Genomic DNA, 67137 nt, shown 5'->3' with positions numbered 1-67137 from the left:
TAGGAACTGAAACCCAGGGAATCTGCCTCTGGGTCAGCGTGGTTGCCCACGGCGCCCACTGAAACAGCCGAGGGGGGATAACCCGGCGCCCTGGAGGCAGTGCTCCATGTTTCCGGGCTGCTGGCGGTGCTGAGAGCACAGGTTGAGGGGTGTGGGAGTCATTTAATGTTTCCCGGGACTCAGCGCTGTGCCACGACCCATGGCTTCTCGAAACCTGGCAAGGGCCCCAAATTCTGAGACCTGACCACTGAGCTCTGCCACCTCCCTTGTCCCCTTGCTTCTTGCTCTCCAGGCACCTTTCTCTTTCTGGAATTTGCCAAGCCCATTTCTGCCTCAGGGCCTTTGCACCTGCTGATCTGTCTGGAGCTCTTGTCCCTCAAACCCTCACAGGGCTGGCTGATTTTGCTCAGGACTCAGAGCAGGTGTGACCTCCCCTGAGAGCCCCTTTCTTACCACTGATCTAACAGGCTCCTTAATTTCGGGTTCTCCTTAACCCATTACTCTTGTCCATCCCTTTCATCGCCCTTGTGATGAACTCTAATTATCCTCTCAGTTGGTGAGTTGGTTTGTTCACCTGGGCATTGTGTGTCCCCCTCATGAGAACGGAAGCTCTATGAGGCAGGAGCCTGATAGCCTGGTTCGTTCCTGTATTCCTAGAACCTAGAACGTTCTAGACACAGAGGGGCTTAATAAACACTTATTGAGTGAACATGGCGGCAGGATGTGATAATGGCTGGAGGAGTCGTGATCCCGCCCATCAGGATGCTTGCAGGACACAGGAACCACCGACCATGCATCCGTGGCAAAGCTGGAGGCAGCCTAGGATGGTGGTTGAAAACGGCCTCTGGTGCTGAACCGCCAGGGTTACACTGTGCGGCTGGTACCCACTGGCCGTGTGGCCACATTAGCTCTGCTGTGCCTCAGTTTCCTCATCAGCAAGTGGGAGATTCATAATAATAATAATACTGACCTCCTGGGATTGCCGTGAGGTTGAAATGAGCTAATACATGTTGGGGTAAGAAGGTGCCTGGCACACAGAGCTCTATAAATATTTGTCACACAAATCAAATATAATCAAGCAGAAACCTGTAGCTTTAGAAATCCAGGAAAATGAGAACGCTCGTGTTGGGGTGGGCCCTGCTTCTCAGAGGCGGCTGACGTGGATCCAGGGAGATGGGGAGGCTGAGGGGACGCTTGCCTTTGCTCTGGTCCCTCTTTTCTATGTAGCTGTTTATTCAAGAAATATTTTTTAAGCATAGGCAAAAAACAATCTCTCCCACTCTTTGTCTCCAACCGCAAAGTATTCTAGGAATTCACTGTATTTAATGGGATTTTTTTGGAGAACATTCATATCATTTGGATTTGACATGCACCGTGATGCTCTAAAAACCCCATAGTCTCTTTGCTTCTAGCCGTGGTCTTGCCTGTCCTGGTCGGGGTACCAGCTCTGGGTTGGAGCACAGCTGCTCTAGGATGATGCTACTTGGGAGAAATGCAAATTCCTCACTCTCTCCCTTCAATTAAATTCAAACAACATGCACTGAGCCTGACTTAGTGCAAGGCCTCGCGCAGGGTGTAGAGAGGGTAGTGAAGATGACGTTCCTGACGTCAGCATCCCAAGCCTGCAGTGCGGCATGCAGGGAACAAAGGAGGAACCGAACAGGGCAGAGAGAGGAGCGGATAGACACACAGCCCAGCATGGACTTCATGCCCCAGAGTAAGATGGGCTCACCGGTCCCACATGGAGGTGGCTCTGAGGGAGATGGGAAGCTAATGATAGCAATGACACGGGAAACGAAACAAGAGGCTTATTGTTGTATTAGAGGAGGGCAAACTCTGGGGAAGGGCCCTGTGCATCTTCAAGGCGGGGGGGTAAGGGAAAGAAGCCTCCCTCAGCTCTGAAGAGAACATCAAAGCAGCCCCGTGGATGGAAGGGAAACAACCGCGGTGACATCATGCGTGGAGCCGTTGGGCCCCCAACGCAGAACTCCAGGGCTGACTCACGAACTCTCACCCAGTCCCAACGCACGGCCTCGGGACACAGGGGCAAATAATAACAGTTAAAACACACAGAAGAGAAGAACCACGACAGCACCTGTCGAAATCAATAAAATGCCAGTTTCTAAAGATGGCACTTGCAGGGGTTCTGGAGGGCCCACAGCAAGGAACCCCACAAGGAAGAGCCTTTGTGAATGGGAGCAGTCTCCCACTTCCCGTGGCTGGAGGGCTTGACCTCGGAGATCCTCCAGCTCAAGTTCCTCACTACACAGAAGGTAAACTGAGGCCCGGAGAGCTGACAGTGGCCTCATAAAATTAGTAGTAGGATAACGATCTGAGTTTCAGCCTTCTGTTCTTCACTCCCTCAACACTCTTTCTTTGAGTCCCAGGGTCAGTGGCTGGAATGCCCCACCTCACGTCACGGGTGTGCCCAGATCCCACCCCGTTAGCAGGCCGATGGAAGAGACCCGCCGCCAGTGGCATAGGTGCCTCTAAATCTTCTCACACTCACGACGTCTTCCATGCCTGACTGCCTCTCAGCACAGGGATTTAATCGGCACCTGCAGTGGGACGTTTCTAAGTGGAATGGCCTCTGTGCCCCCAGGTCCTCCCCTGCCGCCTGGCTGTGGGCAGAACTCTCCGAACATCGCCTCACAATCCACTTTCTCTTCCTGAGATGCATCCTTGGAGGGCAAGGAGGCCTCTCCCGGCCCAGACTAAATGGCAAATAGAACAGATTCTCCTTTAATCCATTTAGGACTTCATTCAATTCTGCAATACATAAAATTTTCTTTCCATCCAAATGAGATCACTTGGGTTAAATGTTAGGAAACCTGAGTAGGTTGTGTGGGGTTAGGTTTACATGGGGTTTCCATCAGTTCCCAGCTCTTGGTCTGAAATTTGGGCACAGAGTTCTGGAAACTCTGACTTTTCAAGAAGTTCCTTGGCATTAATATCTCTGACTAAAATGGAAAGTGGGAGATGCCTCAAGTCTTAATTGCATTTGGCGCTGTGATTGGTGAGTCTTACGAAGCAGCAACAGTGAAGAACAACGATACTTGGGGTTGCAGAAATGTATGCGTGAGGTGGTCATGGAAATCTACCCTCTGGGATGGCTGATTTCTACTCAGTACTGGTCTTCATCTGAATGTGCTAACTTTGCCGTGGCTCCCAGACCAGACTACAGGTGTTCTTTCCGTGGCCGCACGGCCTGTGATCTTCCGGTTCTTCCGTTCCCCGAGGAGTGCCTACTGTGTGCATGTGACGGGTCGAGGGTGCCTCTGTGCAGGCGATCTCACAACACGGGCAAGCAGACATCTCCTTTCAGAGCCGAGAGAGTGGTGACCGTGGAAAACAAGGACAGCCCTGGCAAATTCCGCCTGAACGAGGGGCTCTCCCAAACTTTCCAAATGAAGGGGGCGCAGCTGGAGAGCTTGTTCCGCAGCAGAGCTGGCATAGTGAACTGTCCTTTGTTGGAAGCGTTTTCCGGTGGGCACGATGCACTTGATCCTCACAACAACCCCAAGGCAGATCCCCAGGATTAACCCCACTCCTCCGATTTCCCTTTGAAACACTCTAACTGGCCCCTGGTCATGGACAAGTGGTGAGGAAAGGACAAGGACGCAGGTCAATATAGGTTACAGAGCGAAGAGAATATTTGTGGCTAGTGCTGGAAGGAAGTCACCACCAGCTGAAAAAAATCAGCTAAGCGGCTTTGGCTATCAGGCTGGCTGGTAGACCGGATGCTGCAGATCAACTTGAGGGGCGGTAACGTCAAGTTAGGAGATTCATGGGTTTGATTCTGTTCAAGTTCAAGGAGACAACCCCTGTTGGGTTAATCAGTCACTGAAAAGAGTTGATTGGTGAGAAAAAATATCTCATGGTACATTTACCCAAATGTTTTAACTATTAAAATGGTGCATGATAATTATATATAAAAAAAGAAATTTACAAGGAGAAAACTTCTTCATTTGTTCTACAAGTATTTTCTAAGTATCTGCTGTGTGCCAGACATGCCTGAGGGGTGTGGTCTGTAGCCGTGAACAAAACAGACAACAGCTGTCCTGGAGGAGCTTACAGTCCGACGACGGAGACGAAAGGTAACAGTAATAATTTAGTAAAGTCTACAGCCCGTATGTTAGAAGAGGATAAGCCTATCGAACACAGGACAGGAAAGGGCAGAAAGGGAGGTGGGGCGGGGAGGGGCAGAGTCCTCATCTGAAAGAATGATGGGGACAGGCCTCTTTGCAAAGGTGACAACTGCGCAGAGATTTAAAGGAGTGAGGGAGTGAGCCTTTGGGACATTGATGGGTAGGACATTGCAGGCAGAGGGGACGTCCAGGGCAGAAGTCCCCAGTGCCCAGACGACAGTGGGTAAGGGAGAGAGTGGCAATGATGAGATTAGAAAGGTGATGGGGACCAGGCCGGGAGTGAAATGGATTTTGATCAGGGAGATGAGGTGAGAGGCTCACACAGTAATCCAGGTGAGAGAAGATGGTGGTTGGACCAGGCTGGCAGCAGGAGGGATGGTGAGAAATGCTGGGATTCTGTAATTTCTCTTGAAATTACAGCCAGCATGATTCCTGATAGACCAGCTGTGGGATGTATAAGAAAAAGAAGAGTCGAAAGATGACTCCAAGTCTTTTGGCTTTAGTAACTGGAAGAATGGGCTGGCCGTCAACTGTGATGGGGCGACCACAGTCGGGGAGATGTTTGAGGGGCACGTGGGTAGCTCAGGTTTGGACGTGGGAGGTTGGAGACATTCAAATGCAGATGTGGAGTAGGCAGCTGGATATGTGGATCTGGGGTTCAGGAGTGAGGCTGGGCGGGGTTGTTGGTCACAATATTGAAACTTTTTATCTAATAGCAACACCTGTCTCTCCATTTATTGAAAATTTCTCTTACATGCTTGCCTCAATTTTTATAGCATACACAGAACAACCTGCTTATAAAGAACACACCACACCGTGAGTATGTGTGCACGTGGGCACAGAGAGCCACATACTCTGGGCCTAAGTCTGAAGTGTTTATTGGTATATTTTCCTCCAAACGTCCTTCTTTTTTACCATTTCTCCCGTCTTGCTCCCGCCAAGTCTCTGACTATCCAAAGGAGCCATTAGGCATTTGCTGTGTGTAGATTTTTGCCTAAGGTCATCTCTGCTTCTGGGAAATGTAAACAGGAGACACTATTTAAAGTTTGGTATCCAGGCCATTTTTAAAAGTTTTGATTCTGAGTAGCCAAAAAAATAATAAATGTCCACAACATTTAAGAAAGGGATTGGAAGAGGGTGAAAGTTGATCAACCTCTTTTCCAACACTAGTCAATGCCCCTAAAGCGGGTTTCCCTTCTTGTGTCAACGTTGATGTGGCTGTTTTGACGTAGGCGTCTTGACCCAGGATGTTTCGGTGCCCACTGAAGCAAACAGAAAAGGATCCAGCGATCACACTTCCACTTCCGTGCATTTATCCCGCAGATGCACTTGCGCAGATGCGTGATGAATTCTGCGCCAGCTTATTCATTGCAGCACCATCTGTAATAATAACAGGCTGGAAGCAACGCCAACGCTCATCAGCAGAGGGCCGGTGAATCACAGCACAGCCATACAACAGATACCACGCAACTATAAAAAAGAGTGTGCCGAACAGTGTATACAGTACGCTACATTTTGCTTAAAAACGTGGTGGTGGGTGATAATATATAGACTAAGCAAGTCTAGGAATTCACAAGAAGATGATGATAGTGGTTACCTGGATGGTAGAAAACAGGTGGAGAGAATACAGGGGTGGTGAGACTTTCCACTATAGACTTTTTAATTAAAAAAAAATTTAAACCGTAAGAATGCATTGCCTAAGTTTTTTTTAAAAAAATGCCCGCCCATGTCATACATACCACAGATATCTTCCCCTCCTCTCAGACCCCCTACCTCCTGCCCAGCTCGACTCCAGCCTGAATAGCTTCTCTGAGCCTTGAGTGATTGTGGAGGGAAACCTGTTTGCCTACCGTCTTGGTGATTCGAAACGTGATGCGGTTGTGAAGAATATCTAGTTCAAAGTGCCAACTTTTTCTCCCACCAGTTCAACAGAGATGTGAAAAATGAAACTAACTTGCTCCCCAGATTAAGAAAGCTCTCAGAGTTTGGTACAGCCTTTCATCCATTCATGCTCATTCACTCAACCAACCAGCAGACATTTACTCAGACCCGTCCTGTGCTGGCCTCTTCGCTGGATTTGGACAGATTGTGCCGGTCATGAGTGAGGAGGACTGATGGTGGTGTCCCCAGCTTGGGGCTGGGCGTCGGCTGGGAGGATGCTGCAGGCCAGAGTCTGGACCGGGAGCAGAAAGAGGGGGACAGGAATGACATGCTCTCTGGATGCCCCCGCTCCCCCTGAGGCAGGGAGGACTGTCTGTCTTGCCACCACTGTGAGGCTCGGAGAGGAACAGTTCTTCAGTTCACGTGACCTTGCGGGAACCCTGTTCTCTGTTGTCTGAAATGGACTTCACCTTCAAAGACATCAGAAGCAGAGAAAGAACCCCACCCAGGCAGGATAGCAGCAGCGGCTTCTGTTTTTCAGAGGACGTAATGCTGACTGCCAGTTCTCATTGCCTAGTGACTTTCTGGCTCCATTTATTTTGTTGTGTTGTACGCTTTCAGCTCTGAGGTACGTTAAGGCAATAAACTGAAAAGGCCCCACTTTGCTGTTCACTAGTTTGAACCGATAACTCCCAGAGCTGGGGGATGGAGGAGCTGCCCAGGACACAGGCAGGATCTTTGTTTTCTGTTTTTTATTGGCAGGTCTTCTCAGGGATCCTACAGCTGCAAAAAGAGTCTTGGAAATTTCAGAAGTAAAACAATGAAGTAATTCCAGCCTCTTGGGTCTTTTGTTACACCAGAGAGACTTTTCTCTGCGATCGAGGAAGTTGTCTCATGCACAGGAAAATTTGATCTCAGCTTATTCTAATTTTGGTACATTACTGTCTCAGAGCTGAGGCCTGAGTTCCTACCATTAGTAAAATCACTCTTTGGGGGTGATTCTGACCCCAATTAAAATATATTTGGGGGTACCACCTGGCCTGTTGTTCATTACTGACATCTGGTCAAGACTTGGCTTCCTGGAACCAGCCGAGTGGTACAGGAGAGGACAGTACAGAAGCGGGTGAGACGCAGAGCGTGCACGCTGACGAAGACAGGAAGCCATAGTCGGAGCCCAGGCTGCAGGTTAGGTGGGAGGCTGAATGGGGTGGGCAAGGATTCTGAACCATGGGGTGAGGGGCGAGCACTGAGTTGGGAGAGGAACAGAGTGTGCATAGAACAGAAAAAGGTGAGAGGGAGGGTGGTGGGAGAGGACCCAAGGCAAATCTCACTTATTTCCCAATCTTGTTGGGGACTGACCCTGCTCAGTATTTGGCGTAGGAGAGTCTGCATCACAAGCTTCATACACGCTTTCACGTTGCTTCCTCTATTGCAAATTCCTCATCGAGATCTCCTACAGAGACTTGTTTCCTTGGCTGACTTGTATTGTCATCGGAGATCTTTGGATATTGAAGTAATTGGAAACTGCAAGTAAGAACACACTTAATATTCTTGAGGCACAGTGCAATCTTAGCGATGCTCCCTTATTGGAGAAGTCACGTGGGTCATCCTGTCACATCTCGGTGCTGCTCAGCTGCTCTGTGACTAAGGATTTTGGCTGTAGTTATCGCTGAAGAGCTCAAAACTTAGCAATTAATTTCTGTGACTCGATATTGCAGTGTTATTCCATGTGTGTAAACACCATGTGTTCCTGTTTGCAGAAGGAGTGATCTTTCCCTTTAACAAAGGGCTCGCTCATGACAGCCAGGACAAAGCGCAAGGTGTCGTTTGAGAACGGCGACCTTGGCTTTTATCTTGAAATTGTCATTTTCACTTTTACATCAAGGTTAGAACACGGTGACAACTTTTGATTTGTATCACAAGAACATTTAAACATGTATTTCTGCTGTGCAAAATTGTATGCTACAGAGACAGCAAGTCCACCCATCCGTGCCTCCACCCATCCGTGTAGCAGACGCTCACTGAGCCACTTGCCTCTGGTGCTGGGCATTTGGGATGTAGTGATGGGTGAGCACAGACCAGTCCCAGCCCCTCAAAAAGCTTACGGTCAGTGGGGGAGACAGACGCCAGTCAAATAAACACAGAAATACCATTGTTTCAAATTATGGTAAGTGCTATGAAAAATAGGCACGCAGTTGCATGAAAGCATTTAATCAGGAAAGAGATGTTTCATCTGAGAAGTGAAGAATGAATAGGAGTTAACCAGGCGAAAGGGCTGGGGGAGGAGTGGGGGAGGGAGGGTGCAAAGAACATTCCAGACGTAAAGGAATTTGGAAACTGAAAGACCAGTGCTTGCAGAGAGCAAGTCTTCATGTGTGACTTTGCCTGTGCTGTTGAACTGGGTTGTGTTTTACATTTTTTATTTGAAAAATGAAGGTTCTGATGCTGGCTCCCTATCATGGTAAATAGCAACCGTCCCATAATTAATGAAAAATCGAGCAGCCCTTTGGAGTCCTAAAATGAAAGATGCTGTAATGGCATAAACTCTGCCAAAAGCTACAGCCAAGGGGGAAAAAAAGCAATAACTTGGCTGTCTCCTCCACTTGAGGCATGCAAGCAGATAATGAGAGTCCTCTAATTATCGTTTGCTCTGTGATGAAATCGGAGTTGAAGTTTTCTGCAAATCAGAACTCGATTCCTCTAGGGAGGAACTGTGAGCCTCTTTGCTGGTCCCCTGCGGCTGGACGGGATGAGTTGGCAGGCCCAGGCTGGGGAGTCCGCTGTATTCCAGCATACGGGCAAAGAGTTTGCTCTTTAAAAGGTAGTGGTTCAGGAAACCAAAACAGTTCACTCCCATTACCTTGTTTACAAAGAATCGGCTTTCTTTTTAGGCTGAGGTTTATCTGAATAGACGTTTCTGATCACTTGCATGCTGTATACTGGGCTAAACTGATTTTGCCAGGAATCCACTTGGAAGGCAGGTGAGTGGCGGGCCCGTGAGAATCCAGGAGGAGACTCTGGGCTCCCCTCCTGTGAACTGCAGATTGTCACCCCCAGCTCGGGGCCTGCTCGATTTGGGGCCAGGTGAGCAAGTAGTGAAAATGAGCCCCAGCGCAAATGCTCATTTTGGTGTAGAAACAGGTCTGCATTTCACCAAGAAGGAGCTTCTAGAGCAGAAAAGAGGCTGAACTCGTTGGCAGAGCCCAGCCTTCTGCTGTGATGGGGCCAGCAGGGCCCCCAGGAGGCGGAGGGTGGTGTCAGTCCCCTCCTGCCCCTGCCAAGGAGTGCTCAGGCCGTGCAGCAGCTCCCTTGGTGCCCATCTGGACTGTGCTCCCTCCTGAAAGGCAGCTCTGCACGGCCTTCCCTGCCCTCTGGGGTCACTGCCATCCCTGCCTTTAGATGGCCCTCCCTCACTCCAAACTGACCGTTCATTGTCTGGACCCCATTTGCCTGTGGCCAGAACCCCGGCCTTAAAGGCATGTTCAGACCCCACACATTCTTTTCCCCTCTCTCAGCTCCCCTCCATTCCTGCCCAGGTGGACCTACCGCATCCCCTGGGGTAGCACCCGGCCATCTCCCACTTTTTTCCGTTGGGCCTTCATCCCGCTGGGTGAGCCCCGCCTGCTGCGCTTGTCCATGCTGCTGGTTGGGTCGGGTCACTCTCTCTGTCCCCCAGCACTTAGATTCCTGGAGGAAGGATCAGGAAGAAGGAAGCCCACTTCAGCCTCCAGCTAAGAGGTGTTCTCTATCCAGCGAGGACCAACGTTTGTGCCGGGGTATCACAGCTTGCCCAGCCATGGATAATGGGGCACTCCGTTTTTATCTGTCTAGTGGTGTTTGTGTTGGTGGTTCATCTGGCAGGCCCCCGGAGGGAGGAGGTGAGTGGTGGCCTGAGTTCCAGCTCTGTAACCGCACAGTTAGGAACGGTTCCACTGAAAACACAATTTGGGGTCTGATAATCAGGAATGCTGCTTTCCATCTGGTGGTTCTCACGCTCTGGCAACTGTGGCAGAGGAGAGGCTACGTGTTCAAGTCCATTCCCATGTGTCTCCTTCCGGGCACACGGGAAATTACAGTTCAAACTCCCTTAAGTTTGGGGGGGCTCGTGCCTCGTCTGTGACGTGCTGCCGCCTGGCTGAGGCCGTGAACGACTCCTCGATGATGCTCTGGCTTCTCCTCCTCTGCTACAGGGACGACAGGGGCCCCATGCCCCCAGAGGATGCGGCTACAAGATAGTGGGGCTCTGTCAGCCCAGAACCCCAAGTCTTGCTGGTCCCCCCTGACCCTGGGTTTTCAGGGGCTAAATGGAGGATAGTAAATCCTCTACTGCTAGGCTTTGCTTTAAAGCAAAAGGAGAAGAAAAGAGAATATGTTTGTTTCAGACACATCTGCTTAATTCTGTGTAGATGGTCGAATTTTCTTAACTCGGACTCGACGTGACAAATGCCTGAAGCTCTTCTGTCAGAGGGTTTAGCATCTGTGGAGTCATGGGTAATCTCATCAAAGACATTTTAATGATTGAAACAATGCATTGAGCCAGGTAATAGCTAGAAATCCTGCCCGCCTGCTTTCCTCACTAGTGTAGAAAGAGCCCCGTCGCTCCTGAACAATAACCTGTTCTCCAGCTAGTCCACCCCCTGTCGTCGCACGGGAAGCTTGGGGAGGGTTTATAACCACAGAAAATGGAAAGAGAAGGCTTCCATAATTTTCTCAGCTTAGGGCGGCCGCATCCAAACACCACAGGCTGGGGGCTTCAACACCAGACATTTGTTTTCTCCCAGTTCTGGGGGCTGCGAGTCCAAGATCAAGGTGCTGTCGGGGTCGGCGTCTGGTGAGGCCTCTCCTCCTGGCTGTAGATGGCTGCCTTCTCTGTGTCCTCACGCGGCTTTGCCTCTGTGCACGTGCGGAGAGAGATCCTAGTGTCTCTTCCTCCTACAACGACATCTGCCCTATCGGATGAAGGCTCCACCCCATGACCTTGTTTATCCTTGATAACCTCCTTATTGGCCCAATCTCCAGACATAGTCACCTTGGGGTGAGGGCTCCAACATATGCCTTTTGGGAGGATGCCACTCAGTCCATAACAGAACTATTTGCGTAACCAATCTTCAGTAATTAGGTTGTCTTCTGCCACTTCCGTGGATTTAGAAGCAGTGCATGATGTGGGGACACTGAGGAGGACAAGAGGAATGGCAGTGGCTGGGAACAACCCGCACTCATTAGGGGTGTGGGCCTCCCCTGTATCAGGGAGGTGTCCCCTCTGAAAAGGTCTTCCGGGATTGCCCACATGCTCCCCAAGTATGGAGGGAGATGACAGCCCCCTCCCACCATCTGTTGCCCACGCTGTAGTCAGGTGAAATCTAAAATGCAGATGTAAGAAGTTTACTCCCCAGCCTGAAACCCTTCCATGACTTCCCACTGCCCTCAGGATAAAACACAAAGTCTTCAATATAGCTTGCCCACCATGAGGTCTTCCACACCCAGCATAATGCAAGACACATAGCACATGCCCACAAATGCTCACTGAGCAAATAAATGATGGAACCAGCACCAGCCTCCAGTATGGGGCTTCCCCTGCTAGCTCTGAGATTAGCAGGCAGCTTGACAACATTGGGCAGAGGCCCTGAACCCCAAGTGGTCTGAGCCTGGGCTCATAGCTAGTCAACTGACAATCTGCAAGTAGATAGTCTGATAGAAGCCTGGAGTCTGGCTCCATTCAGAAATGTATAGATAGGTGGGGTCCATTCATTGCAAGAGGCTGGCAAGCCATGGCCGATGGGTCTCATTGCAGATCAGATTTACAAGGGCGACTAGGGAACTTAACACCTATGCATACTGAGCCCTTCTCTGCCCATGAGATATAACTAACCCAGGCACCACCACTCACCTGGTTAAAATACCCACTTGTAAGCACAATTCAAAGGACATAACCTCTAAGATGATGGCAGATGTCACCGTGGTACCGCCTGCGACTTTCTCCTTCAGATTTATTTCTGAAAAATAGCATTAAAAATGTTATGGGCTTAAGATTAAAAGAAAAACCTGAGAGCTTCTTGCCCGAAATACCATCTTTGAGATTTACATTGGGAGACAAAGCTTCTCTCTTTTAAAGACATTTGTAGGATCTGCTTTGTCCCAGCTACTTAAATCCCTTTGGATGGCTCTTCTCATGTAGGAGTGGAGCTGAGGTGAGGATTAAGTCTGATTTGGCACTGATGGAAATGACATCCTGTGGAAATCCTGTGCATAAGGGAGGAGAAAATGTCCCTCCGTGGGATGCTGGAGGCTGGCAGCCATCCCTAATGTTGCGTGTAACCCTGGCCATCAAGCTCATCCTGCCTCCTCTCGGTTTGACTGAAAGGTTGTCATGAGGCTCCTTCTCAAGACGTTGACAGTACTGCTTCTATTCTCCTGCTCACATCCGGGCGTGTGCCCCTGCTCCTTCCGGTGCCTCCTTCCTCTCAGGTAGCTGATCCCAGGCCGTGGGCATGTGGTTTTCTCTTCCGGTCCCATCCCCTTGGCCACCTTGGGCTCTGTCTGCTACTCAGCTGTGCTGCCCAAGGGTGCTCTTCCCTCTTGTTTCTGTTACTTTCACTATTTACTTTTGTTTCTGTAAATTCTCAAACTTCCTTTTCACGGGTTACTCCTCAGCCCTTTGCAGATGCCTCTCTCGCTTATTCAGAACTGAAGGAGATGCTCACAGCAGCGTTGGCCCCATCTTGGAGGAACAGGGAGAAGGGCGTCCAGGCCACAGGAGGGAAGATCCATGAGGCCCAGCCGGCAGTAGCAGACCCAGGCGTGGGACACAGGGGCAGGCTCATTCCAACCATTTACTTGTTTTTTCTCCCTCAAATCACTCTGAAGTTTGCAATTTTGGTACAACTCCCGTCTCCTATGAGTTCTCCACTTCTAAAGCTATGTGAGATCCGGGGCCCGTGTGTAAGTCCAATCAGCTGGTGGAACCTGACGCTCTCGGCTTAGACTTCTGATGTGCGTGTTCATTCCAGATATGGAATAATTGTTCCTGCCCCTCCTTCTTTTTCCCAACCTGATCCATTCTTTTCCCAAGTCAAGCTCGGGTGTAACTCCCGCCTCCCCCATGACGTCATCTGCAGGCACTGTAACCTGCATGGATCTCTTTCTTCTTAAGGTCAGCGACTGATCTAGAATTTCATTATTCTTTTCTGTTTTCTTGGGGATGACGTAATCTCTCCTATTTCCTTGAGGACAGGGACCATGTCTTCCTCTACTTTGGACTTTTCTGTAATAAATAGAACAGATCTAGGCAATTAGGTATTCAGTGAATACAGTCATCCCCCAGCTTCGGCGGGGGGTTGGTTCCAGGACCCCTCCCCCCATAAGAAATCTGCTGACGCTCAAGCCTTTTAGCTGGCAGACCCTCAGCGGATGTCTGCTGGTTCTGCATCCGCGGATTCAATCAACCGCGGATTGTAAACATAGTACCCCGTCTGGTGGCTGAACCTATGGACACAGAACCGCAGATAGGGAGGGCCGACTGCAAGTTTGCACTCTTTGTCCTGGCAGTTGAAATATAAAAGGGCTAGTTGAAAAATGTGATAAAAGCTCCAGCAGCTGCAGGGTTTATGAGCCGGATTGATCTGTCTGATCCTGACGTCTCAGACGCTTCATTTGCATGTCTGTTCCCCATTGGAGAAGACATTAAATCATGGTGATTGTTTCGACCTGTGTTCATTGGAGCTTTAAAAAGCAGAATTCAGGATGAACTTGGTCCATATTTCGTTAACACACAGATTCTCAGGTCCCATCCCAGACCATCTGAGGCTTGAGATGACCTCTCCAGGCAATCTTAATGTGGTTAGAGTTAAACAAACACTGTTCTGTGGGATTTTCCTTGCTGAATAAAACGATATGATTATGACCTGATTTCAAAGCATCTTCCCAGACAATCTTAAACGGAGGACTCAGGAAGATTAGGTATCTAGGTCACCCAGATGTTTTATTCTGAAATGTGTAATGCATCTCATTGCTAGCCCCGGCTCATTTATCTGGTCCCATGACTCTTCAGCTCCTAGCACCTTTTGGGCGTATCACACTGAGTAAGTGTTCGAATCTTTAAACCAACATCATCATCCGCAGAGTAGGTGTGCAGAGTCGCACGGGACGGCTTCGGAAGTGCTCAAGTGCGATTTTAGTCTGGCTGAGAAGCTTCTTGGATTTTCCAAGGTACTTTCCATTTGATTTTTCCTCTCTCTCAGATCGAAAGATCACCAAGACCTGCCTTTTTCTGCAGCTGTTGGACAGAGCTGATTAGGGTTGGCGTGGGTCTGTAGCTTATTAGCCCCCTTGGGTTTAATAGCTGCAAAGGTCTGGGCAGACCAGCGACCGTCACAGGGTCAGAGTGTGAATGGCAGCTGGTCAAGAAAGATAAATATGACAAGATGGGGAACAAAGCAGGGTTATTATTACAAGAAGTGTCACCCAGATAATAATGGAACTTAACCAATGAAAAATCACTTCAATCATGACCTAGCCCAAAAGGAAAATAACCCTTACACTTCCAGAATTTATTGCAGCACTGTGATTGTTTAGCCATTAAAATGTCACTTGCAGAATGAAATAGTTGGGGATGCTGACTTCAAAATGAAATAGTTTTTCAATTCTTCTCAAAATATTTCTAGCATTATTGGAAGACCAGTTTAGGTCTCTGGAGAAACAATTATGACTTAGGGCCCTTTTGAAATGCAGACCCACCTCTCTTTCCCAATTTTTTCTCTCTCTCTCCGTCTCGCTCTCTCCCAAGCTCATGAATAATTTTCTTCGGAATCATTTGAGGAACCATGCTAATGGGCACTTGAATTTCCAGCTCTGCACCCAATGCCGCTCACTACTGCTGACAGTACATCTCTGCTGTGGCTCCATGTGGAAAGACGCCCTTACTCCAGAAAGACGACCTCCGTGAGCTTTTGGAGTTGCTTCTTCCATTTTATGGCCCTCCTGCTTCTTGAGATAGAATACTGCAGATGTTCAAAACAAAATGTCACATGGCCCGCAGCCTCCACTGTGCAGTCTCATTCAACTTTCATTAAAATGCCATGACAGTGCAGAAAATGTGGAAATTTACAATGATGACCACAAAGAACACTGATGGAACAAACGCCAGGATCCTGGAGGAGCTCTTATTATTAGATACAAAGCAAAGGGGCAGACTTAAGGACTGCCTGTGGCACACCCAGGTTTCAGCTCACGGAAGAGCCACAACTGAAGATTGTAGGGAGACAATACATTCTCGACTCTCCACTGCCTTAGCCAGAGACGCGAGGCTGTACCCCAGAAAGCAGCGTCATTGCCTTACCTTGCAGGGGATGGTCCAGTCAGTGGCCAGACTATGCGTTTGCCATCGCTTCTCCAGCCCACTACCTGATTTTTCTGCACACATAAGAGAGACAACATGGACAGCAACGAGAAGGAATTAGGGATGTGTGTTGACTAGAGATTGTCTATGTTTTGGTGGTTGCAGCGTCTTATTGTAGCTTGAGTTCCTCCAGAAGTAGACACTGAGAGAATAAAGCAAATCATTTATTTTGGAGATGATCCCAGGAATTTGTGGTAGGGGAGTAAGGGACACAGGGAAGAGAGGGAGGCACATCAAAGTTCTTATCAAGCAAGTAGCCCTGGAGGGGACTGGAAGTTAATCCCTCTGGGGAACTCTGAGTGCGCCCCTAAAACACAGGGCTCAGAGTCGTCCCACCTAAGAGGTGAGGGAGCAGGGATGTTTGCACCGGTCCCCATCAGTTATCAGTTAAGGTGGCTCCGGGGGATGTGGTGCAATTTCCCTGGCACCTCCGGGTGCTGTGCGCAGGAGTAGAGTTGCCCTGGAGGCCAGAGAAAACCCGCAGGTGCTGACAGGTGGAAGGTTGTGTGCTCTGAAGCGCTAAGGGTGAGGGCTGTGGGCAGGCCCCGGACAGCATCTGCTGCCATCCAGACTCTGCACCACTCACAACCCCGTGCCCGGGTTAGCTTTCTCTGTCCTGCCACTGATTCTTCAAGGTCACACAGATAAAGAAAAAGAACCAACGACAGGAAGGTGGGTGGGCCAAGGTCTCGCTGCTGCTGCTGAGTGGTCCCAAGACATCCATCCGTCGCCTCCTTCTCTTCCAGCCTTTGCAGAGGCCTGCCCCCTTGGCCAGCGTTTCTGCAGGCTGAGGCTGCTTACCTGGTGAAGCAACCTGGGCCTTTATCTCTGAGGGGTCTAAGTCCAGGATGTGATCGATTTCTTCCATGCACCCTCTGTGGCCTGCTGGTTCTGATAACACCCAACGTGTAAAGACAGTGCTGGTTGCACGGTCACTCGAGGTACCATGCTCAGGTGTGCAGTCACGCCCTGGGCCCAGAAGCGTTCAGGAGCTGCTTTCTGAGCAGTGGAGAGCTCTCTGCTCCAGACGGCTGAGCTTGCTCCAGACCTCCAGGGTCTGCCGTGTGCTTCTCCTATGGAGGTTTGTCAGTGTACGGTCTAGTGCCATGGGACCCTCGGGGTCCTGGAGCCTAATGCTGGGGCTGCCTGTGCCACACGTGGACCTGCTGCAGTGCTTTCTCTTGCTCCAGGCCCTCTGGGTTCATTTGTTAGGGCTGCCATCACCAAGTACCAGAGGCCTGCAGCTTAAACAACAGAACTTTATCGTCTCACAGCTCTGGAGGCTGGAAGGCTGAGATCAAGGTGTCGGCAGGTTTGCTTTCTCCTGAGGGCTCTCTCCTTAGCTTGCTGATGACCGCCTTCTTGCTGCGTCCTCACATGGCCTTTCCTCTGTGTGTGCGCCCTGCTGTCTCTCTGTGTCCAGATCTCCTCTTCTCATAAGGACGTCAGTCAGACTGCACGAGGGCACACCCCAGTGATGTCGTTCTAACTTAATCCCCTCTTTAAAGGCCCTGTGTCCAAACATTGTCGCATTCTGAGGTCCTGGAGGTTAGAGCTTTGGCATCTCGATTTTGGGGGACACAGTGTAACCCATAACACCCACTCAAAGCCGACGGCCTTCTGGGCTCACTAACAAATGGGTTGGAGCAGTATTCAAGTGTGATGGATGCAGTCTTCGAAATTTGAAAATCTCTGCCCAGCATTGTGCCACTTTCTTAGTGGTAGGAGGTGCAGAGGACACTAATTTGCCTGCTTGGAGTGACCTGGCGTGTCCCAGACCACTGGAGCCCCGAAACCTTCACTGACCAAGGCAAAGCCCTCGACTGTTTGTGAGGTTCCCCTCCTGCTCTCTGACCACGTGCACGTGACCCCTGCACCCAGAGTACTTGGCCCTTCCTGCTCCCAACACGATTAAAGGAGCCGTGGGTATAGTGAAGCCCTAAGACCCTCTATAGAAGAACCAGATGATCAAGATCCTGTTAAAGTCTATTGTGACACAGAGCAGGGAGGTTAACAGAACCCCGAGGGCACGGCAGTGAATGCTTATTTCTGTCTGTTCCAAGTGACAGCAAACTGCTTTTGAGCTCCTTTCCAGTGGGGGTTGAAAAGAACACATTTTCCAGTTCAGTAGCCTCATCCCAAGCGCCAGAGGCCATGCTGGTCTGTTGGAGTAAATAAAGACGCTGCATCTGGAGCAGCAGCTGTCGCTGGGGTTAGCACCTGGTCAAGTTTACGGTTGACCACCAGCAGCAGCGTGATCTGTTTGGCTTTTTCTGGGGGACTGACTGTGAACTAAATGGGAGTATGATGAGGATCACCTCCTAGACTCCTGGGGCCTTCGAGGGTCCTTGAGGGGGCCCCAGTCTCTGCCGTTCTCCTCACGGTGGAGCATTGCTTCCATTGTCTTGTCAGTGGCCAACAGGGGCAATTTCAAGGTTTTCACCTGCTTTTCTTACAATGTATGAGTCAGGGTCCAGTCAGGAGACAGATACCACACATGTCATTTTAACGGAGAGAGTTTAATGTAAACAATTGAGAAGTAGTTATTGAAAAGCTGAGAGGGCCAAGAGAGAACACTGAGGTCTCCTTGAAACTGCAGGTGGCGGGTCCCATTGTCATGGCTGGGGACAGGGGAAGAAGTTGGAATTATTCACACTTCGAAGCTTGGAGCAGGAACTGAAACTCAGACCTTTGAAAGGGGCCACTAGTCAGCTGGTGCTGAGGGCTCTGAGCTCAAAGCAGGGGCCCACGGGGCTGTGGTCCAGAACTCCGAGGAGGCCCCGGCCAGCTGGAGCTGGTATTTCTGAGGGCCACTCCAGGTGATCCTGCAGGTGTCGGAAAAGCTGCAAACTGGACCCAACGGCTGTGACTGCGGCAAACTGCCAAGGCCGGTGAGGAATGAGACTGAGCGATGCTGACAGGAGCACAAAGCCAATAGGAAGCACAGCTCCTTATCCCGCTGGTATCCCCTATTGGCAGGGCAGAGTGCAGAGCCAGCTGGCAAAGCAGAAATGTGGTTTGCAGAGCTCCAGCCCCAGCATCACAGAGCAGGACATAGAGGAGGGGTGGGGTTGAAGCTGAGAGACACCAGCTTAATAACTAGCACACGGCTCTTGTTCCAGAGGGCGGGCAACCAATGTGACAGTCCACCAATGCATATTCCAGCAGATTATGCACTCAGGGGCTAGAGAAATGACCACAGGGAGGCTACAAACACAGCGGACCTGGAATAACACGAATTGGGGTCCAGACTCCACTTCTTCCCTGGCCTCCAAGCTCCTTCTGTCACACATGGGCCCTGATGATATTCTGGGCTCCTAAGTGTTAGTGCCAACTCACATCCTATACACACAGCCCTTGAAAATCACATGATATTCTCCTTTCTCTGGTGCATAATTCTCTGGTGAATGGCTCTGTTGCTTTGGGAAGGGCTGGTGGAGTTACCGTTATGGCGTTGCAGGATTCTCCATGGGGACCCAGGCACTCCTTCAATCCATTGGTTCTAGATCTGAGAATGGGCTCAGGTCTGGAAACCGAGTGAGCGATCATGACTTTCCACTCGGGTAGCTGATGTCCGCTTTCTGCTCATCCACTTTTAATCTCTTGTGATCATATAGATCAAGCAATACATTTGTCGGCTGCCCATCTGTCTTGTCCTCAGGAACAGCATGGCAGCCCCAGTGGCCATTGTGACCTTGCTGTCCGCAATGATAATGATGGCCTACCCTGGCCTCTGCTCTTCTGGAATCTCATCATCCCCACGGACACTAGGGGGCCCAAGTGTGGCTGTCCATTAGGCTAGCACTGGCAGTATGAGACGCTAGAGGTATTGCTGAGGGGAGTCGAGCCCTTTCAACCTCTATCCTACCCGAGTCCATGACAGGAGGGTCCCTCAGTCATTAAGCTACAGCAGGCTGTAGGTCACCTCCACCCTGCTCATTGGAATGCCTGGATTCAAAGCTTGCTTCTGCTGGTTACTTGCAGAATGACCTTGGGCAAATTACTCAGTGTCTCTGTGTCTCAGTTTCTCTCCCCGTAAAACGGCAATAATAATAGTACTTACCTCGAAGGGCTGTTGGTTGGATTCAGTGGGTTGACACCTAAATTGCTTAGAACTGTGTCTTGCAGACCATCAGCCCCTGAAGAATATTAGCTATTATCATTCTCATTAAAGCAAAAAGCTAACAAGAATGTTAACCATTATTGTTCACCATCATTCTGGAAATGATAGAAAGCAATTAGACATTAAAAAAAAATGAATCCAAACGTTGGAAAAGAAGAGACAGAATTATCATTATTTATGGATCACAAGATTGACCAACTGGAAGCATTCAATACCACCAATGAGAAACTCTTCAGAATTAATAAGAGAATACAGCAAAATGGCCCAAATCAATAGTTTCCTTAACATTCAAAATAGTCATCCAAAATATGAAATAACTGGGGAGAAAAATTCTTACTCAAGTGAAAGCAGGTCTAAAAGGGAAGCGCAGACCTTGAAAGGCAGCCAGGCGGGGGCCGTGCTCCCGGACGCCGTCTCGCTAGTGCAGAGATGTCAATTTTCTCAAAATTAATCATAAATTAATTACACGATTCCAATCAAAACTCAAACATTATTTTCTAACTTAAGAATGATTCTCCAGTTTATCTGGGAGACTAAACAACGAGAACAGTAATAACAAATGTTAAAGTAGGAATAGCGGGATAGCCATCACCTCCAGATGTCAACACACATTTATAAAGTCAAATCGGTTAAATATTGTTACTGGCGGATAAATACACAAAACGAAAAAAAATAGAAAAGGTTTAAAAGTCTACAAATAAATCTTACATCTATATTTAAAGGTTAGTCTGTACCAAAGTTTCCATTTCAAATCAGAGGGGAAAGGCCAACGACCCCACAGAGGACGTTTCAGTCACCCGGGAAACAGTCATGTCAGCTTCCTCAACTCAAGACTCACCTAAAATAAATTCTTCATTGATAAAAAATTAAGCACAGAAACACGAAAACATAAGAAAAAGCAAAATCAGACAAATCTTATGTAATCTTGAGGTTGAGAAGGGGAAGGACCATGTATGGTGGAAAAGAAAGGACAAGAATAATAGTTAAATACATAGAAATTAGAAACTTGTGGTGTTATGAAACATCATGAACAAAGGAGAAATTGGGAAACATATTATAAAATAAATGACAGACAAAACACTGACTTTATTTTAAGAAGAAGAGTGCTCACAAACCTATGGGAAAGGTGTAAACAGCTCAGTGTAAAAATGGCAAGTAGCACAAATGAAAAAGTCACAAAAGAAAAATGTTAATAGGATATAAAAGAAAAATGTGTTTCAGAATAAAAAAATGGAAGTGAAAGCAGTGAGATAGTTTCCATTTTTAAATTTTGGTATCAAACCAACAAATTGTCATTTAAAAATTATAATATCCAGTGACGGTGAGGGTACTGGCAGCATGGGCCCTTCCACTCAAGGTTGGGAGAGGGTTGACAGGCACCGCGTTTCCGGAGGTAATTTTGATGCCATGAGTAAAAGCTTTGCAAGTCTGCCTTATGGAATCCATCCTGAAGAAATCAGCAGTTACGGCCAAATAGAAATGCAAAAAGATATTCCTCAGACTTTTTATAATAGTGAAACAACCTAATATACACAATCATGGTGGATGTTTTAGGTAAATTGTGTACATCCATAAGATGGAATACTATCCAGCCATTAAAAGTCAAATTTACCATCTCAGAAAAATGTTTATGATAATTTGCTGTGACAGAAGTAATGTATAAAAATATATAGTGTCATCAGTTTTGTGAAAAATGTGTGCAAGTATGTATATATATATGCAAGGAAAAAAGACTAGAAGGACATACGGTATTGATAATAGTTACCTCTGGGTGTAGGATTATGGGTAATTTTTTTCTTCATACTTTTTGTGTTTTCCAAATTTTCTGCATTGAACGTATATCAGTTTTGTAGTTGGAAAAGGAAGAAACTATGAGGGAGAAATGAAGGAAACCTAAGGGTTCCATGACTCAGCTGACCTCTACTCAGTTTCTGAGTCTCACGTTTACATAGAAGTTCTAGGAAAACAGAGAAAAGAGCAAGAATGTAGGGTAGCCCAACATCGTGGCCATGTCTTGTACTATAACTCAGCAGTGTTTAAAGCCCCAGGAGCGTCTAGACCACTCTTTTGAAAAGTTGTTTTTTAGCATAATACTTTCTGACTATTAAGAAATTTATTTTGGTGTCAACTGGGTGACTAGTTACCCACCAAAGTTGATTTTAATACAGATTTTCATCTGATGTGGCCAGAAGGAAAATATTGAGGCCAACGGTCATTCCTCCCCTCCCGACTGCCAAATTCATCCTAGTGCAAGATAAATCCCCGAGAAATAGGATTTAAGGGTCTGCCGTCCTTGATCCCACTCGCTCCTCACCTCCATTTCCTTCTTAACGTTTGGTGATCATCCACAGTGACCCTAGCAAACTCATACTTTCTCAGCAAATAAAGACACTCCTTACCAGGCGCGGGCTTCGGCGGTTGGGGCTGCTCTATCAGTAGTCTGAGTCCCTGGAAAACAACCTAAGCTGGCTGCAGGATTTCATAAGGACTGTTCGACATCGGTGAGTGTGGGCCTCACAGTGGATGGTGTATCCATAATTCATAACGCCACTGAAACCGGAGAGAGGACACCCTGAAACCAGAGTCCTTAATGGGGAAGAGAGTCTTGGAACAGGCTTAAAACAAGCACAGCTGAAGTCACGGTTACAGCTGGGTTTTGTCTTTCCAAGGGATAGATAAGACTGAATCCGTGACTAAGAAGCCAAACCCCTCTCCTACAATGCAAAGGAGAACAATGCATGGCTACTACTGACTAATTTATTTCAGTGGATGGACTAATCCAGGATAACTAATATTGTTTTATTCTAGGCATCGGGTGAGACTGGACATGTGAAAGCACTTATACACAGTTACAGCCCAGGGCTGTCAAGAACTGTTTTGAATTAGAAAGAGCTGGAAATACCAACTTGGAAGAGCTCCACCTAACAGCCCAGCAGTATAAACAGTCCTGAGTGAGCCTGGCTTGTAGCTCAGGTTGGCCCAGGGCCTGAGCCCCTCCCTGGGGACGGTCCAGGAGGGGTGAGGTCCAAGGGCATTGGACTCTGGGCATTGGACTCGTTGCTTCCCTGGTCGTTATAGCTCTCTCAGGAAGAGCCCATTGGCTGTCAGTAAATATTTATCGCCCCTTCTTCCTTACTCCCTCCCTTTCTAACAAAACAAAACACATAAATAAAATCCCCATACACAAAAATAAGTAAAACAAAGCTTTCCTCTTTCTGGCATAAGTTACGAAGCATTCGATATACACAGCCTACTTACTGGTGACTTTAAATTCATGTTCCCAGAATCTCTGAATGGCCATGTGGGTAAATAATGCTGATGAGGAGACTGTAATAGGGACTCCCCGTTCCCCACAGCTTTGCTGCCTGCTGTCACTACTCTGTGTCACCCTGGCCCTTCCCTGCAGAAGCGTTAGGAGGCCTGTGTGGCGGGCGAGTGGAATGCAGCTCCGAGAAGTGTGGGGCCGTGATGGGACTCAGTCGGACGCTCCTGAGGGATCACCAGGACAGTGAGTGTCAGGTATAAGCAGCTTTGTATCTCCCTCAACCCGTATCACTGGCATCCTTCACCATGTGCGACAGATTTCCCAACAGTTACTGAGGAATTGTGCCGAATTCCTCTAGATCATTGCAGTCTTTAAACTTTGGTCCCCCTGCTTTGCGTGTTGGTGACTGGATGGCCAGTGGGTTAGTGCGAGGTGTTCACAAGGTCCAGGCCGTGGGTTTGACCACCAACATGCATCATGTAGTCCTTAAAATGTATGCTAAAATGTATACTACTAAAGATGTAGTTTCTGGACACAGGTCACCAGCTGGGTGCCTTGGTCGCAGCGGGAGAGAGAGCAGTATCTCCTGGGCACTAGGAACCTAGCACAGGCTCTGTGCTGAGCATATAAAGCTCTTCTGCTCCTTTCAGCATCCCTCTGTTAGCCCCATTTTAGAAGTGAGGAAACTGAGACCTGGAGGGGTACGTCGCTTGCCCAGGGTCCCGCAGCTTGCAGGTGGCAGAGCCCGGGTTCACGGCCAGATACTGGGCGCACGCTCCCCCTGCACGGCACCCCAGACCATGAATCCGTGTGCTTCGCTTCATCCCCCAGCCACCCCCAAGCCTGCTCCTGGCTGAGCAGTTCCTAAGCTCCTGGCTGTCTGCCCTCCCATCCAGCGCCTCTTTCCTCCACCGCCCACCCCTCTCCCTCCTCTTCCTCTTCTGGTTCTCTCCTCCTTGAGACAGCCTTGCTGGGCCCCAGGCCTCTCTTGGCCCAGACCTCAATTCTGTTTAGAGTCTTCCCTTGACCCCTGGTTCCCAAACCTGGCTGATCATCAAAATTGCTGGAGGAACTCCCAAAACAAGGCAAACTCCTAAGCTTACAACTTGTAGTTGTCCAGGAAGCGCTGATGTCCACTCGGTGCGAGAACATACACCACAGCGCATGGTGGTCATGGCGCTGACAGTGATGGGGCAAAAAAATTAAAACTTGGCCAAACACAATTTTGCTCACTTGTTTTCCTAAAGATAGAAGTTAACCGGTAGCATGGTCTCTTGGCTATGGAGAATAGTTGTGTTTCTGCTTCCACGTATTCCAAAGGGTCAGCTTTAGTGCCCTGATGCCCAAAAACCATTCTACTCCGTGAGCCGAAGAGTCGAAAGAAAGATTTCTTGGACTCTCAAGGTCTGGTGGTAGTGCTCTTTTATTCAGAGAATAGCATGGGGACTGGACCCATGGGCAGTGAGAGCTGCAGGCATGGGGACAGGACCCATGGGCAGTGAGAGCTGCAGGCATGAGGACAGGACCCGTGGGCAGTGAGAGCTGCAGTGTGGGGACAGGACCCATGGGCAGTGAGAGCTGCAATGTGTTGAGGGTTAGGGCTAAATTTATAAGGCATGGGTACATGACTTATTTTTACTAGACAGAGGAAAGATGTAAAAAGTCGTTAAAATGGTATCAGTGCAGGTGGGGTCTGGTTATCGTGTGGTCGTATAACTTTAGGTATGAATCGGGTCATATAGATGGACATGTAGGCCGGGACGCCTTGGGCTTCTCTCCCTGGGGCAGCCTTAATCCACATCATACTGGCTTATATTTGGGTGTTTGAAATGAGCGTGTTCTGGCCCGTGACCTTCCAGGACGTGTCAGCACTGGGAAGGAGAACTGAGACTGGCAACAGTACTTAGTGTGTGGCTACTGCTCATGGCTCAGGATGGTTAGAATCATAAACACTTGTTTAGCTAGCCCTCCAGAGGCCTCTGTAGAATTAGGTAGTTAAACAATTTTAATGATTTTAAAAATCAGAGTCAGCGAAGGCAATGTTTCCCCTTTGAAACGTGTCTAACTTTGAATGGAGGAGTTCAGAAACGCATCCTATCTTACTTAGTATAACTCACCTGCCCTCGAGCCAGACCTGCTGCGGCTTCTGAGAAAGTTCATTCTGCTGATTCCTGGGGGGGCGTTTTCGGAGACAAATGGTTCCTCTGAGGTTCTGTTGTCTTCATTACTCCAAGCTTGGATGTTGTGGTAAATTTTCTCACTTTGATCAGTCTGGGCCATGAACTGCAGACGGTGAGGACTAGAAACTGTTTATTCCTAAGTCAAGAGTGTGGTTGGCACTTTAGGAGTCTCAGAAGACGATTAACTCGGGTGGTGGTGGTGGCATATGTGTCACACCAAACCTTCCAGGTAGACCGTGACAGTTACCAATGCAGGTGAGACAACTTGAATGTGTAGGGAAGCTGAGCGGCTCTGCCAAGGGCCAGTCTCCCCTAAACTCCTGACGGAAAAATCATCTTCTTCTCTGTAGTTAGAAATGTCACACATACACATACACATACACACACCCACACACATACACGCACACTCGTCAGCAATCTTCAACCATGGAAAAAACGTAGAAAGCATCTGTTCTGCTTTCCCTCGAGACAGAATAAGGGAGCGAGGGCTTGCGTTGCCACGGGAGGCATTAAAATTAGACTTCATGAAGAACCGCCTTGTGGGAGGGGCTGGGGAGCAGCGAGGGGACGTGAGAAAGGGGGTTTGTAGGCTCCAGTTGATTAAAAACGAGGAAAAGAATGTCCCTCTTGTAGACACTCAAAATATTTTTGAGTCTAACTTGTATTGGAAGAAAGATGGCTTGGATTTGAAGGGGATGAGAATATGCTTCCCGGAGATGTGCCCCTTTGGCGTAACAACTGTCTTGAGCTGGAGGCAAAGGATAATCAACAGATGCTGAAAGAAACCTTCTCAGATCCTCCCTTCTCCGACTAAAAGCAGAAACTCTTGAGAACTGAGGCCTGCTCTAAGTCCCCTCTCCTGGGGGTGCTGTAAGGCCGTGAGGAAGGTGGGCAGTTGGCACTGAGATGGGCCTGCAAACAAGCCTCCTAAAATAACCATTATCTTCCGTTAGTGCCCCCGCATATTTCCTTGTCACTTCCCACAAGTGGCCACCTCCAGCTCAAACCTCTTTTTCCTTTGTCTTGTCACTTCTCCACAATGTATCATTCTTTGTTAAAAAGTATATAAGCGCCCAGGCCTATCTGTTTTTCCGGCCCTTCACTTTTCTATGAAGTTTGCTGGATGCATAGGTAGCAGTCAACCTTTTGTCAGTCTAATTTGCAGGGCCCTGGGCACAGAACCTAAGAGGGTAGAGGAAAATGTTTTCCCCCTCTCCTGTGGATTTGTGTGAAAAGAAAAACCACCGTAAGAACACAGTTCCTTTAGTCTCGAGGACCCTCTGGGGTGGTGAGGATGCCTGTGTTTAAGTCTCACCTCTGCTGCTGACTTGGATGAGGTCTTTAAACACTCCCCATCTTGAGTTACACCCTTATAAGCTGGGAAGAGTAATGATAACACCTCCTAGAGTAGCTATAATGCATGTAAGGTACTTGGAACGGTACGAGGCACGTTTCTCTTAGTGTTTTAGATGTATTTACGTATATTTGAACATATTCTCCATAGTTGTGGGCATGGATTAGATGTGACTACTCTCCTGAATGATCTGCATGCACTTCCGTCTAAACACAGGGAGAGTGGATTGACACACTTCTGAAGATTCTGAAGCCGGGTACCTGAAGGTCACTGCAAATATTCAATAACATTACCTTTCGACCTTGCAATGCTGTTCCCAAAACAGACATAGATGAAAAGAAGTTAATCTTGCCAATTTGCTGTTTTCCTGTTTACCCTGAGGGGTGATTCCCGGGTCAGAGGATTAAGGAGCTTGCTCTACAGAAGAAGACAATGCCCTCAAGGACCACCAGACGACAGCCCCCAGCTGCTGCTGACGCCCAAAGTCAGATTGCTCAAGGGTGTATCCGGAGTGAAAGAAACACAGATTTCTCCCATGTTTCTCTGAAACCCCTCCTGCCAGGCCCCTCAGCTCTCTAACCCCCCCCCCCACCTTCTTCTCTTGTTAAGGTGGATTTGGGGGAACCCGTCCCCTCACCTTCTTGTTTTGGCCAATTTGAATAAACATTTCTCCATCTCCAAGCACGGGTGGCTCAGTGATTGGTTTACTGCACATCGAGACGCAAACTTGAGGTTAAGAGGTTCAATATCAATTCCTTTGAGCCCGATGACTCTCTAGTCCTGTGAAGACTCCTTACTGATTACTCAGTTTTATGCAAAAGCAGAGCCAGGGTGTCTCCTAGATTGTCCAGAAGGGGCTGAGACAGGAGACACTTGGTACATAACTTAACTGCACACAGCTACCTAATCACGGAAGATCACCTGACATTTTGGATGAGCAATACGCTGATAAACAAGGCGGGCTGATCACTGTCCTGGTTATTAGTTAGAAAATCTACCGTCTTGATGGTGATGAGTTCTGATGTGGGAAAGAACTCACCTTGAGGTCAAACCTGCAAATATGGAGTTACCGCTTGTTGTTGCCTCTGTGTTTTCCTGGGGTGGCATCAGAGGAGACTCAAGACAACCCTGGATAGGTGTCACACAAAGATGAGCCCCGGAGACTTAGTATCTAAGGGTGTGGCGTAGGGCAGAACATGTCAGTGTCACAGGGCTCACTGCTGAGCTGCCTTTTCCTGCCAGCCCTCCAGACAGGTCAGAATGGCAAAACTAAACATGTGTTTGACCTTGCCAGGTGTTAGTAGGAAAAGCGTGCAACTAAAAGCCCCACCTCTGATGGTCTTTTGACATGAAGTTTCAGGTAATTGGCAACAGTGGTAAGATTTTCCGCCCATGAAACAACTCTGATCCTGACTAAACATGTGACTTAGAAGGTGGTCCTTGCAAAAGCAAGCTTCTCCGGAGCTGAAGACAAAGAGAACCCACTAGTGTTGTCCAACACACGTCACCATCACTGTCAGCTAGAAAGCTACCCCAGCGGCCAGCTCCGGTCTCCCACCTCCAGGCAGGTCTGCTTTCAGACGAGGCCAAATATACAAAGTCCAGCTCTGTTTCTTGGCCACCTTCCCCTATAGCCAATGAAAGTGGGTGCTCCGTCCAGACTCCCCAAGGCGAGGACTGCAGTTGCTACTTACGTGTATTTTGTAATTTCTGAGATTTACTCTAGTGGAGAAATACTGCCCAGGGAAATGCAGGGAAAATAGTCTCTGTGATTCCAGCCCAGGGAAATGCGTTTCGTAAGAACTAGGTTTTCACAATATTTGTAGCTTTGCGACATCATCTGATTTCTTACCTCCACCCACACGACACAGCCGAACGGGCCTTCTCTCTTCCTTCTGCCAACCTGCCCACTCCCGGGATTTTTCTGTTTAATTCTGGGAAACTTGTCTAAGAAGAGGACGAGCCTTGAAGCAAATAATATGCTGAAATGTCCTGGGCAGGAGGGGTCTGAGGAGTGGGCCTGAGGGACGCGTGGATCTACGGCCTGAGGGACAGAGGGAAAAACAGAGGCGGGCTCTTCTCCCCTCCTGAAACCACCGTGATCCAAGAACATGAACTCGGTAACTAGATACGCTTTTAGAAGACAGCCCTTCTATTTTAGAAATGGATTTTCTAGCTGCTTAAAAATCAGCATAGCTGCACACCGAGTAAATCAGTGAAAAACACTTTTTGTGCCAATTTGTGCCCCCGATCCGCAGCTCCTTCAGCAATCATCAAGGGTAGGGAAGTAACCAACTTTCCGTGTGTCGCGAAACCAGGGTACCTTTTAGGTTCTCCTGTCCGGTTTGGGCTGTGGCTTTGCAGGAAGGCTGTCATCTTCCTGCTTCCTTTGATGATACCTGGAGGGCAAGCGCATCCGAAAGAGTAGTTGCTCATCTGCCAACCTTCTCACCCCCAACCTCTGCTCCCAAACACACTCTGATCTGTGACAGCGGCGCACGAGGGCACTGGGCTGTGTACAAGGTGTGTGTGTAGGGGGGGATAGTGTGTTATCCTCCTAGGACTGCTGGAACCAGTTTCCACAAACCGGTAGTTTAAAACAGCAGAAATTCACCCTCTCACAGATCTGGACACTAGAAGTCTGAGACCAAGGTGTGGCAGGGCCGCTTCCCTCTGAAGTCTCTGGGAAGGATCCTTCCTCGGCTCTTTGTTGGTGCTGGCTGTCCTTGACACCGCTTGACGTGTAGATGCACCACTCCAATCTCGGCCTCCATCTTCACTTGCCATTCTGCCCTGTCTCTGTGTCCGAATTTCCTTCCTCTTACAAGGACACCAGTCATTGGATTAGGACCCACCCTAACTTGGTACGACCTCATTTTAACCTGATGACATCTGCAAAAACTCTATTTCCAAATAAAATCACATTCACAGATTCCAGGGGGTAGGACCTGAACATGTGTTTTTAGGGGGGCACGGTTCACCCTACGCCGGGGGGGTATTTCTTGGAAACCAGCACTCACCCCTAGTTCCATCCATATTTTCTCCCGTGTCGCAGGGCTGGAAGTCTGAAAACTGGATCCTTCAGAATCCTGAGTATGAGAGTTCTGCTTTATTTTCTGCCAGTAAGAGGCACCTGTGCCGTGAACTTGTTGCTGCTCCCGTGGCAGCAGCCCGCAAGCGTACAGGCTCTGCTAGGGGGCGGCTGTGAGGTCTGGCAGTAACTTCTGGGTGTCCGCCTACAAACCGCCTCTTCTGGTGTTGTAGGAAGCCGAGGTCAGCAGGGGCAGTGTTCTGACAGTCCTGTAATTGCGGACTGAGGGAAGCTAACGACACCTTTCCCTGACCTTTGCTTCCTCAGCCTTCCCGACGATTTTGTAAACCTCCGGTTCCCTGAATTAAATCCCTTCCTTGAAATACCGTGAGTGTTTCCCGTGTTTCTGACCAAATTCTGATTTATAGAGTGTGCATGTGTGTGCGTGTGTGTGTGTGTGTGATGCCCTCCTGGAGAGATGTCTCAGAGTCTCTCCAGGCAGGTGGAGTTTTCAGCCAGTCTGTCTGAGACTCCCCCTCAGGTTTCCAGGGAGTGCGGCGCCCTGCGCCTCACCGACAGCTGAGAACCACTTGTGTGATGATTTCGCACTGTCATCCTAGGCTCCGAGAGCCACAGGACAAGATTTCTCTGGAGAATGTCAGTCTTCAGGGGCCAGCACACTTCCTGAGGTTCCATTGCCGCAAAATAAATACTCTCTAACCCCCTTGCTCTTAGATTACCATGGAAACTGCTCAGAAAAGCACGTCTTAGTTTTTTTGCTCAGAAACCTTCTCTGGCTCCTCGCTGACTGGTGAACTAATGCAAACACCTGGCCTGACGTTCATGCTCTCTATTCCAGTCCACCAGGATGTGGACTCCGCGCAGAGCACTTTCTCTGCCCCACCCTCACTCCTGCAGCTGTGCCTGGCACACGACAAGTTTTTGTTGATTGTTGTTTAGCGAATGAATGTACGTAGGTTTCTAACTGTTTTTCTCACTGCTCACCTCCATCCCTACAGATGCAGCCGTGCATCTTGACCATCTGTCTTTTATTTTTGCTTGTCTCTTTGTGAGGGCTTCCCTCTCCCACCTCTTCTTTGTTGAAATCCCGGCATCTTTTAAGGCTTGTCTCAAAAACTAACCCCTTCACGACGCCTTTCCTGGCCTGTACCCTCGATTGGATGGGATCGCTCCTTTCTTTGACCTCTCATGCACTTATTTTATTGAGATATAATCGACGTATAACATCATGCTAGCTTTGAATGTACTCTCATGCACTTAAAAAATTAATCACTTCACTTTTTAGAACAGTTGTAAGTTTACAGAAAAGTTAAGCCGATGGTACAGAGAGGCCCCATACACACTCCCCCCCCCCAGACAGTTTCCCCAATTATTATTTTTTATTGTGGTAAAATAAACATAACATAAAGCTTGCCATTTTAATCACTTTTAAGTGTACGGTTCAGTGGCATCAAGTACATTCACATTGTTGTGTAACCATCACCACCTTGCACCTCCAGAGCCGTTTCATCTTTCCAGACAAACTCTGTCCCCATTGGCACTAATTCCCCAACCCCCTCCGCCAGCCCCTGGTGACCTCCGCTCTACTTTCTGTCTCTATGAATGTGCCTATGCTAGGTAACTCATCTAAGTGGAATCAAACAACATTTGTTCTTTTGTGCCTGGCTTATTTCACTGAGCATAATGTCCTGAAAGATGATCCATGATGTGGCATGTGTCAGAATGTCATTCCTGTTTAGGGCTGGATAATATTCCATTATACGTGGGTATCACATCTTGTTTCTCCATCCATACAGTGATGGACGTGTGGGTTGCTTCCACCTATTGGCTGTTGTGAATGACGCTGCAATGATTATTGGTGTATGGATGTCTGTTCAAGTCGCTGTTTTCAATTCTTTTAGGCATATACCCAGAATTAGGATTGCTGGATCATATGGTAATTCTAGGTTTAATTTGTTGAGGAACACCCACACTGTTTTCGTAGTGGCTGCCCCATTTTACATTCCCATCGGCAGGGCACAGTGCTCCAATTTCTCTACGTCCTCGCCAACACTTGTTATTTCCTATTTCCCCTGTTATTAACATCTTGCATTACTGTGGTACATCCATTAGAATTAATGAAGCAATGTTGACACATTGCTAATAACTAAAGTCCACTCTTTGTGATGTACAGTTCCATGGGTTTTGGCAAATGCATAATGTCATGTGTCCACCATTACAGTATCATACAGAATAATTTCACAGCCCTGAAAATTCCCTGTTCTCCACCCATTCATCCCCCTCCCTCTGCACGCCTAGCAACCATTAGTAAAAAGTAGTTTTTCAATTACTCCATAGTTTTGCCTTGTCCAGAATGTCATACAGTTGGAATTATACAGTATGAAGCCTTTTCAGATTGGCTTCTTGCACTTAGCAATATGCATTCAAGGTTCTTCCATGTTTTTCTGGTGACTGGATAGCTCATTTCTTTTTCTCGCGGAATAATATCCCATTTTGTGGATATATCACGCTTTGTTTGTCCATTCATCCATTGAAGGACATGTTGGTTGCTTCTAGGTGTTTGGCAATGTCTCATGCACTTTTTAACCTATTATCATACTGACAGCATTTTACCTGCTATTATAGTTTTTTTATGTGCAAGATTTACCAGGCTGTACCTTCTCCATCGTATTAGATGATACATTTCCTACTGGCAGAGCCTGAGGTCTTTCTCGCGTGATTAGGCAGAGCAGCGACACAGGTGCCCTGCCCGTGATAGGGAGGCAGCAAATGCTGTTTGAAGTGGATGGATTTTTAGACTTCTTACCCGGCCAGAGGACCTGGAGGCCTTAGGGAAGCTTTTCCAGGCTCATGAGAGTTGCAGGCCTGGTCAAGACAGCTTGTCACAGCACCGGTGAGACTTGTCACCATCTGTTCCTCGAGGGCAGTTCTCTCAACCCTGCTAAGGCTGAGCTGAGACCCTCATCCTGGACATGGTCAAGTTTGGCTTTGGGCTGTCTCCTTCCCTGACGTTCGTGGGGTGGCCTGGTATTGTGAGGGGGCAAGAAGTCAGACAGATTGGTTCTCTGGAGCTGCGGGCTCAAGCAAGGAGCTCGTGCCTGCCTGTGGGGGCCCAGAGCAAGAGTGCAATAGAAATTCCTTCTTGTGCCATTCCCAGTCCCACTGGGCACCACGAGGGAATTGGCACACATAGTGGAGGGCATCCCAGCCGAACATCCAACCTCCAGCCACTGCCCCCGCCACAAGGAGCCCCCTTGGCCACCACTCAGGGCTATGGGTCTGCACACAAGCCTCCGGGGAGCCTGCTCTGAGGAGGCCAGATCCAGGGAAGAGGCCCCCAGAGCTCTGGAAGCAGGCCCCCGGCCGCTGGCGAGGGAACCCCGCACACCTGGGCGTGGGCTAGAAGGGGAGGCATGAGGTCCTGGGGGCACACTCCCTTACCCCGGGAACTCCTCCTCCCGTGAGGAGAGGCGGAGAGCTGGAACAGGGCTGCAGGAGCGCGCCGTCTGGGGCAGGGGTGGACTGGCCAGGTCTAAGGTGAACACCCACAGAGATGCTCGGGCCAGAAACTCAGCACAATGCTTAGTGGATCAGAAATCAACAGACCGCCTCTTTAGATCTGGAAAGAACCTGGAGCTTTATGGTAATTTTTTTTTTTTTTTTTAATCATTGAGATGGTTTTCCTCACAGACTCCAGCCTGCAGCACGAGGGGGCCACAGGGGCGTGGTGAGGGGCAGGGATGTGCAGAAGTGGGCTCCAACCAGCTCGACCGAGCCAATCGTTAACTTTTCGGGAGTCTTGTGAGCCAGTTGTTAAATACGGTTATATCAGAAATTAAATTACATAAACTTACCATTAAAGCATATTAAAACAAAGATAATAAATATACAAAACATCACTTCCTAATTATTTCACTGTTTTTACTGTTATCTATGCTCTGGAGTGATTTCATCTGCTGTATCCATATGGTGGAAATACTATGTAACGATGTGCGATCGCACATGGTAGCTTGACATTGACCGTGGTAGGAATACTTACACCGCAGAAATTGACAAACACCACCAATCAGGGTCCTTTACTCCCTTGGCCCCAGGCAGGGTCAGGCAGAGGCCTGCACACGGTCCTCAACCTCTGTTCTAGGCTCTTCCGAGCCACGCACTTGGCTCCCAGGTCTGCCTCGGGGCCTGGTTTCTGCCCGAACCCCATCCCTTGTGGTCCCTCAGGCCGGGGGTGGGAGGACCCTGCACAGCCCAGCACCTGGCGAGGTCAGGCTCGCTTGTTTTTGCGCGGACCCTGGGGTAAACCTTTTCCTGCATCTCCGCTTGTGGAGGAGAATCTGAAACTACAGGATGAGCTGATATAAAATGTGCTTCCTTTCAGCTGTTTACCCACGTGATCAGGACGTCCTTGGCCAAAGAAGAGGAAGAGGAGGAGAAGGAGGGTGGGGTGGGGGCAAGAGAACTCGCAGCAGCCGAGGCCGACGGAAGAAAGCTGCAGTCACCCGCAGCCCTGTGTTGGAGACTGAACCTCTACACGCTGGGCTCGGGCCTGGATGTGGCCATAGCAGTTTGGGTTCTTGCCCTGTGCTTTCTCTCTCTGCATCCTTTCTGCCGTTTTGGCCCCAGGGAAGGTGGAGCGGAAGGCACAGCAGGAAGGAGCAGAATATGGCACAAGAGAGTTCTCTGCAGACTTGAGGAAGGGGAAGCCTGGCCCGTCTGCTGCCCTTAGGGGAGTGGGAAAGGAACAGGGGAGAGGAGGCAGGGACTAGACACAGGAAGGACCCATGGAATGGGGGCTCCTAGACCGGTGGGAGGTCTGGTCTGCAGCAGGAGGCATCAGGGAGGGCTCTTGGGGCTGGGAAGGGCCACGGTCCGCGGGCTCTGCCTGTTTGGGGCTGAAAGGGACTGGGACCTGGTCTTCTAATTCCCAGCTGGTGCTGTGTACCACAGTTCTCCGGTTTCTTTTCTTTCTTCCTTTTTTTAAGCTGTGGAGTCGTAGCATTTAAACGGATCAAAGCGAGGCTGCTCGTTTATAACGGATGTGGGAGCCAGACCCCCAGCCTCTCTCGCAGCTTCAGAGTCCTTCCCCAAACTCCCACTTCTCAGAACACAGCTCCGGAAGCACAGTGATGAGATGCCTGCCTCTGCATCCTGTACCTTGAACTTGTTACTATAAATAAAGCAGGAACGTTACCATGGCAACCTGCCTGTCTGTTTAAATTGCCCCCTATAGACCAGATTAGCCAGGATCCATAGTGCTTCCTGAATGCAGAATTGCTTTTCTTTTATAACAAAAATTTGAACAAATCATAGAAGAAACCACTGGGAAAGAAGTCTGAGTCACGGAGTAATAAAATTCTTATCTGCAGCTCCTGCTAAATGCCGCTGGGAGGATGTTTCTCAGGGCTCCTGGGCTGCAAGCCTGGGCTCCTGGCCGCTGTGTGATTTGCTGCCCACTGCTGTGGCCTCATGGCCAGCTCTTCCTGCTGCTCCGCATGTGTCGTTCGAGAGAACACGTCTGTCTGTCACATCCTGCTTCCCCAGGTGCAGCTGTCATGTGACCAGATACTGTCTTCGGAGATGGACAGATTTTAAATGACTTTCCCCAAGCGGGCTTGCGGAAGCAGACCTCCGAGCAGATGCAGGCGCAGGCCCACCCCAGCGAGGAGCTCATTTAGAGGCATAGGTTGGCCCTGAAGCCAGTGCTGGTCTGCCATTGTTCCCCAGGACACACGGGCAGGGAATTCCCTCCCCCAGCAAACCTGGAGGAGAAGCTCCAGGAGCATGGAAATGCCGAGTTTGGCCGCATTTTTGAGCAGGAAGAATTGAATATGGCTTCCTCCCGGGATCTGAGAGTCTGGACAGAGCCCCGAGTCCCAAATTATCTTCCAGCAGACTGAGTGCCCAAAATTCTGTGTCTCTTACTGGAAATGCAGATACTCCTGGGAAGGGCAGCAATTCGAACGGATGCCCCAACTCCCATTAAGGTGTCAGGCTGGCAGCTTGCTAGGGGAACGGGGAGGTGGCTGACACATCCCGCCATGTCCCAGGTGTTTGCCAGGTCCTCAGTGAGGCTTCCTTGCAGCTTGGTGATGTCTCATTACCCGAGGCTCCTGTCCTCCTCTCCTGTCCTTCTTGTTACACCCCAGGCCCTAACGCCTCTGCCTGTGTACGGGTGACCCAGGGTTTTGGGTTTGGACTAAGATGGGCTTGAGTTCCCATCCCAGCTCTGTCCGCATCTGTGAACTGTGGGACCTCGGATAAGCTTTTGGGCCTTTTTGATTCTATTTCCCTTCAGTCAACACTTGTTTTTCTCTTTTATTTTTTCCTGGCTTTATTGAAGTATAATCGACAGATAAAATTATATGATGTGATGATTTGAGGCATGTATACATTGTGAAAGCATTCTCACCATCAAGTTGACGCGGCAATCCTCTCACATATTTACTTTTTCTTTTTGGTGAGAACATTTAAGTCCTACTCTCTTAGCAAATTTCAGTTATACAATACAGGGTTAGCATTACGGTCACCACGTTCTACATTAGATCCTCAGACCTTATTTATCTTATAGCTGAAAGTTTGGACCCTTTTACCAGCCTCTCCCTATTTACCCCACCACTCGACCCTGACCACACCATCCGACTCTCTGTCTATACGAGTTTAGATTCTACATGTAAGCGATACCATGTGGTATGTGTCTTTCTCTGTCTGACTTTTCACTTCGCATAATGCCCTTCAGGTTCATCCATGTTGCAACAAGTGGCAGGATTTCCTACTTTTTTAAGGCTGAATAATATTCCATTGTGTATATATATATATATACACACTACATTTTCTCTATCCATTCATCTGTCAACAGACACAAGCTGTTTCCATACCTTGACTACTGTGAATAACGCTGCAATGAACCTGGGAGTACAGATAGCCCTTCGAGGTAGTGAGTCCCTTTCTTTTGGATACAGACTCAGAAGTGGGATTGCTGGGTCATGTGGTAGTTCTACTTTTAATTTCTCGAGGAACCTCTGTACTGTTTTCTATAGAGGCCGCACCAGTTTGTACATCCCCACTGACAGTGCACAGGGCTGCCTTTCCTCCACATCCTCACCAGCATTTGCCATCTCTTATCTTTTTGATAATAGACATCCTAACAGATGTGAGATGATATCTCATTGTGGTTTTGATTTGCATTTCCCTGATGATGAATGACGTTGAGCACCTTTTCATGTGCCTAGTGGCCACTTGTATGTCTTCTTTGGAAAAATTTTTATTCACGTCCTTTGCCCATTTTAAAATTTATTTTATTCTATGTTTTTGGTGAGGAAGATTGGCCCTGAGCTAACGCCTGTGCTAATCCTCTTCTACTTTGTGTATGGGATGCCACCACAGCATGGCTTGATGACTGGTGCACAGGTCTGCACCCAGAATCGGAACCTGTAAACCCGGGGCTGTGGAAGCCGAGCATGAGAACTGAACCACAATGCCACTGGGCTGGCCCCAGGTTATTTGTTTTTTTGTTATTGAGCTGCATGAATTCTTTGTTTATTTTGGAAATTAAGCCCTTATCGGATATGTGGTGTGCAAATATTTTCTCCCATTCAACAGTTTGCATTTTCCTTTCGTTGCTGGCTTCCTTTGCTGTGCAGAAGAAGCTTTTTACTTTGACATAGTCCCACTTGTTTATTTTTGCTTTTGTTGCTTTTGCTTTTGGTGTCAAATCCAAAAAGTTATTGCCAAGACTGATGTCAAGGCACTTACTGCCTATGTTTTCTTCTAGGAGTTTTGTGATTTCAGGTCTCATGGTAAATCTTTAGTCCATTTTGAGTTAATTTTTGTGTATGATGGAAGATATTTCTGGGCTCTCCATTCATGCCACAGTGTTTTGATCACTGCGGCTTTGTAATAGAGTTTGAAATCAGAGAACATGATGCTTCCAGCTTTATTTTTCTTTCTCATGATTGCTTTGGTTATTCAGTCTTTATGGTTCCATATAAATTTTAGCATTTTTTTTCTATTTCTGTGAAAAATGTCATTGGAATTTTGATAGAGATTGCCTTGAATCTGTGTGTGGCTTTGGGTGGTATGGACATTTTAACAATATTAATTCTTCCAGTCCAGGGGCATGGAATATCTTTCCGTTTATTTGTGTCTTCTTAGTTTCTTTCATCACTGTTTCATAGTTTTTAGTGAACAGATCTTTCACCTCCTTGGTTAAATTTATTCCTAAGTATTTTATTCTTTTTGAAGCTGTTGTAAATGAGATTGTTTTCTTTGTTTCTCTCTTTGACAGTTTGTTGTTAGTGTACAGAAATGCAACTGATTTTTGTATATTGATTTCATATCCTGCAACTTTGCTGAATTCATTTATTAGTTCCAACAGTTTTTTTGGTGGAATCTGTAAAGTTTTGTATATATAAGATCACGGCACCTGCCAACAGAGACAATTTTACTTCTTCCTTTCTGATTTGGATGCCTTTTGTTTACTTATTTTCTTGCCTAATTGCTCTGGCTGGGACCTCCGGGACTATGTGGAATGGAAGTGGTGAGAGTGAGAATTCTTGTCTTATTCCTGATCTTCGAGGAAAAACTTTCAGCTTTTCACCATTGAGTGTGACGTTAGCTATGGGCTTGTCACATGTGACTGTTATGACTTTGTTAAATTAGCAATTGTTCAGTGGAGCACGGGGTGCTGGATGGTGAACCGTGATTCCACAAGAGAACACAGATGAATTGAAACAGAGTTCATGTCCCACAGGCCCTGGAGGAAGGAGCTGCGTGCCTCAGGGGGCCATACCAGAGGTCAAGACTGAGCACAGGCGGAGAGATGGACAGGACCAGGGGCACACGCCTGTGTTGGGGTCCATGGGCGGAGCACTTTGGGGTTCCTGGACTAGGGCCAGATTGGTCTATTCATACCCAAAGAGCGGATTCGGGTGAGCCCCATGGGCATCTTACCCAGGGCTGCACAAGGTGCTGGGAGGCAGGGCGGCTGTGGGCCACGAGGGCTGTTTGGGAAATGACATCAGGAGCTTATGTTTTCTTGTGCCAACTCTACGTTTTTTATTTGATTCTCATTTCATGACTGATCGAGGTGATGTGTTGTGTTATTTTGCTTGAAAAGCCACTCCTCTAAATTTTGGTAAAAGATAAAAGAATAACCAGGATTTGGTGACTTTGAAAGTAGTGTTGAAGAAAGAATTATTCTGACACTTGTTGACACAATAAGGACAGCTTTATTCAGGACTGTTGCAACAGAGGAGAGAGAGCAGAGCGGCTCAACTCCAAATACAGCAAAGACAGCTGGGGATTTATAGCCAAAGGGCAGAGGGAGGGGTCAGAGGACAGAAAATTACTTGGAAGAGACACCAAGAATAAACTGACTTTATGGGACTCTCGCTCAGACTGGGCTATGCAGGCCCAGCAAGGGCACGGGCCAAGGTGGAGGTCTAGTAGGAGACGGGCAAAGGGGAGCCTGAGTAAAGTTTGGTGGAGGAGAGAGGCAGGGTCAGAGGGCGACGTCAGAGGGCAGGGTCAGAGAGGCGGGTCAGTTTGCATTACAGAAAATGCTAGACTTCTGTGCCCTTTCCAGTTGTTCTTACCTTTCTTTCTTCTTCCTCAGGGTCCTGCCTCTCTGATCTCTGACGCATTCATTGATGTTGAGATGTCCAGAGGTTAAATAAATTAGCTAAGCAAACAAACAAGCTATTACTCCTCCAAGGGGTATAAGGAATAGTCACATTTAGTAAGATATATTGTAAACATTTGTTTTTCTCTCATCATTGCATGCCTGCAAATTGCAAATATCCTTTGTGCCTTCCTGGAACCCTTAGGCAGAAGCCAGGCTTCCTCTCTGTGGTCTCACAGTGCTCAGCTCCTGGAGAGAGTGGCACTCACCCTGTGATGTCATGCCTGGTGGTTTCAGTGCTCATTTCCTCTGCTTGGCTGTGAACACCAGGGAGGGGTCTTCTCTTCCATCTGTCCATCTGTCAGTGTGTAATCTTAGAGCTGAGGTCGCTTTGGCCCATGGCCAGCCGCACTGCAAATGATCTGCTAAAAACCAAAATTCAGCTGAGTTCATTTTAAAGATCTTATTGGCTTTATTCAATGATTCATGAGTCGGGCAGTCGAGCAGCATCCTTTCTAGCAGGTAGAAATGAGCTCTGAGGAGCTGTGCAAAATGGAAGGCTTTTATAGGCAGAAGAGGGGTGGAACGAAGAAGTTACCAGCAAGGACAGGATTGTGTGTGGCGAGGTCACCTTCCTTTGGGGGACGGCAGGGTCTGTCAGGCCTCACGAGTGCTGACCAGGTTAGCTCCAGATGGACTGGTTTTGGATTCCACCCCCGGGAGAGGCAGAAACTGTCTACGTTAAGCATTAAGTCTTGGTGTGGTGATGTGGGCTGAGCACAAGTGACTCCATTTTGGGCCTGTTGTCTCTTTTTTAAGAGATCGGTATTGCATCCACTCACAGAAAATGTCAATTTTCCACCCGAAGGACTGGATACGTGTGCCTGTGTCGGGTTCACGGCTGCCTCGTCAGCTAACTTGAGGCACCAGGGGGACACAAAGGAAAGGCAACTGCTGATTCTGGGACACTTCATTCACCTTAAATAACTCAAAATGAGGGCTAGCTTAGATTGTCAAAGTGCTGACTGAAGACCCAAAGTGTGTGCTTTTTTAGGGTAGTTTTAGCCTTAATGGGGTTCAGGGCAGACCACCCCAAGATATGCCACTCTGCTATGTGGATTATTATGAGCTGAAGACAATCAAGGCTTGGAAGACTCAGGAAGAGGCTTCCCCTAAATTGCCTAAGAGAATTTAAGATAGAAGGGCCTATCCCAGGAGCGAGCTGTCACCATAGATAATGCCCGTGTGTGGGCAGGAAGGCATCTAGCAAAAGATCTCTCTTGGGTCCCATTGTCTATAGATGGCCCGGCAAACATCTGTTTGCCACACATGAACTCTTTCCATCTTCCTGTAAATTGTCTTCTCCCCCTTTGAAGTCTTGGACCTCTATCTCCCTCTCCTTACTCCAGAAAGACACATATACCTCAGTCTGCCCGGCTGTCTGGAATTCTTCACGCGTATGTGAATTCCCCCTGCACACGTGTTAAACTTTGTTTGATTTTTCTTCTGCTCACCTGCCTTATGTCATTTCAATTATTTGACCAGCCATAAGAACAAGAAGAGAAAAAAGGGAGGGGGTGGGGAATTCTCCCTTTTACCCCACAACCTTTTCTTTTTCTTTTTCTTTTTTGCTGGCCGTAGTTCTCTATTATTCAGAGAATAGCATGGAGTAGCATGGGGACAGAGCCCATGGGCAGGAAGAGCTGCAGGCATGGGGACAGGGCCCATGGGTAGTAAGAGCTGCGCCCCATAACCTTTTCTAAGGGAGAGGTCGGCTTCATTTCAAGTTAAATTGAGCTAGAAAGAGACTCCAGGATTTTCCTCTCAGTGATCTGGGTCCCCCTTTGGCAAGGTTAACCCCAGGGATTCTTTTTGCAAACAGTGTTTCACTGGGGTGTGGCAGAGGGGTTCTCAGTCAGGAGTCAAGGTACTGTGCGTGTATTCCACCTCTGCCACCTGCGGGTTCAGACCTGCGGGGTGTTCACGCCCCAGGCTTCAGGTCCCACAGCTGTAATGTGAAGGGAATTGAGCCGATAAGCCACGTTCCAGATGTACCATCGGGAGCCAGTTTAAGGTCCCTCTGAGAGTTTGGGTTGCTGCTTCCCAGACAGCACCTTGATTTCTAGGTTCTCAATTTTTCATGTTTTTTTTACTTTTCAGTCTGTCAAGATTTTGAAACATGGTAAGTACAGACATTTTTCCTCAATGTGTCATGAGGAGAATTGGATATAAGTTGTATGTTATTTCGGGAACATGGTTTGCATTACAGCGACAGATAGATGATAAAGCCATCAAGAGAGGGGAGGAATAGCAAGAGGGAAGCGGCCTCCACAGAGAGAGGAAAGGAGCCACGGAGGAGACCTCCTTGCTTGGTTTGAAATTCTTGCTCGGTTTTTAACACGATGATGGATGAAAAGTGGATGAGAACAGGAAAGAAGCTCTTACTGCTGATAATGCTGGGGCCAGTAGAAAAAGAAAGGCCATTACTCTTGAGCAAAAGGCAGCCGTATGCACATCTGGATTTGCTAGATGCTGTTTAATAACCTCCCTCTGTTAGTAAAATTCCACGGGAAGGTGTCTTTGATGAGTCTGAAATTCTCTAGTCTAGAACCTCTTATTTCCAATGAAGCAACTATTTTTTTAAAAAAATAGATGACAGAAATATATTGCTCATGGGTCTGGAGGCTGGGAAGTCCAAGATCCAGGCACAGAAGGGTTGCCTTCCGCTGAGGGCCTTCTCGCTGTCCTCACACGGCAGAAGGGGCTCCGAAGCTACTATTTTTAGAGCATATTTTTTGATTATGTGTGATTTTTAAAGAATTATAATTACTGCAAGTATTACATCATAGCAGAATAGACTTCATTTCTCAAAGCCAGCTACATAATTTGGGGACCCCAGCACAAAATAAAAATACCGGGTCCTTTGTTCAAAAAGCAGGAAGAAGGTGTTGTTAGAGGTATACACGGAAACGCAAAGCCCTTCCCTTTCTTCCACGGTCTCTCTTGTCGGAGTGTTTTCTTCTTAAAATTGGCTATTTAATGTCTTTCTAAGTGAATAGAAATTACAATTTTAAATCCTTAGCATGAATTTTACAGTGCAGCATTATATAGTGAAATCTTCATTTTAAATGCGAATATGAGAGCATTTGACTCGGTGCAGAGTCCCTGACATCACATACTTGTATCTGTAGTCAGACGTGCGGCTGTGTTGCATTCCTGCCAGAACGGTGGAAACGCCACACAGAACCAACTCCTCGGTTTCATTCCACGTCTTGTACGTGCACGTTCCACCCACTGTCTCTACTCCAGCTTACTGGTGGGTAGGAAGGTCTGGAAGGAGCAGGGACCATGGAGCGAGTGGCTTCTCTTTTTTTCCTCTTATGTCATCATTTTTGGAGCAAGCAGTCAGTGAATACAAGGATGTGCTGGGGTTCCTTGGTGGTTTGTGTTCCTTAGAACGCCGTTGCTTCCTTTCTGCGTTTGAAGCAAGTTCTGGTTTGAAAGGAAAGTGTGGCCTCCCCAGGCTGTCAGCGCCTCTGTTACTCCGTCACAGATCTAACAATAATAATGTTTACCAAATATGTGGGCACCATGGCACAGCCAAGTTGACACATAAAATTAGCCACCACAGCACCCAAGGGCATAAGGTAATAAGGCGAGGAGAAGAGTCTGTGTCTACGCAGCCACGACAACTCTTTGGATCCAGGTAAAATCGCATGGTGTGGTGGTACTGGGTCCAGGTGTGGCAGGAATGTACATGTGTCGTGTGTCGTGTGCTTGTGCATGTGAGCGAGACAGAGATAAGAGAGAGAAGGAGGGGGAACGTGCCTGCAGAGGACGCATCTCTTTTCTCTCGTGGACGGGGTGCTGTTGGTCCACGTCGCTTCCTCACTGTCCTCGCCCTGTGGCCGGGTGGTCCCTTAGATACCATGTGGGGAGTCTGGAAAGCACAATGGTGAAGACTTAAGCCTGTGGACTCTGGAGCCCTGGGCTCTGGACTCGAATCCCAGATTCGTTACTTCCTAATTCTGTGACTGCAGGCAGTTCACTTAACGTCCCTGCCTCCGTGTCCTCACCTGTCAGATGGGACAAGAACAGAATATGCCCCCAAAATCCGTGGTGAGGCTTGAATGAGTTAATTTATGTAAAGAGCTTAGGACGGTGCTTAGCACTTCGTAATGGCTGGGTGTTACATTGTTTTTCACAGGGCAGGGACTCAAACGCCAAGAGTCTCTTTCTGAAGAATTATTTGTACATATCTGGACGGTTGGAAGCAGGAGAGAAGAAGAAATGAATACCGCCACAGCTTGTGTTTCCGTGGAATAACAGTGATCCACAGACGGCATTGGAGAAAGAACCACCATCGAATCAGGGCACATGCTTTTCCAAATGCTGGGACAGCTTCCTCCCTCAAGTCTCATGGGTAAAATTGCTTTAGAAGTTTGGGCCCTGGGTTCAGGGGGCTGGGCGGCAGCAGGCCTCTGGGGTCAGGAGGGCTCTGTGGCTCTTGAAGGGTACATTGGAGCTGAGGGGTTTCCTCCTCGGGGTTGGAAGTGGCTGGCAGGACCCCCTTGGTCTCCCCACGTCTTCTCTTGCTCACAGCTCTCCTTCCGGCCTGGGGCTGGTGTCTCAGAAGTGGGTAACTTTCTCCCTTTCCAAGCTGACTCTTGTATAAGAAGGGGCATCCTTCAGATTGGGTTGCATTTTGTGTGGCATCCCCAAGTAGGCTGGAGTTGGTGCTGAGATGGGGTTCGGGCTTGGAGGCATAAAGCAGGAGGCTGACGTGTGTGTATACGCATGTGTGTGTGTATACATGTGTGTGTGTGTGTGTCTGAACACACACACATGCATGTGGCATGTGGGAGTGGTTGGGAGGACAAATGGATGGAGAGGTATTTATCTGCATGGAAAACATCCAGGGAAGCGAGCCCCCTCCTGCCCCCCGGTCCTTACACATCTCTCTTCCTCTGTGTGAAGTTCGAGAGAAATCATCCACTGAAAGTTCAGGAGACATTGGCTCAGATCAGGACTGTCATTCCCAATCTCTGTGACCTTTGAAATGGAGCACACGTCTCCGCTGGTGCTTAGGCTGTGTGGAGAATGAGCTCAGTTGTTCTAACTGTTTTACCAGATGGAAGAACTCTGGGCCTCTCTTAGGGCCTAAAGTCTGCTGACGATTTTGGATGTTTTCCCCATGGTAGGTTATCTGTGGCCGCCCTGGCTCTATCCCGCAGCTGGGCCGGCAGCAGGAGTTTGCTAGGACGGGATCAGAGCAGGAGGTACAGGTCCGTGTAGGCATGGGGTGGCCCTCCAGAGCTGGAGAAGGATGACCTTTGAATGACTTGAATTTTGTCTTTTTTCCTTTTCCTGTTTAGGAGGAATAGAAATCAATTGTACAATCTCACTACATAGATTTGGGAGGATCTAGGAGAAAGGAGAGCTGGAGAGGCCAGGACGATTGTCAGTTGTTACTTTGGAACTTGAAAAGGAGGCAAGAGAGAAGGAGGAGAGAGAGAGAGAGAGAGGGAGAGAGAGAGGGCCCCAGCCCGCTTCCTCACACTCCTTTCCGGGGTGAGGTGAGGTGGGTAGCCCAGAGCTGCAGAGGGTAGGCATCCTGCCTCGCAGCTGAGCGGCCCGGGCAGGCTCCTGGTGCGGCTTCTCTGAGGGTGCTGCCTCTTGGGCTCTGTGGGAGGGAGAGTTGAGAATGGAGCTCACCCCTGACTCCTCTGTCACCTGGCCTCCCAGGTGGCACCTGGCAGCCAGCTTGGTCATTCGCATTTTCTCAGTCAGAGGGCTGCTCAGGAGACCTTCTCTGCAGATGTTTAAGTGGCTGGATCCCAAAGCATCCCCAGGGCACTCCTGCCCCCTCTCCTGGATGGTCACTGCAGCCAACTTCACATTTCTTAATTAGGAACAGGGCAGTGTTGGCACTTTGATGTCTATGGGTGTTAATGTAATAACAATATCAGGGCCAGTTCTTTCCCTCCCTCCCCGCCTCCATTCTTTTTCCCTTCTTTCAAGCTTTTGAAATATGTCAATTCCTGGAAGCAAGATAGGGCCCAGTGGCCTGGGCCAGGCTTTGCCATCCTGCCTCCAGATGCGAGGAAGCATCCTGGAAGGACAAGCTGTCCATGTTAAGGTAACGCAGTGGTCAAGGATGTCTGTGCATTAGTTTTCTGCGGCAGCTGTAACAAAATAGCACAAACATAGTCGCTTTAAACCACACCCATTTGTCGTCTCAGTTCGGGGGGTCACAAGTCTGGGTACAGGATGGCTTGGCAGTTCCCCTGCTTAGATCCTCGCGGGTGTTGGCAGGGCTGTGGTCCTTTCTGGAAGCTCTGGGAGTGAATCTGTCCCTGTGCTCCTTCAGATTCTTGGCTGACTTCAGTTCCCTGTGGCTGTTGGACTGAGATTTTCGTGGTGGCTGCCGGCCAGGGGCTGGTCCTCTGCTCCTCAAAGCTGCCTGTTTTCCATCTCATGCTTTCCTTGTGGCCCCCTCTCCTGCTTCGAATGCCTCTGACTTTTCCTTTTTGCAGCATCTCTACGACTTCCAGCCAGAGAAAGTTCTCTGCTTTTGAGGGCTCACGTGATTGGATTGGGCTAACCTGCATAATCCAGGATAATCTCCGGATTTTAAGGTCACTGATCAATAACTTTCCTTCCACCTTCAAAGTGCCTTTCGTGATTAATATGACACACTCACAGGTTCCAGGCATTAGGGTGTGAACACCCTGGGGCATTATTTGGCTCACCTCACTCTAAATAATTCATTGGTGGTCTTGGATGCGAACCGTGAGAAACTATCACAACCTTCTTCAGGGGGGTCTGCCCTGCTGGAGGCCGGGCAGGGCTGAACAGAGACGGTGAGGAACCTGAAGCCAGAGGCAGGGGTGCAAAACACAGTACTGCCATCCTCCAGAGGGAAGCAAGGTGGTCTTCCGAATCTCAGAACTTCTGAACTGGACAGGCTCCGGGAGATCAGAACCCACCTCCTCCTTCAAGATGGGGCCGTGGGGGCCCAGAGAGGTGACATGACTTGGCCAAGGTCGCAGCCACACCAGAGCTCAAGAGTTCCGACAGCAGCTGTCACCAAGTCTGCCAGGGGCTTTTCAGCATGTGGACGTGTCTCTTAGATCTTTGGCCTTTTTGTACTTAACCTGCAGAAAGGGAGGTGGCTCAACCAGACGGCACAGCCTTGAAGAAATAAGTGACTATGGCTTTCTTGGCTCTAGAAAATTCAAATCAACACTGTTGTGGCTTGGGGTGTATAGGAACACGACCGTGGTCTCTCTGCAGCCTGAGGGTAGTTGGTCCTGACGGTCAGCAAGACACACTCCATCTTACTCTTACAGTTCTTACCATTTCTACTCGGGCCTCCCGTGTGTCCTGGTGGCCAGACTGCATTGTCCCTCCCTGGCCATGACCCTCAGGCTGATGAGAAGTCACGCCCACCATGTGAACTGTTCTGACACCCCTGGGGGAGGAAAGCTGGAGAGGAGTTCCTCCTCCGCTCACTCCTCTCCCGGGAAGACGGCATCCCAGAGGCGGGGGACCCTGTTTCAGATCTGCAGGTGGCCGGTGGGTCCCCAGGGGATGGGCGTGCTGCTAGGCGGCTTCATTCTCTCGTCTCCTCTGTCACCCCTGGGCTCCTCTTTATCTGAGTCTAGAGACATCGAGCTCCCGGGATTTACATAAGGCCAAGCAGGGTGCTCTCCGGCTAAGAATATATCCACCCCGCCCTGGGCGATGCGCCTGGGAGGTGAGGAAGCTGACTCACGGCATCTCCGATTCTGGGGAAAGACAAAGATATGAAAAAACTGCTGGATTAATGAGAGAGGAAAAATTGGTATTTTTAGCACATGAAGGCGGAGTTAGCTGCTGTAAAGGATGGAAGCTTTCATGTGAAAAGAGAGCTCTTTGCCTTGAATGTTTTGGATGTATTGAATGTTCTAGACGTAGAGCAGTGGGGGCTCTCGGCGGCAATGGAGGCCCAGAGACAGCCTGCCTGAGGGAAACGCTGGGAGGATTTGACGGCAGAGAGCAGGCTGGCGGGGTTGGTCTGTGAAGCCCTGGCAGGCTGGTTTCCTCACAAGCCAATGACCACGTGTGGTTCCCAGGAGGCCCCTCTGCTGGCACAGGTGAAGTGCTGGTCCGCAGTCCAGCACCACTTCTGTGGGGCAGAAAGAAGCGCGGAAACTTGGGCTGGAGGTGAGCCTGGGGATGTGGCAGCCCACAAGAGCACCCCAGGGCCTTCCCTGGGGTCCCCAGCCGCCTGTTGCTGTTCTGCCCTTGGGAGGAAGCATCTCTATTCCCTGGAGCTCATTTTCATGTCCCTGGTAGGCATGGTCGCTGCTGGTTTGGACATCCCAATGTCCCTGATATGCACTGTCACTGCTGGTTTGGACATCCCAATGTCCCTGGTAGGCATGGTCACTGCTGGTTTGGACATCCCAATGTCCCTGGTAGGCACGGTCACTGCTGGTTTGGACATCCCAATGGCCCCTGGTAGGTGTGGCCACTGCTGGTATGGACATCCCAATATCCCCTGGTAGGCGTGGTCACTGCTGGTTTGGACATCCTAATTTGGACATCTCAATGACCCTGGTAGGCGAGGTCACTGCTGGTTTGGAGATTTTTCTGGGTGGAGTGCTGCTTCTGTTGCATCTAGAAAGATCCCGCTGTTGCCCAGGGTTTCCTCCTGCCTGTTAACTGTGATACAGTTCTCGAGAGAGCATGGAGAGGTGTTCACCAAATGGCCAGTGTCCGTCACTGATGGCTTGGTGTGTGCTGGTCAAGGGCTGCAATTCGGGCAATTTGCTCCTTGGGAGAAACACTGCTGGTTGGATACGTGATAGCCACCCTTCTGCCCTCTTCCTCGCTGGTGGATCAGTCTCCTGCAGGTGAAGACGTTAAAGATTCAGTCTCAGGTAGCACACAGGGTAGTTGGGATCACTGACTTTGGGCCAGATTGCCAACGCGTGAGTCTCAGCTCCACCACCTACTACCTGTGACCGTATTTACCTTCTCCGTGGCTCACTTTCTTCATCTGTAAAATAGGTACAATAATACTACGTTCCGAGCAGGTGGCTTTGAAGGAGAAATGAGTTAATGCACCTAAAGTGCTGATGACAGTCCCTGGCGCATGTAAAGTGCTCAGTAAATGTTAGTGATTTTTGTTATTGTTATTGCTATTCCCTCCCAGTCTCTCCTGAAGCTCAGGTGTGGACAGATTACACATTACTGGCCCATTGGACCTGAGAGGAAGTCTTCTTGGGACTTCTGGGGACACACAGGATGTCGTGGACATTGTCTATTTTGGCCGTTCCAGTCCTGAACAGTCTGACTTTGGATATTTTGTTACTCGGGATAACAAACTGTCTCACTGTTTAAGCCTTCTACCAATTACGGTCAAAAACATCCTCGCTGCTGTACCTGGTAACCGCACAGGGGCCTCCTACAGCTACAGTGCGTTTAACCCGCGTGTGGAGTTAACGTATTTGACGATATTGTTAGGACGGATTTTGCTTTAAATTATTTAAAAACTTTTTTGAACAGTAACACATTCCCATGGTAAAAACATCAAAAAGTCTGAAAAAGCTTACAGTGAAAATCTGATTCCCACACTGGTCTTCATGTTCCCTGTTCTCAGGCCCCAGTGACCAGATAACTACTGTTTGCAGCCTTTTATTTACCCTTCCGTAGATTTTGAAAATAAACATAAATAACAATACAAATATATTCTTTTCCCTCTTTTGTAATATAAATGTTCGCATGCTATCCACATCCTCAGTACCTTGCTCTTTTCACTTAATATGTGTTAGAGAGCTCATCAATATATAAAGAGCTTTCTTATTTCTGTTTACAGTTACAGAATGCTTCACTGAATTTATTTAACCCGTCCCCCCGCTGACGAGCATCCAACTCTCTCCAGTCCTTCAACATTGACTTCAACGCTGCAACAAATGAACTTGAGTTCTGCTACTTTGGAGATATGCAAATAGATCTGCGGGGTAAGCTCCCCGGGGTAGAGATGCTGCTAGAAGAATCCATCCACTTGGAATTTTGATAGCTCTTACTATCTCGCCCTCCATCTGGGTGGCACAAATTTATGCTCCCACCAGCAAGGGACGGCAGTGCCTGCTTCCCACAGCCTTGGCAACTCGACGTGCAATCAGAGGTTGGATTTTTGCCCATTTTATGGTGAAAAGTGATATCTTAGGAAGCTTTAATTTGCATGTTTCTTATGATGAGGGAAATCAAGTATTTAAAAAATATATTTAAGAATAATTTACATAGTTTTGAATTGTCCGCCTATGATATTTGTCCCTTTTTTAGTGGGTTATTGGCCTTTTTTCTTATCAATCTCTAGATATTTTTATACAATAGAAAGATTTTTCTATGTCTATTGTGAGCTGTAATTATGTTTCCCAGTCTGTCATTTTTTTTTAATGGTAGAATTTACTTTCTTTAGGTAGAGATTTTAAAAGATTTTTTTTACATAGTTGAATTTGTTGATACTTTTTCATGGTTTCTGGATTTTGGGTCATAGTGAAAAAGTCCTCCACACTCTGAGAGTATAATTAATCATCCCATCTATTCATTTGTTACCTTTATTGATTTACGTTTTATATTTAAAGGTTTGATCCATTGGAACGTGTCATGGAACACAGGGTGGTGGATTTCCCAGGAGCTCCCCAGCTGCCCACCATCACTCTGGAGCTCAGTTTTCTCCACTGATGTGGCTTTTGTGCTCTTTTTCTGGACTTTCCTTTCTTTTCTATTGGTTCATCTATTCATGAGCCAAAACTGTGTTGCCTTAATTACTGAGCTTTGGAGAATATTTTTCTATTTGGGAGCTCCCCTTTTTTGATCTCTTTCTCAGAGCTTCCCTTGCAAATTGTGTTTGCTTATTTTCCAGTATAAGCTTTAAAATTCCTTTGTCTAACTAAAAAAAACCCTACAGATTTATTGAGATTATGGTAATTTAAAAATCAAATTAGGAAGACCAGCCTGCTCTTGACACAAGAAAGGACAGTGACTCAAGTCATCTGGTGCTAAGCTGTGGTGTGCCTTCCTGGTGGTGTATGTATTCTGCTGATTCCCCCCAGAACGTTTTAAAGATTTTTTTTAATATATGTCTGTACATTCATTGAATTGTTGAATTTATTCCTAAGAAACTTGTCTTTTGTTTTGTAGTTCTTACAAATGTAAATGGATTCTTTCCTTCTATTATAATCCTCTAGCTTCTAACTATTGACTTCTTTCTATCAGTTTTCTACCCCACAATGTTAATGACTTTTCTTATTGTTTTTTGTAGCCTTTTAAAAAATTGATTTCCATGGGTTTTCCACATAAACAATAAAATTACCCGCAATTAGGGTTAATTTTGTCCCTTACTTTCAGGTTTTATGCCTTGAATTCTTCTCTTATTTGCATTTTACCGGCTAGAGTGCCAGTGAAAGTCGAGAAAACAAAAGGAGAACTGGACAAATCCGCAATGATAATGGGCAGTTTTAGCCCAGGAATGGGGCAATCTTCTCAGTAACTGAAAGAATAAGTACACACAAAAATGAGCGAGCAGCATGACTGACAAACGTGACCTAGTTGATACGTGTGGAACCTGGTACCCAGCAACTCCAGAAGCATATTCTTTTCAAGTGCACGTGAAACATTTACTAAAATTGATTATATGCTGAGCAGTAAATCAAGTCTCATAAACCTCAAAAGACTGAAGTTATATCAAGGATGTTCTCTGACCACAATGAAACTTAGCTAGAAACCAAAACAAAAAGGTAACTAGAAAATCCCTAAGTGTTTGGAGAGTAAGCAAGACACTTCTAAATAACCAAGAAACTAACAATGGAAATAAGAAAATATTTTTACCTAAATGGCAATTAAAATATGACGTATTGAAACATGTGATGCAGTTAACGTATGTTAAGGGAGAAATTTATGACATTAAATGTATACATTTGGAAAGAAGAGTGGCTGAAAAATCAATCATCTCAATCCATCTTAGTAAGTAGGAAAATAATATCAAATTAAACCTAAGGAAGACAGAAGGAAGAATATATAAAAGTTAAGAGCAGACATGAATGATACAGGAAAAAAAATGTATGAGAGAGTATCAACAAAGCCAAAGTTAGTTCTGTAAAAAGACTGATAAAGTGGATAAACCTTGGTAAGACCTGTCACAAAGAGAAAAGGCAATGCAGCAATAACAGGAATGAAAAAGAGGACAAAACTATGAATATTACAGGCATTCAAAAGATAATAAAAGGACATAATGAACTACTTTGTGCCAATAAATTTGACAATTTAGTTGAAATGGATAAATTTCTAGAAAAAAACAACTTACTGAAAGTGACCCAGATGAAATGAAATATCTGAATAGTTCTATGGGTCTGGAAGAAATTGAACCCAGAAGGAAAACTTCCCAGAAGAAAGCTCCAGGCCTAGATGGCTCCATTAGAAAAGTTCTAAATTATGTTAAAGAAAAAAAATTAACGTTGCTCTTATATGAACTCTTTCAGAGAACAGAAAGAAGAAAAACCTTCCAACTCATGTTAAGACACCAAAACGTGACAAATTCTTTACAAAAAATAAAAACTAAAAGCAATCTTGCTCATAAACGGAAATGCAAAAATCCTAAACAGAATATTAGCAAATTAAATTCAGTGACAAATAAAAAGGACAATATATCATGACTAGACTTTCTTCTATTAATGTGATATTGATTTTGCATTCAAAACTCTATCAGTGTAATTCATGCCATTAACAAAATAAAAGAAAAATTGTGCCGTTATCTTAGTTGGCACAGAAAAATATCTGATCCAAGTCAACATCCATTTATAATAACAATAATAATAATAACTTAGAAAACTAAGAATGCAAAAAATTATTTTTAACTCGACAAGAGGTATGTGCAAAAGCCTAAAGTAAACCCCACACTTAATGGTGTAGCACTGACTATTCTCCTTCAGGACCTGGAAGTGGGACAGGACGCCTGCTCTTACCACTTCTGTTCAGCATCGTATTGGACGCTCGAGGCAATAAGTGCAATAAGGCAAGACAATTTTTTTAAAGGATAAATGGATTGCAGCTATCATTATTTACAGATGGCATAATTGTGTATATAGAAAACACAAAAGAATCTACAGATGAACTATTTTCATTTAGTGAATGAATTTAGCAAGATCACTGGCTAGAAGACAATATGGAAAAATAAATTACATTTCCTTATTCCAGGAAAAAAGAATAAGAAATTAATTAGAAAAGTTATGTCATTTATAATAACTTCAAAACGTATCAAATACCAGCAATCTAATAAAAGATGTGTAAGAATTTCACAGTGAAAACTACAAAACATTGTTGAGAGAAATTAATTAAAACCTAATTAAGTGGAGGGATAGACTATGTTTATGGACTAAATAACTCAATTTAATAAAGATGTTGACTCTCTGCAGATTGATCTATAAATTCAATGTACTCCCTTCAATAACCCAGCAACTGCTCTGCTGGAAATTGACAAGCTGACTCTAGAATTTATACAAAATTGCAAAGGGCCAAGAATAGTCAATCGAACGTTGAGGAAGAAGAAGAGAGTTGGAGGACTTACTTTCGTGGATATCAAGTCTGATTCTAAAGTCAGGAATTAAAAAAGCAGTGATTTAGTGCAAAGATAACCTCCCCGCCCTTAGAAAACAAAGCAAATGGAATAGAATAAAGTTCATAAATGGACCTACATGTTTAGGACACTTGATTTACGACAAAGGTGGGATTCTAGAGCAATAGAAAAAGATGGTGTTTTGAATAAAGGGTGTTGAGGCAAGTAGATATCCATTTGGAAAGAAATAAATCTTAATGCCAACTTCACAAAATAAATAAATTCCCAGTGGATCGTAGATCGAACGTGAAAAGTAAAACGATTATCTTCCAGAAGATCACATTCGAGAGTGTCCCCATGATCTTGGGAAGACAAAGATAAACAGAACATGAAAAGCACTAATCAGAAACCAAAGATTCATAAACTGGACGATATTAACATCAGGATCTTCTGTTCATCCAAAGACACCATTAAGACCTGGAAAGGCAAGTTGCGGAGTGGGAGACGATGTTTTCAGTACATATAGCAAAGGGTCTATTTGAAGATATAAAAAGATATCCTCATATCAATAGGAAAAGACAATCTAATAAAAAAAATGGGCAGAAGACTTGCAAAGGAACTTCTCAAATGAGGACATTCAGTGTCCACTAAACATGTGAAGAACTGCCCAGTCAGTCTAGGGGTCAGGGATGTTTAAATTAAAAACCACAATGAAATACCCCTGTACACGAGTGATGACCATTAGAAAGACTGATAACACCAAGTGCTGTAGAGGACGTGGAACCATTGGAACTCTCATACACTCCCGGTGGGAGTGCGAATTGATGCAACCACTTTGGAAAAGGTTGACAACTTGTAACAAAATTAAATTTACGTACACCCCAGGATCTTCACTTCTGGATATATACCCAACAGAAACGCGTGCATACGTACACTGACAGATTCACAGGAGAATGCTTATGGCTGCGTTATTTGTAACAGCCCAAAGCTGGAAACAATCCAAACATCTTTCATCAGTAGAAAAGTACATGTATGTATTATAACATAGGCATGCAACTGAATATGGGGGTAAAAAATGAGTCAATTATAACTATACACCTCAACATGGATGGATTTCACAAACATACATGCTGTACGATTACATTTATATAAAGTTCAAAAACAGGCAAATCAGAACCATGGTGTTAGAACAAGCATTTACTGTCTCCCCTGTGGGAGGTGCCATGGTGGGAAACGAGGCTGGTGTTTACCTTTGGGAGAAAAGAGGGTAGTGACTGCAAGGCCTCTGGGAGACTCCTGGGCTGCTGCTGTTCCATTTCTTGATCTGAACTGTGGCAGCTGAGATGTCTCTACTTTGGGCTAATTTATTGCATACTTTTCTACATGTAGACCAACAAGTTAACGCTTGTTAAGCACCTCTCGCGTGTCTGTAAGATCGTGCTGGGCAGTGTGCTTTCTCTTCTTTTTACCCCTCTGTTAGCATCACCTCTGTGGAAGGAGCCCCATCTTGCTAAATCGGCTCCGGGGGCGGCACAGGGAGTGAGTGCAGCCAGGCTCGGCAAGACCATTCTGAGGGGAGATGTGGGGCCCAGCCAGGTGTTGGCCAGAGCTTCCATCGCTGTGATTGGCAGAGTCCACTTGAGTACCTCCCGGTTCATGACGGCTTTTCTGTGCCACACTTAACTTTCCAAAGATAACTGCACTGCGGATGGCGGGCAGGCCCCTGCTCCTGAGCCTCGAGCAATTCCCTGATTCATGTCTGACTCTGCCCTGTGGAAGCGGCCTTTGGCAGGAGCTGGAGGAAGAGCTTACTGCGCCGCCAGGATGCTGGAGTGGGTGGGAGGCAGCGTCAAGTCTGAACTTGTGAGCAATCGAGCTCGGGCTGCACGCTGGCTCTGTTCTTGTTTTCTCAGCTGTAGAGCCATGAGAACGGTAATACGCATGTTAGCACTGGGCGAGGGCTTGTTTGCATAATTAAATTATTAATGACACGAGCGTGTGGCAGTCTTGGCCATATCTAGGTGGAAGTTTCAGTTATAAAGCTAAAGAAATAAAAACATTTTGATTTGCAGAGGTGGTAAAATTGTGAGCAAATTTTCCTTTTCTTTTAATATTTTTATAATGTTTTTCCTTATGTAATCAATAATGACAATAAAAATAAAACAAAGCACTTTTTCCAAAAAACAGAAAAACATTCTTTGCACATATATTCAGACAAAAGAAAAAGAAAACACTAAACCAGCATTTTATACAAATCATATGGGGACTTTTTAAAACTAATTTGAAAATTTAACCAGGGAATTTGGTCAAATTTTAATGTGACATTTGCTGATTTTCATGTGTCAGGAACAGAAAAATAACCTTCCATATATAAATATGAAAATGAATTTAGATAAGTTTCAGAAGTCATAATTTTGACAGGTGTAGATGTAGGAAGCTGACATTTCCTGCTGAAAATATTTCTTCAAGTTTATCTAACATATGGCCTCTAGCTATCGGGAAGATTTTTGTTGTTATAACAAAAAGTGGCTTCAGAGTTGAATAAATGTTTTAATCCCAGTCTGGTCTAACCCGAGCCACCAAACATACAGAATGCGTGTGGTTTGTCTCTTTGTGAAGGAATATACGTATGTCCAAGAATATCCACCCCTTTATTTGTTTCTAATAAACTAGCCTGTGCTGAGCTCTACTATGGGCAGGCACTGCACACCAGAATCTATATCCGGGCAGTTGCCAGCTAAGCAAATGGTTGCTTGGAATCAAGAACTCATTTTCTTACACAAATAATATCATATGCAGGATAGTCCAGAAAAGGAAGCTTAACTCGGGATGCAGCTGAGATACGTATGGCTACAAACACCAGCCTGGCTCCTGGCAGCTGGGAACGGGAAGCCGGTACTGGAGGTGAGTAGAGTAGGTAGGCACAGGGGTAGACAGAAACAGGAGGAAATGAGAGAGGGGTGGAGGAGGAAGGAGAAGATGGAGGAGGCAGAGGATGGGGAGAGATGAGGAGGCCCAAGAGGAAAAGGGAGACACAGAGGTGGAAAACAGCCAGGAGACAAAGGAGGAGGCGTCCCTTCTTTCCTGTCCAGCCCAGGACTGTGCTCAGTGCCATTTCCGGGGCAGCTTCCCCTTGTTTCTGGGCCTCTCCCATTTCCTGAGGCCCGTCCCAGATTCTCCAGGGTTGCTGGCTGCCCTAAGCTCCCCAAGGAGGCACCGTACCCAGACTCGCTCATCCCCAGCAGGTGCTTTCTGCCCAGAATTATTGTTTCCACTGTTGATCTCACTTAGGTGTTAAGAGGAAAACCGTCATATCAAACTCTCTCTATGATGTAAATGACTAATAATATTGGATCTTTAAGAGCTGTTTGAGTTGTTAGAATAGAAGCTGAGGAATCTGGTGGAACTCTGAGCACCATGGAGAAGCCAAGTGGGACATTCTGACCTTTTGGAATTAGGGGTTGAGATTTATGGTCAACCCCAAAGATGAGCCAGTCTTGCCTGTGACCCTGCTTGGAATCGGCCTTGGTCAGCTCCTGTAGGCTGGCCATGCTCTTCAGTTTCTTCTCCTTTTTTCCTTTTCTGAACCATTGACTCTCTACGAGCTTTATGGCATGCGTAGGCGCATGCGTGGGCAACTTCGTGGGCAACAGGTCACCACCTGTGTGCTCGCTCTACATTATTGGCTGCAAGTTGAAGATGAGGAAATTGAGGCACTTAAGGACCAAAGCCAGTTCTTTTTAGCACAAGGAGTGCACGCATGTGATTTTGATAGGCCTGCACTGTCCGTTATGGCAGCCACTCACCACATATGGCTGCTGAGGACTTGAAATGGGGCCGGTGCAACTGAGGAAGTGAATTTTCAATTTTATACACTCTCACTTAATTTAAATTTAAAAACGGATACGCAATTTAGTTATTGGAAAACTTTTAAGAATGTTTGGAACAACTTGGGTATATGAATCTACTTTTTAAACAGTGAGTTTTATAAATCTAAATATACATCAAGTATTTCCAATGAAAATTTAGTGCTTGAAGGTTGGGCCCCTCTGCTCCAACTGAGGGTGACCCTGAAGGGCCATTCAGCTTCTGAGCTTCCCAGTGGGGTCGCTGAAACGTCACTGATACCAGACTATAGTCCACGTTGGCCTTTGGTCCAATCCTGCATCTTTCTCTGCTCTCACTGAAAGTGTTGACGCCAAGAGTTTTCCTAAATAAATAAATAATACTCATCTCAGAATCTGCTTCCTGGAAACCCAACCTGCCAGAATGTATTTATTTTTAAATAATATAATAAACACCTGGGGCCTCCGGGACCTCAGACATCAGGGGTCTTAAATATTGACCTTTTCAGGTCAGCCAGACAGCAACCTCGTGAGCACCCACTGTGTGAACAACCCTTAACTGAGGCTGTGAGTTGGCTCAAAGGAGCGTTCTTCAGGGCGTGGCTGGAACAGACAAGTCTGGGGGCTTTCTCTGGGCCTCTACAAACACGTCTGTGTCTATAACAGAGAATTTCGCCCCTAATGCTCGGGGACTGGACCTGAAATTAAGAAGCGGTAGGAGCACTTCTCTGGGCGTCTCCGGCTGTGGGAGGGAGGGGAAGATGTGGAGCAAGTATTGAGAACCGAGCACAAGTCAAACAGAGGTCAATGCCCTGGCATCAGATAGAAGGAGGTGGTGCAGCAGCTTCCCTTGGGGTCACCTCGAAGGACGCCGGGAAAGAGAAACCCTCCTAGCAGGCAGAGTTTGAATAGTACGTCTTAGTTTCCATTGCATGGAAAGAGAGCGGCCCGAGGAAGGGATGCACACTGGTCTGTGGGTGGTACGTATTGGTTTGGCCCATGGTCAGGGATCCAAAGGGAGCATCTGGAGGAGGGGAGAGCTGGAGGTTTGGAGAGTTATATGCATTGGCCTCTCCCAATGGACAACATGTGAGAATACTTGCGTTCCCACCCAAGACTCCTTGCTGCCAGTGGAATTCTTAACACCAGATGCACAGAAGCACTGTCATTCACAAAGCCTGGTGTGTTGACTGCACTTGTCAGTGTGCCAGGACAGCCCTGGGGCTCCAACGTGGTGCTCAGAGAGGGTCGGCCGGCTCCACATTCCTTTAGATTCTTTCTACCATGTGGGTGCCAGTGATTTGTCCTCTGGAATGTGAATTTATAGGAGTAGGATTTTCCTATAAGTTTTCAGTTTAGATGTATTTTTCTTACCTACAATATGTCTACTACCATTCCCAGCTGAGGAGGGGTCAAGTTCACATGGCCTTGTGACCACTTGCAGAAATGAAGACCATAATATTTATTCAAATTTCTTTTCTTGCTGTGTGATATATACACATGTATCAGTTTATAAAATATATATTGTATACTAAAGATACATATTTAAACCATGTTTTCCTTCCTCTCTCTTTATCTCACTGTCGTGTATAGGGTATGTTAGCCTGTAAATTGCAAAAATCAGTATGGGATTGTGAAAGAGCTGGAGGAAAAGCGGACATCACCTAGAAGTTCTCAAATTGTTGCTGAATGCACCAGCTCGTGAGGTTTGATTAAGGGGATGAGTGCGAAGGTGGTTGCGTGTGGTAGGTGTGAGCGTTTTCATGTGTGTTGTGGAACTGTAAGAATGGAGAGCAGTATATAGAAAGTTGGTGAAGAGTCAGACGGATAGAGGGTAGTAAACATTTATTGGTGTGCTGACTGGCTGGCCTCTGAACCTCTTCTGAAGCTTGAAGGATTGACCTTTGTGTGAGTCTTGGTGGGGGGCAAGTTTGGAGAGGTGGAAGTCTTCCAACTTCCCTGCAGAATGCCAGATAGTTTTTCTCTCTGACTTCTAAAATCTAGGGTACTGGCACAGGCCTACGCTTAGCCAGTCAGTTGCTCCCATCTGGGCCTTTGGATCGGGGAGTGAATGATGCAAAAACAAATTGTGCTGGTGGAGGAAGCATCCCGAGTTCAGTGGGAATGGGAGAGGAGGCGCTCCTGGAAGTGGCAGGCGGGGCCGGCGACAGCAGCAGCTCTGTTTTAATGAGCCCATTTCTGCGGCACGACCCCGACTCTCTTCTAGTTTTGCGGCCTCCCTTTGTTTCTGCCGATTTTTGGAGACTCCTTCTACCGTCCTTTCATCAACAGGTGGTTACTCAGTATCACTCCAGTGCATTTTTGTTCTGCGTAAGTTAGCCAGATTGATAATTTTTGCTGTTTCTGTTGCAAACAAGAACTTTTCTCTGGATGCATTTAGCATTTTTATTGTTGTTGTTTGTGTTCCAAAATGTCAAAATGACATGACTGAGCAGAGGACGTTATTTATTTATTTATTTATTTTTTGAGGAAGATTAGCCCTGAGCTAACTACCGCCAATCCTCCTCTTTTTGCTGAGGAAGACTGGCCCTGAGCTAACATCCATGCCCACCTTCCTCTGCTTTATATGTGGGATGCCTAACACAGCATGGCTTTTGCCAAGCAGTGCCATGTCCGCACCCGGGATCTGAACCAGTGAGCCCCGGGCTGCTGAGAAGCGGAATGCGCCAACTTAACTGCTGCGCCACCAGGCCAGCCCCTGAGCAGAGGACTTTAAAAGTTGACTGCTGTGCACAGCAAGTGGGACCCTTCAACCTGAGCACTGCGCCCTCTTCAGCTTTGGGAAACTGTCCTGCTTCATCACACCGATGGTCCCCACCCTCCTTCTCCTCCCCTCTCTTCCTGGGATCCTATTAGATGGATTGCTCCATGTATCGCCTCTCCTTCCTCTCACATTTTTTTTTCTTCTTTGTCTTAATATTCTATATTCTCGGATACTTTCAGGAATTGAATCTTTCAACTCTTATCTTTTAAAATCTTTTAGTATTCATATTCTTACTTCCTAAGAATTTTTCTTTTTCTCTGATGATCTCTTTCCTACATTTCTGTTTTATGGATGCAGCATCTTTTCATCTCTTTCTGGAAATATGAGAGGGTTTTTCCCTTTAATTTTTTCTCTTCTTTGTTTTTCCTCCATGGTCACTTTATCTTTTATTCCATGTGGTCTTTCTACCTCCCATTTGAGGCTTTTCCCAGCAAAATGGTGATCTTGGCTGTTTCGGGAAGAGACAACAGCAGGCCGCGCAGAGCCTTGTGTTGGGTGAGCCTGTTGACTGGTGGGCTCCTCTGTAGAGAGAGGGAGGCAGCCCCTCGTTCCTGGAAGGGTCTCTAGATGTTGTGATGTGAGGGTTTACTGCGGCTCCCCATAACGCCCCCACTGGATGCCCTCGTTCCTCCCAGAAAGTCCGTTCACATTTCTTGTAGAGACAAAATTTCAGCTTTAATTTTACGCTTTCCACCCTGGCTTGGATGTAAATACCGGGCTGCAGATATTTTGCACGCAGGGGAGCTGGAGGGAAGTGTCAGGGGTGTTATTCTAAATGAGGACTTTCCTGCTGGCGACCCTCCTTCTACCTCCTTTCTCTCCTGCCCTCTGTTGTCTTCATCTTCTCTGTAACCTCCTCTGCCCGCTCCTAGTTAACACTCCTCCATCTGCTTTGCACGTGGCGGGAAGAGTTTGAAATCTTGTCTCCCGATGGATCTCCTGGACTCTGTAGAGATGAGATAAACGCGAAGGCTGAGTCTGTCACTTCGAACCAGAAGCCCAGGCCCCTTCAGGTTTTAATTGGCTCCTTAATGTGCTCAAAGTTTGGAGTCAGACACGACACATGACATTGTACCCTATTTTGATGGAATGCCCCATAGTTTATAGTGTACTTTCTCACTTGATCCTCACAACTCCGGGGTCACTGGAGAGGTTGCAGTGAATGGAACTGGAAAAATAGTCTGGAAGGCTTCTCCTGATCAGCATGGCAAGAAGACACCTCTCCTGCTGGTCAAAAGCTAGCGGAGAGAGATTCTAGGCGGAGATAAGTCTCAGATTAGGGCTTGGAAGTGGAAACCGCCGAGTAGGATTACGTGCAGCAATGTCTACTCAGCTGTGGCGATGTCTGAGCTGGTAGTAGGCGAGATGAGACAGGAGCTAAGGCGAAGGCTGTGGGGGGTGAAAGAGTCTATAAGGTCATGCAGGCCAGCAGTTCTGCAAGAAATTTGAGCAAAGTCCTGCTGAGGAGGTAAGTTTGCAGCCAGAAAATAATGCCGTCAGCAGTGTCCCCAGCACACGCAGAGGACGATGACAGATTGCATAGCCCCCCTCTCACATTTCCGGGCTAATGGAAGCGACAGTAGCATGGGCGAAGGAAAGCCACAGCTTGCCCATTAGTGTCGACTTCCTACCCCAGAGGCTTTCCAGTAGAACTTGCAAAGTGTGCATTTCTCCTCTTTGTCCTCCCCTTCCCAGCCTGCTGCAAGGCACCCAGAGGACCAAAGAGGCACGTCCCTGGTGGGAGGGAGATGTGGGAGACGCACCCCCCCAAGCTGGCTGGAGATGAGGTATTCCACACGGTGCCACTCCAGGTCTAATTCTTAGGTTGGATGCAGGCATCGGGTGCACCATTCAGAAGTTTCCCATAGGGCGGCGGTGTGGAGCCGTGCCCCCTCAGCTCCCCTCCTGCACTGCTGACGCACCAGCAACAACAAGCCAGGCTCTTGGGAGCCCCGTGCTGGCCCCAGCTGTGCTGAGCGGCTCTCCCGTGGCCTGTGGTGTGCCCGCCTGGAATACGCAATGGGGAGTGGGGTCCCGTGAGCAGAGGAGGTCTACCTGCTCCATCAGGTTTGCACCGTTGCTTTTCTTTATCTCTTCAGGTTCCTCCTTTGAGAAAATTTTCCTGAAATGGTGCTTGTTTTTCTCCTTGCTGATTCTTGGCAGCACCCAACCCCCTTTGAAGCCTGTCTGCGGGCATTTGCTAAGCGTGCTGGTGAGGGCCTCACCTGCGATGCGTCTGTCTCTAGATCTCTCTGTCTTTCCACCACGTGTTTGGTTGGCCGTTCCGGATCTCCAAACAACCCTCTGGCTTTAGGAAAGCACCCTCAGTGGTACTCATCCTGTGCTCAGTAACAGGGCGTGATGCTACTCCCGGCAAAAGCACAAGAAGTTTCCACAGCTCCAGGTCCCTGCTTTCCTCTGACTGAGGGAGCCCTTTCTACCCAGGGCCCCGCCTCCTTCAGGGCACGCCCCACGCAGGCCAACAATCCTCCTTTATGAGAATGAAAGATTCATGAGGCCCCGCCGGGCTGCCCCAGGCCTCAGGCAGGTTCTGATCTTCCTTTAATTTAATTAAGCTGTGTTTATTTAATCAGCCCAGAGAGATGTGTCCTCAGGCAGGAATTTGCTGCCTGCCTCTGAACGGAGTTTTTGTCTGTGGGAGGAGGAGAGCTGTGACCTACCCAGCGTCTTTGAACAGTTTGAGGCCCCAGAGGTAGGCTGGCTGGCGGTTCAGACCAGGCGCTGCAGGGGCACTGCACTCAGCGGCTGTGAGTGTGTGTGTGCGCGCGTGTGTGTCTGCACACACACAGAGCCCCCGATGCTTGGTGCCCTGGGATCTGGTTCTGCGGCAGGAGCGTCAGAGAAGCCAGACCTGCCAGCAGTCTGTTCTCAGACCCCGCAGGAGGAAAGCGTTAGAGGAACAAGGTCCCACTATGGCTTACAGACAGCATCACTCAAAGCCGACTTCGCAAATCTCTCCCGGGTGCAGGCTGAGCATGCTGGTCCCCGGGCCCCACAGCCGGACTTGCTGAATCACATTGCAGTTTAAGAACTACTGTGTCCTCAGTGTCACTCAGCTCAGGAGTATTTACGTTTTAAGGATGGAGGTGGGCGGGCAGAGAGGATGACCGAGACTCATCTAGAAGGAATCACTGTGGTGGGTTTCAGGCACAGTGGGGAGCTGTTTGGAAACAGAAGCGTTTTCTAGAGCCTCCTAAATCGCTCCACTTCGAGGGCAGCCCTGTGTTCTGTGCGTAAGGGCAGCTCTGAGGCGAACAGCTGTGGTGTGGCAGGTCTGAGCCGACGGTGTGACTCCCAGTCTGAGTCCAAAGGCCTGGAGCCCAGAACACTGATGTCCGAGGGCAGAAGAGAAGCGTCTCAGCTCAGGCGGTGGGCACATTTGCCGTCTCTCTGTCATTTTGTTCTCTTCAGGCCCCCAACAGATAATAACTCTCTCCAGCTATACGTCTCCTATTGGCCTGTTTCTCTGGGGAGCCCTGACTAACACGGCGTCCCCAGCCAAACTCCTCCTGGGTCTGAGAGTGACAGTGGCCGTGGAAGCAGTCGTAGACGATTCATCCACTGGCCGGGAGGGTGAGTCCTTTTCTTCCCGCCCTATTTTGCTGAATACCTCTGATGTGAGCAGAGAGGAATAGCAGAGGGAGAACCTGCATTTATTTATTTATTTTTTTTACAAAAAACGCACTGTTTTACGGCAATTCAACACTTTCACTTATATTGGCAATGTTATAAAACATTGTGAAGTGGGTACGATCAGCCCCACTTCGTACACGAGGAAGCTGAGGGTCAGCTCACCGTGGGCATCGCCTGGGACAGAACCTGGACACAGCTAATCCAGCACCTTTGCCTCCAGACCTACGCCATCGGGTGTGACGGTCATCAGCACGCAGGCCGTTAGACACTAGAAATGTGGTTCGTCTGAACTGAGATGAGCTATAAGAGTAGAATACAAAGATTTAGTATGAAAAAAAGAATGTAAAATATTTTGCTAATAGTTTTTATACTGATTACTCATTGAAGTGATATTTTGAGTATATTAACTTAAATACATGATTAAAACTAATTTCACCAGTTTATTTTTATTTTTATTTTTTTGGTGAGGAAGATTGGCCCTGGGCTAGCATCCGTTGCCAATCTTCCTCTTTTTGCTTGAGGAAAATTCGCCCTGAGCTGACGTCTGTGGCAATCTTCCTCTATTTTGTGTGTGGGATGCTGCCACAGCATGTCTTGATGAGTGGTGTGTAGGTCCATGCCTGGGATCTGAACCTGCGAACCCTGGGCCACCAAAGTGGAGTGTGCAAACTTAACCACCACACCACTGGGTCGGCCCCTCTTTTTACTTTTAAATGTGATGTGGCATGTACACGCATGCGCGGCTTGCATTTGTGGTCTGCGTTGTTTCTGTTGGACAGCTCTCTCTAAGCCTAGGCTCATGTGTCTGCAAGCTCATAGCCTCAAGTCACCCCAAGCCCCCTGGGAACTGAGAGAAAAATCTAACAGACTGCAAAATAGCTACCCCCCTGTTTCTCATGTTTTGATATTCCATCATGAAAGGGAAGAAACTGAGCACCCTGCTGGTAACCAGGGAGGGACCAGCTGCTATCCCACATCCCAGGCGACTTTCTCTGAAGTGTGATCTTGTGTCAGAGGGCCTTTCCAAACTTATTTGGGTCTAAAGAAAACTGGGGGAAAGTTCAGACCCCTGAGCCCGAAAACTTCACCCTCCACATGAAGGTTAGGTGAGCGTGTGGGGAGACACGGGCACCCAGTGCTGAGAGGTCTGTTACAGCGGGTGGACAGGCTGAGGGAGGGAGCAGGAAGGATGGGAGGAGCGAAGCCTGGCCGGAGAGAAACTTGGCCAGCCAACGACAGCAAGCGAGTCCTCATACTTCCACTTACTCATTTAGCAAACGTTTCCTTACTGCCTGATTATTGCTCATTGTCTGATGCATCTTTGTTGTCTACCAGGCACTTTTCCAAGCCCTAGGGATGAACTGGTAACCAAAGATAAAGGTCTCCGTCCTTTTAGGACTGATTTTCCAGAGGCGATAGAGAACAATACGCAATAAATAAATAAATATGATAATTTCAGATTCTATTCATTAGATTGTAGGTTGGCTGTGATAACTGAGAGACCCAAATAACAATGGCTTAAGCATGAGAGAATTTCCTTTCCTTCTCGTGGAGCCGTCTGGGTGAGCGGTCTAGGATACTGAGCAGCTCTGTGGTGTCAGGGACCCAGGCCACTTCCACCTTGCTGCTCTGCCATCACTAGACATGGTCATCAAGGAGGAAGATGGCTCTCCACCTCCTCCAGGCTGCATTCAGGCAGGAGGGAAGGGGAACGAGAAAGCGGGGACACTCCCCTTCCTTTTAAGGATGTGACCTAGAAGCTGCACACAGCACTAAATTCACATCCCATTGGCCAACACTTAGTCACATGACCATATCTAGAAGCAAAGGCGTCTGGGAAGTGTAGTCTTTATACTGAACAACAGGTATCCAGCTAAAATTTTTTTAATGAAGGAAGAATAGAACAGAGATTAAGGGACAACTAACAGCCTCAGCACAATGATAAGATGCACAACTATTGAATCACATTGTCACAGGGGATTGCATTACTGGAAAGACCAGGTGCTGGCAATTCTTGGATAAATCAGACAGAGTTTACTTATCAAGGGATAGAGAAGGAAGTCAGCACTGTCAGGACTCAGCGGAGAGATCAGCCTCATTTTCCAGAACACACAGAGGTGAACGCGTCCAGAACACAAAATCCTCTCTAAGAGAATGCCCAGTTGTAGGTGATAATATCTGAGAGAGTGGGGATCACATTACATTTTGAGGAAGCCTAACTGGTCCCTTCTAGACCCAGGGCCTATTCTGCAGAAACAAAATAAGGTAATGGGGTGGAAGAGAGTTGGGGCAGGCAATGTGTGTGGCTGCTTATTAGCAATGTGGACAGGGAGGGTTTCTCTAGGGAGCTGGTATTTGAGCCCTGAAGGGTTGGAAAGAGCCCCTCTTGGAAGCATTGCAGGCACAGGGAATGTCAGACACAAAGACTTGGAGACAAGATTAAGCTTGATGTGCACTAGAAACAAAGTTTCCTGGGTAGCCAGAGCTGCGTGAGTGAGGAGGGGAGAAGGGAGAGAAAGGAGAAGACGGCGGAGGCCAGCAGCTCCACAGTCTGGCACGGAAGACGACACATGGGCAGACAGACGGATGGACTTTATCAGTCAGGGGAAGAAACAGCATCTGTCCCCATCAGGCGTTCTCTGGTGGCTGCCTCTTGGCAACTTTCCATTTGAATTGCCCAAACTAGAGGTGAGCAGAGGCCTCTGGGATAAGCTTTCCCGAGCCCACAGTCCTCTCCTTCTCCTCATTTCCTTATCTGTTTCCTCGGGATAAATGCACCTGTCCCGCCTCCTCCCAGGGCTGCGTGAGGATCAGAGGAGTGGCGGGTGTGCGGGTGTGAGAGTGGCGCCGTGTGGGATGTCGAGTGCTGCAGAGGGAGGGGCAGGGCTGGCCCAGTGAGGACTCAACGTCACATCTATAATGTCATGGTAGCCATCAGTGTTTTCCTCAATTTCCAGGCCTTGAGTACAGATCTCACTTACGGTTTTGGAAATCTTTCTTTTCCCAACATACTATAATGGAGAGTACTAGATGATGCTAGAAAGGTGGGCAGGGGCTGGATCTTCCAGAGTCCTGTAGGCCATGATAATGAGTTTGAATCAAGGTGGAATCCACTAAGATAATTTAGAGCAGCAGAGTGATGAGCAGATTTGCAGTGTTTCTTCCAGCTTCAGAGTTGGAGGATGAACAGAAGGAGGAAAATGCGATCAGTTGCTGGCTGTTGAAGTGACGGTAGGTCACGATGAAGCCCCGAAATTGGGTGATGTTCATGAGAGGAGCAGTGGACAACTGAGCAGGGGGAGCTAACAGAGAAGGAGGAGGCTTCAGTGTCTGGGTGACAGGGGGCCACTAATTCTCGTACGTAACACAGACAGAGGACAGCTCTGTGGGATGGAGTGTGGCGTTCAGGGTCAGACAATTTGAGTTTGAGGAGAGGGCCACTGTCTACATCTCGGGTGAGAGGTCTGGGCAGGAGATGGAGATGCCGGAGAGATGAGTGTGAGTGTGGCTGCCCAGGGGAGTGGAGGGTGAGGAGAGAAGAGACCCGAGGCTGGGAGCCTGGGGAAGGGGTGTTTATTGAGGAGCAATGGAAGGGTCATGAAAAGGAGCCAAGAGGAATAGCCAGGGAAGCAGGAGGAAGAACCTGGATGCCAAGGTGGCCGCACTTCGAGGAGCCACAGCTGCTGAAAGGACAAGCGAAATGATGTGGGAGGCGCCCGCGGGATGTGACGGCAGAGGAGCACCGATGCCTTACAGACAGCATCTTTGGTGCGGGGAGAGCCTGGGCCACAAAGGGTTGAGGAGTGAATGGAATGCGAGTTGACATAGAGTGTCGGCCAATCTCTAAAGAGTTGGCTGTGAAGAAGAGAAAAGGACTAGAGAGGAAGATAGAAAGGGCAGGTGTGTTGTCCAGGGGCTCTATGTGAGTTAATTTATTAATTCATTCACCCATTTATTAGGCATCTATTATGCAACAGATGGTGCCAGGTACCATGGCTACAGAGAAGTGTCAGACTCCTCTCCAGTGTGTACAGCTTACTTACGGAGCTCCAGAAGTGCAGAGCTGAGGGACTCGTTCTCTGGGTTTGCTGAGGAATGATGCGATGTAGTCCAAGGTATACTTTGGGGTTGAAGTAGATCTGGGTTCAAATCTTGGCTCTGCTCCTTTCTGGCTACGTAACCTTGGGCAGGTCATTTAATCTCTCTCAGCCTCATTTTCTCATCTGTG

At 47.7% G+C, this 67137-nt stretch overlaps 2 long non-coding RNA genes across 2 annotated transcripts; one reads left to right on the top strand and one right to left on the bottom strand.

Moving 5' to 3' along the window:
* Positions 1-6977: 6977 nt before the first annotated feature.
* Positions 6978-54708, top strand: LOC139075200 (uncharacterized). Its single transcript, XR_011525362.1, has 3 exons — positions 6978-7214; positions 43227-43442; positions 48885-54708. It is a non-coding gene; the product is annotated as an uncharacterized lncRNA (long non-coding RNA).
* Positions 28480-29528, bottom strand: LOC139075201 (uncharacterized). The gene is made up of 2 exons (XR_011525363.1): positions 29366-29528; positions 28480-28744 (listed from the first exon to the last, which is right to left on the bottom strand). It is a non-coding gene; the product is annotated as an uncharacterized lncRNA (long non-coding RNA).
* Positions 54709-67137: the final 12429 nt, after the last annotated feature.

This window comes from Equus przewalskii, chromosome 13 (genome assembly GCF_037783145.1).
Source record: "Equus przewalskii isolate Varuska chromosome 13, EquPr2, whole genome shotgun sequence".
NCBI lineage: Eukaryota > Metazoa > Chordata > Mammalia > Perissodactyla > Equidae > Equus > Equus przewalskii.
The sequence above is the reverse complement of the archived record's forward strand: the minus strand, read 5'-3'. Positions and strand labels throughout refer to the sequence as shown.